We start from the raw sequence: 69,840 nt of genomic DNA, 5'->3' as shown, positions 1-69,840 counted from the left end.
AATATCTGCAACAACAAAAATGAAATTTGGAAATGTCACCTCTACTTTCATCTAAAGGGTTAAGAAACTTTGTAAATGCTGTTTTGAATACTTTGAGGGTGAAGTTTTTAAAATGGGGTGACTTTTTGGAGGTTTCTAATATATAAGGCCCTCAAAGCCAATTCACAACTGAACTGGCCCCTGCAAAAATAGCCTTTTGAAATTTTCTTGAAAATGTGAGAAATTGCTGCTAAAGTTCTAAGGGTATGTGCACACACACTAATTACGTCCGTAATTGACGGACGTATTTCGGCCACAAGTAACGGACCGAACACAGTGCAGGGAGCCGGGCACCTAGCATCATACTTATGTACGATGCTAGGAGTCCCTGCCTCGCTGCAGGACAACTGTCCCGCACTGAAAACATGATTACAGTACGGGACAGTTGTCCTGCAGCGAGGCAGGGACTCCTAGCATCGTACATAAGTATGATGCTAGGAGCCCGGCTCCCTGCACTGTGTTCGGTCCGGTACTTGCGGCCGAAATACGTCCGTCAATTTACGGACGTAATTAGTGTGTGTGCACATACCCTAAGCCTAGAAAAAATAAAAGGATGTTCAAAAAGCGATGTCAATCTTATGTAGACATTTGGAGGATGTTAATTAGCGACTATTTTGTGTGGTATAACTGCCTGTCTTACCAGCAGGCAGATACATTTAAATTTAGAAAAATGCAAATTTTTTCGCACAATTTTGGTGTTTTTCACAATTAAATACTGAATGTATCGAGCAAATTTTGCCAGTAACATAAAGTCCAATGTGACATGAGAAAACAGTCTCAGAATCACTTGGATAGCTGAAAGCATCCCCAAGTTATTACCACATAAAGTGAAACAAGTCCGATTTGAAAAATGTCAGGAAGGTCAAAAGTGGCCAATGAGGGAAAGGCTCAATGACCAAGCCATGCTTTGAAAATCTGGTATATGTGAACATTTTTTAAAATAACTAGTGGATTTGTATATCCAAGTGATTCTGACATTGTTTTTTTGTCACATATTGTACTATATTTATGTGCTAAAGTAGGCCAATATGATTAGATTTTTTGTTATATAAAAACACAAAATAAAGAAAAGTTTAAAATGTTTTCTCTTTTTAACTCTAGTTTGTCATATGTTCTAATGTGGTATGAGATTTATATTTCCGTATTTGTCTACTACGACCGCAATGTATTTAAAACGTTTTACATTTTTAAATGTAATACAAAGCCTGCCATTTTAACAAAAATCTTTGAAAATTTGGAAGTATATTTTGTTCGCATTAACCAAGAAAAGGTTTCAGAGGCGCAGAGGTGACAGAACATAAATTACCCTATTAAAATAAAACTTCACCCCTAAACGTATTCAACAGGTGTTACATAGTACTGTTAAAAAAAGACATGTTCAACCATGCATGGGAAAAAAGGAAGGGGATATTGTTAAACTATAGAACTTTGTTTTACCCCTATTGATCTGGAGGAAGGTTAAAGAAAGAAAAAAAAAAATACTCATAAGACATGAACCAATCTGCCCTAAAAATAAAATATTTCCCTCCTGATCCCAAGTGGCAATCATACTGGATCATCATTCAAATACGAATTCTATACATTGACATGGGTCTAATATTTTTTCGTTCTAGGAAATTATCTAAGCCTTTATTAAAGCCATCTACTGTTCCTGCTGTGACCAGCTCCTGCGGTAGGCTATTCCATAGATTCACAGTTCCCACAGTTAGGCCTCATGCACACAGCCGTGCCCGTAATCACGGCCCACGATTGCGGGCACGGCCGACTGTATTTTCAGGCCGTGCTCCCATACAAAGTATGGGAGCACGGCCCATAAAGAACGAAAAGCAGGAAAACTGACCCGTTTTCTCTGCACTAATTGGCAGCCCCTTCTCTCTATCAGTGCTGGAAAGAAAGAAGGGGCAGCCCTTTCGGGCAGAGTTTCTGCAGCGATTGAATGTAAAAGAAGTTCATACGTACCGTTGTCTTGGTGACGCGTCCCTCTTTTGACATCCAGTCCGACCTCCCTGGATGACGCGGCAGTCCATGTGACCGCTGCATCCTGTGATTGGCTGCAGCGGTCACATGAGATGAAACGTCATCCCGGGAGGCCGGTCTGGAGGAAGAAGCAGGTAAGTTAACTTTTAATACTATTAACTCCAGCGGTAGTCACTGTCCCGGGTGCTGAAAGAGTTACTGGCGATCAGTTAACTCAGCACCCTGGACAGTGACTATCCCCTGACGTCGCCTAGCAATGCTCCCGTAATTACGGGTGCACACACGTAGCCACCCGTAATTACGGGAGCCCCATAGACTTCTATGGGCCTGCCCATGCCGTTATTACGGCCTGAAATAGGACATGTTCCATATTTTTCAACGGCACGGGCACCTTCCCGTAAGTATACGGGAAGGCACCCGTGGCCAATAGAAGTCTGTGGGCGCGTAATTACGGCTCGTAATTACGGGCGTTTTTACGTTCGAGTGCATGAGGCCTAAGGCATTTTTTCTACGAACTGTACTTCATATTCTAAATGAGTCCAAACGAATGCGTTGTAAATTGGTAATATTATGTCCCTGTTCCACGAGTCCATGCCTCTTTTAATACACGATGGTATCTTGCTGGCCTTAAGGCCCTTTTACACCGGCTGCCACTCGACCGGTGCAGCGAGCGTGAATCGAGGAGACATCGTTGATCGGTACTTGCTTGCTCCTGTCACACGGAGCTATGGATGGGGACAAGCGGTCGCTAAGCCGATAGCTCGTCCCCATACATTATTATTATGTCGGCAACGCGTCTCCCTGTTTACACGGGGAGATGTGCTGCCGACAACGTTAATCTTTTACTTTTTTAAAACGATACGACCAGCAGATGATCGAGTGTTTGCTCGTTCATCTTCTGATCGTTCCCCTGTTTACACAGGGCAATTATCGGCAACGAGCGTTATATGAACGCTCGTCTGCCTGATAATTGTCCAGTGTAAAAAACACTTTAGAAGCAGCTAGTTGACATTTCATGCTGTTATTTAGTTTATGATCTGCAAGTACAACCAGATCCTGCTAAACAAGTTACTATACCAGGTTAACTAACCCTAGGACATATGATGCACGCAGATTATTCGTACCCGAATGTATAACTTTACACTTATCCACATTAAACCTCATATGCCAAGTAGATACCCAAACAGTCAGTGTGTCCAAGTCAGCTTGTAATTTACGAACATCTTCCATAGACTGAACATAGCCTGGTGTCATCTGCAAAAATAGAAATAGTGCTATTAATCCCATCCTCTATATCATTAATAAATAAGTAAAAAAATAGTGGTCCCAGCACTGAACCTTGGGGTACACCCCTTATAACTGAGAATTTAGAGTGGGAATCATTGACCACAACTCTCTGGATACAATCATTTAGCCAATTTTTTATCCAATTATAAACTACATGTGCCCCTGCTGTCATGGTTTGTGGGTATGTGGACCCACTAGGCCGCACCGCCGAAGCAGGGAGGCAGCTGGCCAAACAACAGGAACCTCAGAATTACAAAGTCCCGCACAAGGGTACCTGGATAGTCCAGACAGTGGCCGCAGCTCTGGCACGGATGGAGGTGGGTGCAGCAGGTAACGCCAGACGTGGCGGATAACAGCAGGTTCCGTCAGACGTGGCGAATTCCTCAGGACGTGGCAGATGACACAGGTCATGGCAAAGCAACAGCAGGTGCAGTAGACACGACTCCAACTAGTAGGCACCGGAACAAGAACACAGCACGGGATACAGGAACAGGTAACGGCACGGGTAACAACTGGAACGGGAAACACTAAGGGACCTTTTGCAAGACAGACTTGTGAATAACTAACAACGCTCAGGCAAGGATCATCAGGGCTGAGGCCTTCTTTTAGACCAGGAAATCATGTGGTTGATAATGATGTTTTATAGGTGCGCGCGCTGGCCCTTTAAGAGCGGGCACCCTACAGGACACAGCAGATCGGAGCTGAAGTGAGCGCCAGCGTCTCCTAGGACGGAGATGGGGATCAGTGCTCACGGATCCATGGCTGCGGGCGTCAGGAGGTGAGTAAACCCGACGGCCCGTGGCAATGGACGCTACACCTGCTATTACAGTAACAATATATATACCCTTTTTGTTCCTGAGTGGAGTCCGGGCGCAGCGCTGAGTCCTGACTCCCTTCAGCATCACAACGTTATGTGTGCCACACACAACGTTGTGACAATGAACGGTGTCCAGACCCAGCGCTTAGCCCGGAGGTGAAGAGGAGCGTAAGTATGGTTCCCGACCGCTGGCTGTGTTTTTACGGCCAGCGGTCAGGGTCCTTAATACCCGAGCCATAGACTTTTTACTACTCGGGTTTTAACATGCTGCCCGCGCGATCAGGCAGCTGAATGTCGGGTCTCCGGCTGTCAGTGACTGCCGGGGACCCTGAGGAGAGGATAGAAGGAGCTTTCACTGCTTGTGTCTTCTCCGATCTCTTTTACACAGCACTCAATGCGCGCTGTGTATAAGAATAGAGGCAGCGGCCGCACCGCTGTCTCTATTCCTCCCGGGGTTCATGTTACTGGTCACATGATCGCCGGGTGCCATTACTGACAGACTGCTGCTGGGTCTTACAAGACCCAGCACAGCCCTATTAGTGACAATCGTCACTATAAGAGGGCTGATTTCCCTTGTAACTGGGGCTGCTGTGCAGCTCCAGTTACAGAGGAAAAGATTGTGTAAAAGAAAGAAAAAAATATATAAAGTTCCCCAAAGGTCTTTTTTGACCTTTGAGGGGCAGACCATAGTAATAAAAAAAATAGTAAAGTAAAGTGCAAAAAAAATTAATAATAAATACACATAAAATACCCACGCCAAAAAAAACTCCCCCCCCCCCCCCGCCAATCATTGTTGTAACGCTAGTGCTGACCCAATTACCCTAATATAGACATGTAATATATTACAATTTACGGTAGACAATGACGATCACAAATAAAAGGTCTATTTTAGGGTACAACTATGTTATTATCCAAAAAAATAGCTGAAACTTAAAAAAGCTTATTTTTTTACTATTATTTTCAAACTTTATGAATAAAAATTCTAAAATAGCAAAAAGGATGTGTATTAAAACGATAAAAAAAAGAAACCTGCCATTTAACTAACACGTGCTAAAAAGGGCTAAATGGTGTCTGGTCCTGAAGGCTCAAAATAGCCCGGTCCTGAACTGGTTAATGCTGTCTGCTCGGGCCCTGTAACTAAGCCCATCATGTGTAATACTGTCTGCTGGTCACTGTATCTAAGCCTATCATGTGTGATATTGTCTGCTGATGTAAAAGATCTGCCAGGCACAACTTCTGTGTATACGCCCATGGGTAATCAGTCTGCACCTGGTTCTATGTCTCTGAGACTGACTCCATCTTCCACCACTCAGGATGGCAGGCTTAGGAGTGGGAGAGCCTATCGCAGCCTGGCCAGACGGAGCTAGCTCCCGCCCTCTGTCTATTTATACCTGCCTTTCCTGTTCCTCCTTTGCTTGTGATTCTTTTCGTGTGGTTTCCTGACCTTGCTGCAGCTCCTAGCTTTTTGACCTTGCTTCATACTGACCCCGGCTTGCTGACTACTCTCCTGCTCTGCGTTTGGTGCCTCGTGCATTCCTGGTTTGACTCGGCTCGTTCACCTCTCTTGTTGCTCGCGGTGTTGCCCTTTGCTTGTGTCCCCTTGTCTGTTTGTCTGTCGTGCACCTACTGAGCGTAGGGACCGTCGCCCAGTTGTGCCCCGTCGCCTGGGGTGGGTCGTTGCAAGTAGGCAGGGACTGAGTGGTGGGTAGATTAGGGCTAACTGTCTGTTTCCCTACCCCCCTGTCATTACAGCTGAGCTAATGTATCTAATCTTATCGTGTGTGATACTGTCTGCTTTTGCCCTGTATCTAAGACTATCATGTGTGATACTGTTTGCTGGGCTGTTTATCTAGTCCTATCATGTGCAATACTGTCTGCTGGGCCCTGTATCTATCTAATCCTATCATGTGTGATACTGTCTGCTAAGCTAATGTATCTAATCCTATCATGTGTGATACTGTCTGCTGAGCCGCTGTATCTAATCCTATCCAGTGGCGTAGCTATAGGGGTTGTAGTTTTTTATAGATATGCAGTCTCCAAAAGATACATATTTCTTTTGGTGGGTGGCAAAACATATGTCTAGGGTTTTGTGCCCCATATCTTTTAAGACCTTAGTAATGCCTCTTAATCCTAGTGCTGCATTGATGGGTCACTTAGGGGACCCACAGATGCAGCGGAAAGCTGTGAGCCGCAGCTCTTGGCCATAAAGAGAAGTTGGGGAGGCTAAGAAGAACTTTTGCTATGGGGCCCATGAGAATTTAGCTACGCGTTTGCATGAAGGACAGCGTCAAATGCCTTTGCAAAGTACAAAAACAATATATCCACAGCGGCCCCTCTATCCAGGCTTCTGCTCACTTCTTCATAAAAATAAATCAGGTTACCTGGCCGTCTCGGTGTGTCTCACATGAATGGAGCTGTACTGCGCATGCTCGGCCACCGCTACATTCATTTCTATGGTACTGCCGGAGATGGGGCTCGGCAGCCCCATAGAAATGAATGGATCGGTGGCCGAGCATTCGCAGTACCACTGTACATACAGTGCATTCGGAAGATCTTCAGACCCTTTCACTTTTTTCACAATTTGTTATGTTGAGGCCATGTGCTGAAATAAAAATAAATTAACGTTTTCCTTATCATTCTGCACTCAATACTTCATAATGACAAAGTGAGAACAGAAATTTAGACATTTTTGCAAGTTTATAAAAAATGTAAAACTAATTTTGCATGGACACAAGTATTCAGACCCTTTGCCTTGACACTTGAAATTCAGCTCTGGAGGCCTCCGATTTCTTTAGATCATATTTGAAATGTTTCTACACCTTGATTGGAGTCCACCTGTGGTAAATTCATTTGATTGGACGTGATTTTGAAAGACACACCACTGTCTATATAAGGTCTCATAGCTGACAATGCATATCAGAGCAAAAACCAAGCCATGAAGAGGAAAGAACAGCCTGTACAGCACAGAGTCAGAATTGTGTGGAGGCACAGATCTAGAGAAGGGTATAAAAAAAATTCTGTTGCACTGAAAGTTCCCAAGACCACACTGGCCTCCATAATTCTTAAATGGAAGAAGTTTGGAAGAACCACGACTCTTCCCACAGCTGGCCGCCCCACCAAACTAAGTACTCGGGGGAGAAGGGCCCAATGGTCACTCTGGCTAAGCTCCAAAGATCCTGTTTGCAAATGGGAGAAACTTCCAGAAGATCAACCATCACTGTAGGGGTATGTTCACACGCAGTAGCAAAATACGTCTGAAATTACGGAGCTGTTTTCAGGCAAAAACAGCTCCTGATTTTCAGACCTTTTTTTAACAACTCGCGTTTTTCGCGGGGTTTTTTACGGCCATTTTTGGAGCTGTTTTTCAATGGAGTCAATGAAAAACGCCTCCAAATATGTCCCAAGAAGTATCCTGCACTTCTTTTGATGAGCCGTTATTTTACGCGCCGTATTTTGACAGCGACGCATAAAATAAAGGCTCGTGGGAACAGAACATCGGAATTCCCATTGAAAGCAATGGGCAGATGTTTGTAGGCGTATTAGGGGCGTTTTTTCAGGCGTAATTCGAGGAGTAAAACACCTGAATTACGTCTGAAAATACTGCTTGTGAACATACCCTAGCACTCCACCAACATCGCAGAATAGTCAGAAAGCAGCCTCTCCTCGATGATTTCAATGGGAAATACTGCGTTCTCTTCCGACGGGGCGTGTTTTTTACGCTTCGTTTTCCAAAAACGGCACGTAAAAAGCCAGAGAAAAAGAAGTGCATGTCACTTCTTGGGACGTTTTTGGAGCCGTTTTTCATTCACTCTATAGAAAAACAGCTCCAAAAACGGCCATAAAAAATTCAGCGAAAATCGCGAGTGGCTTCAAAAACGTATGAAAATCAGGAGCTGTTTTGCCTTGAAAACAGCTCTGTATTTTCAGACGTTTTGGATTTTGTGTGTACACATACCCTAAGCGTCATGTCAGAAGGAACCAGACACTGCTCAATACACCTGCCCAATGCCATCTCTACAGTGAAAATGGTGGTGGCAGCATCATGCTGTGGGGCTGCTTTTCAGCGGCTGCGACAGGGAGACTGGTTAGGATTGAGGGAGAGATGAATGGAGCAAAGTACAGAGGTATTCCTAATAAAAACTGATCCAGTGTGCTCTGGACATCAGACTGCGCCGAAGGTTCACCTTCCAACAAGACAATGACGCTAAGCACACCGCTAAGATGATACAGGAGTGGCTTAGGGACATCTCCGTGAATGTCCTTGAGTGGCCCAGCCAGACCCCTGACTTGAACCCAATCGAACATCTCTGGAGAGACCTAAAAGTGACTGTCCACCGACGGTCCTCATCCAATCTGACAGAGCTTGAGAGGATCTGTAGAGAAGAATGGCAGAAAATTTTCAAATCCATGTGTGTAAACTTGTGGTATCATACCCAAGAAGAAAAGAGGCTATTATCACTGTCAAGGGTGCTTCAACTAAGGCCTCATTCACACGACAGGGTCCGAGTGTCGGCCGGGAAAATCGGCCGATTTTCCCGGCCGGTTTGCATCCGTTCCGTTCCGGGCCGAGTTGCCGTTTTTACCCGCCGATTTGGACCCGATTTGCATCCGTTTTTTTCCCTGTCCGTTTTAATATCGGATGAATTTCATTTAAATTTGTTGCCACACACAGCCCTTTGTAGATAATGCCACAGCCCCCCTGGTAGGTAATGCCACCCAGCCCCCTGTAGGTAATGCCACCCAGCCCCCTGTTGGTGATGCCACACAGCCCCCTGTAGGTGATGCCACACAGCCCCCTGTAGGTGATGCCACACAGCCCCCTGTAGGTGATGCCACACAGCCCCCTGCAGGCGATGCCACCCTGCCCCCTGTAGGTGATGCCACCCAGCCCCCTGTAGAAATACCACCCTGTCCCCTGTAGGTAATGCCACCCAGCTCCCTGTAGGTAATGCCACCCAGCCCCCTGTAGGTAATGCCACCCAGCCCCCTGTAGGTAATGCCACCAAGTCCCCTGTAGGTAATGCCACCAAGTCCCCTGTAGGTAATGCCACCAAGTCCCCTGTAGGTGATGCCACCAAGTCCCCTGTAGGTGATGCCACCAAGTCCCCTGTAGGTGATGCCACCAAGCCCCCTGTAGGTGATGCCACCAAGCCCCCTGTAGGTGATGCCACACAGCCACCTGTAGGTGATGCCACACTGCCCCCTGTAGGCGATGCCACCCTGCCCCCTGTAGGTGATGCCACCGTGCCCCCTGTAGGCGATGCCACACAGCCCCCTGTAGGCGATGCCACACAGCCCCCTGCAGGCGATGCCACCCTGCCCCCTGTAGTTGATGCCACCCAGCCCCCTGTAGGCGATGCCACCCAGCCCCCTGCAGGCGATGCCACCCTGCCCCCTGTAGGCGATGCCACCCTGCCCCCTGTAGGTGATGCCACCCATCCCCCTGTAGGTGATGCCACCAAGTCCCCTGTAGGTGATGCCACACAGCCCCCTGTAGGTTGCACCCATCCCCCCCCCCCCTTCCAGGAGAAGTCACTGACTTCAATGTCCATATATGGACAGTGTAGTCACTGACTTCTCCTGGAGAGGAATTCCCTGCCACAGATCGGGAATTCCGCTTCAGAAGTGAGTGACGTCACTGTGTCCATATATGGACAGTGTAGTCACTCACTTCTCCTGTAGCGGAATCCCCTGCCATAGAGTCGGGGATTCTGCTGCAGAAGTGAGTGACTTTGCTGTGTCCGTATATGGACAGTGTAGTCACGCACTTCTCCTGTAGTGGAATCCCCGGCCATAGAGTCGGGGATTCCGCTGCAGAAGTGAGTGACTTCGCTGTGTCCATACATGGACAGTGTAGTCACGTACTTCTCCTGTAGCGGAATCCCCGGCCATAGAGTCGGGGATTCCGCTGCAGAAGTGAGTGACTTCGCTGTGTCCATATATGGACAATGTAGTCACGCACTTCTCCTGTAGCGGAATCCCCGGCCATAGAGTTTTTTAAAATGATACGATTAGCAGATGAACAAGCGTTTGCTCGTTCATCTGCTGATCGCTGCCCTGTTTACACAGGACAATTATTGGCAACGAGCATTCTATGAACGATCGTTTGCCCAATAATTGGCCCATGTAAAAGGGCCTTAAGCTTCACTCAGAGTGAGAAAAAAAAATGGCAATTATGGTACAGGTTTACTTTTACTGTCTAAGTTTTAGACGGCGTAAACTTAATATTGGTCAGTCAGAAAATGCGCCAAAATTATCAAAGATTTTGCATAAAGTATGATAAATTTGGCGCATCTAGCTGGACATGCTGGACACTTTTCCTTATACCACCTATTAGTTGGCTTAGTTTACACCTGTTTTTTTTGCGGAAAAACGTTGGCGCATTTTTGGCGAACGGTTTAAAATTTCAAGCCTCACCCTGTGCTGCAGACCACACCTATTTCCAGATGAACCACTCCCCCTTGTCAGCCGTGTCCGTGTTAAAAAAGTATCTGAAATAGTTAATAAATGTGGCTTGCCAAAAATCTGGCTCAATTTGAGTTAGAGCTCTGGCGCATTCTGAACAGTAAATTTGCTCTAATGTGTGATAGTTCCAACTAAAATAATACATGGGATATTTATACAGTTTTCATCTTCGTTTTAACCTTGCCATTAGTGCTGTCCTAATAGACATTCATGTATACTGTAATTATGTGATGATTGGATTTTTCTTTAATAGGACTTGTTCGATTTTGAGAAACCATTTTTTAAACCACTGATGAGCAGGTGCTTGATGTCACTGATCTTCCATAGCAAACAGCCCAAAAAAACACTGTGTGAGTTGGGCCTTAAACAGTTCCTTTATATGTGGGTTTACCGTGGACAAAAAAACCTCTCTTAACTGGCTGATAACGCTTGACGTCATTAGCGGCTGGAAGTTGCAGCTTCATGATGAGCATACATGTCATGCTGATCGCGCAGGCACATCGAGTGTGCATTTGTAATCAGGTGCGGGGCAGCATCTGTAATAGACAGCTGGAGCAGGCCCGCTGATTTGGAGTGGGCAACTTTATTTGCTGCGCATACCGTGCAGGAGGAGACAAAGTCTGTGATGTTTTTGGGCAGCATGTGTAAAGGATCTGCCAGACACAGCTTCTGTGTCGACGCCCGTGGTTAATCTGTCTGCATCTGCTCCTAGGTCTGATAGAGTGACTCTATCTGCTACCACTCAGGCTGGTAGGCTAAGGAGTGGGAGAACCTATAACAGCCTGGCCAGATGGAGCTAGTTCCCACCCTCGGTCTATTTATACCTTCATTTCCTGCTCTTCCTTTGCCTGTGATTCTGCATTGTTTCCTGTCTCTGCTGTTCCTGCTAGTACTATTGACCTCCGCTTCAAATTGACCCTGGCTTTACTGACTACGCTCCTGCTCTGTGTACCTCGTACACTTCTGGTTTGACTCAGCTCGTTGACTACTCTTGTTGCTCACGGTGTTGCCGGGGGCAACTGCCCCATTTCCCTTAGCTTCTGTGTACCCTTGTCTGTTTGTCTGTCGTGCACTTATTGAGCGTAGGGACCGTCGCCCAGTTGTACGCCGTCGCCTAGGACGGGCCATGCAAGTAGGCAGGGACTGAGTGGCGGGTAGATTAGGGCTCACCTGTCTGTCTCCCCACCCTGACATTACATAATCACAGGCCCTATACCTTTTCTACCCTGGTTCCTACACAACTATGGACCCCCTTGAGACCCTGGCTCAGCAAATGCAGGGTCTCTCCCTACAGGTCCAAGCCCTGTCTCAGAGGTTCAACCAGCGTGATGCTAACCAGGAAGTGCCCTCCACCTCACCTCTTGGACCCCACCTCAAGTTGCCTGACCGGTTCTCAGGGGACCGGAAGACTTTTTTCTCCTTTCGGGAGAGTTGTAGGCTCTATTTCCGATTAAGACCCCACTCATCAGGTTCTTAGAGCCAGCGAGTGGGTATATGTCCCGGCTCCAGGACGGCCCCCAAGAATGGGCCTTCTCCTTGGCTCATGACGCCCCTGAACTTTCCTCTGTTGCCCTTTTTTTTTTCTGCTCTCGGGCTCATCTATGACGAGACTGACAAGACTGCCTTTGCCGAGAGTCAGCTGGTGACCTTACGTCAGGGTAAGAGACCCGTTGAGGAGTACTGTTCTGACTTTAGAAAGTGGTGCGTAGCTTCTCGGTGGAATGACCCTGCCTTGAGGTGCCAGTTTAGATTGGGTCTGTCGAACGGAGCTATCCCTCTTCTGACTCTCTAGATCAGATTATGGCTTTAGCGGTACAACTTGAACATTTTTGTGCCTTCTCCACTGGCTCCCCCATGATGGCTCCCGAGGTTCCGTTGCTTCGTTCTTCCACGGGAATCTCGGATGAACCAATACAACTCGGGGCCTCCATGTCTCCTTAACAATGTAGAGAGCTCCGCCGAAGTGTTACCTCCTCATAGAGAATACGATTGCGCAATCGATTTGGTACCAGGAGCTAAGCTCCCTAAGGGTAGGATTTTTAATCTCTCTTGTCTCGAATGTGAGGCCATGACAGAATATATCCAGGAAAGCCTGGCCAAGGGTTACATTCGCCCCTCTACTTCTCCGGTAGGTGCTGGCTTCTTCTTCGTAGGGAAGAAGGATGGTGGTCTTAGGCCTTGAATAAGGTCACTGTAAGGAACCAGTATCCCCTTCCTTTGATTCCTGATCTCTGTGGCTTGAAAAAACAAGTGGTTTTTATATCAAGTGGAGTTCCAAAAACCAGATTGACTTACTGTGTTGTGTGTGACAAAGTGGGGGGCCATTGTATGTGATATATGAATTGATTGCTTGCTTGCTACAAAGTTTGCAAAAGTGACATAATTTAAAACCATTTTTCCTTTGCAGCTTACTTCCTGCTGAGCAGCTGACTAGGGGGAGGGGTTAGCTGGTCCCAGGTGGTATAAATCAGGCCTCAGTACTCTGTAGAGCCTGCTCTAGTAGGGCTTGTAAAACAAGTGGTTTGTATATCAAGTAGAGTTACAAAAAGAGGAGTTAAAGCCCCAGTAAGTACTCTTCTATTCTTTTTGCATTAACAACTGTTCGCTGTTTTTTTGTAACTGGGATAATGGACAGCAAGATTGGAGGTTTTCTTCAGTGCACAGTTTGTCATATGTATGCACGACTGGAGCCAGAGTTCCAGGGTGAATACCTCTGTGGCAGATGTGAGCATGTTGGTCACCTGGAAGCTCGCATTAGAGATCTGGAGGAGCAAAATGCAACACTGAGGGCGATAGACAATCTTGAGCGAAGCATGCTGCTCACGGAGCATGCAGTTAGTGGGTTAGAACTGGAGGGTGAAGACATGGGTGAGCAGGATCAGGCAAGTAGCTGGGTTAATGTAGTTAGGGGCAGTAGAAAGGGGTCAAAGAAAAGGAAGGCTGATCCGGTTTCTGACATTCCAACCAAAATTGCCAAGTTGGGTGATGATGCGAGGGTGTCAGTCTCAGAAATGGCAGCCCTAGTGGATACTGATCTCCCTAACAGCCGGGAGAACAGCCCATCTAGTAGTCGGCGGGATGGTAATGCAGGTAAGCCAAGACAATTGATAGTCGTAGGGGATTCTATAATCAGGAAGACGGATAGAATAATTTGTCGCCAAGACCACCTCAACCGAATGGTTTGCTGTCTCCCTGGTGCCAGGGTTCGGCATGTGGTGGAACGGGTGGACAAATTGCTGGGAGGGGCTGGTGATGATCCAGCTGTCGTGGTCCATGTCGGTACCAACGACAGAATAAATAGTAGGTGGAGGAGCCTTAAGAATAATTTTAAAGAACTAGGCTACAAGCTGAAGGGAAGGACCTCCAAAGTAGTATTCTCAGGAATACTGCCTGTGCCATGCGCATCACAGGAAAGACAGCGGGAGCTCAGGGAGTTAAATGCATGGCTGAAGTCTTGGTGTAGAGGAGAAGGATTTGGGTTCCTAGAGCACTGGGCTGACTTTTCATTGGGGTACAAACTGTTTTCTGCAGATGTTTTGCACCTAAATGGAAGGGGGTCCGCTGTGCTGGGGGAGAGAATTCTAGCTGGGGTGGTGGAGTATTTAAACTAGGGCTGAGGAGGGAGGTCAATGTAGAAAAAAAGGTGTAGCCAGATTAGAGAGGGGTCAGACTATATTGGTGGGGGGAGAAACAGAATGTGGGGAGAGGACTAGACAACAAGATAAGGAGATCCTTTCGTTACAAAACATCAGTGTAAATAAAAAGGCCCAAATAATGCCAAATCACATTTCTAATAATAAAAGTGAATAACTGACAGGCAAGTTAAAGTGTATGTTCACAAATGCCAGAAGTCTAGCAAGCAAAATGGGGGAGCTGGAGGCCTTGATACTGGAAGAAAATATAGATATAGTTGGTGTTGCTGAAACATGGCTGGACTCGTCACATGACTGGGCTGTAAATCTACAGGGTTTTACACTTTTTCGGAAAGACAGGAGAAATAGGAAAGGTGGTGGTGTATGTCTGTATGTGAGAAGCGATATGAAGGCGAGTGTGAAAGAGACAATAGTGGGTGAATACTGTGAGGAGGTTGAAACATTGTGGGTGGAACTAGAAAGGGAGGTAAACACTGAAAAAATTACTTTTGGTGTAATCTATAGACCCCCCAATATAACTGAGGAGATGGAAGTTCAGCTATATAAACAGATGGAGCGGGCTGCACAGGCAGGTACTGTAGTGATAATGGGAGATTTTAATTTCCGGGATATTAATTGGTGTCGTGGTTCAGCTTCAACTGCAAAGGGGAGACATTTCCTCAACCTGTTGCAGGAAAATTTTATGGGCCAGTTTGTGGAAGACCCGACTAGAGGTGAAGCTCTGTTGGATCTGGTCATTTCTAATAATGCAGATCTTGTTGGGAATGTCAATGTTCGTGAAAACCTCAGTAACAGTGATCATAATATAGTTACATTTTACCTATACTGTAAAAAACAAACGCAGGCTGGAAGGGCAAAAACATTTCATTTTAAGAAAGCCAATTTCCCCAGGATGAGGGCTGCAATTCAGGATATTGACTGGGAAGAACTAATGTCAAATAATGGGACAAATGATAAATGGGAGATTTTCAAATCAACTTTGAGTTATTATAGTGCAAAATTTATTCCTATAGGTAACAAGCATAAACGACTCAAATTAAACCCCACATGGCTTACACCTTCTGTGAAAGGGGCAATACATGACAAAAAAAAGGGCATTTAAAAAATACAAATCTGAGGGTACATCTGCAGCCTTTGTAAAATATAAAGATCTTAATAAAATCTGTAAAAAGGTAATAAAATTAGCAAAAATACAAAATGAAAGGCAGGTGGCCAAGGATAGTAAAACAAATCCCAAAAAATTCTTCAAGTATATAAATGCTAAAAAGCCAAGGTCTGAACATGTAGGACCCCTAGATAATGGTAATGGGGAGTTGATCACAGGGGATCAAGAGAAGGCAGATTTACTAAATGGGTTCTTTAGCTCTGTATATACAACTGAAGAAAGAGCAGCTGATGTAGCCGGTGCCAGTGCTGTTAATATATCAGTTGATCTACTGAATTGGATGAATGTAGATATGGTCCAAGCTAAATTAAATAAAATAAATGTGCACAAGGCCCCAGGACCAGATGGATTACACCCTAGAATTCTTAAAGAGCTTAGTTCAGTTATTTCTGTCCCCCTTTTCATAATATTCAGAGAATCTCTAGTGACTGGTATAGTGCCAAGGGACTGGCGCAGGGCAAATGTGGTGCCTATTTTCAAAAAGGGCTCTAGGTCTTCCCCGGGTAATTATAGACCAGTGAGCTTAACATCCATCGTGGGGAAAATGTTTGAGGGGCTATTGAGGGACTATATACAGGATTATGTGACAAAAAATAGTATTATAAGTGACAGCCAGCACGGTTTTACTAAGGACAGAAGTTGTCAAACTAACCTAATCTGTTTTTATGAAGAGGTGAGCAGAAGCCTAGACAGAGGGGCCGCTGTGGATTTAGTGTTTTTGGACTTTGCAAAGGCATTTGACACTGTCCCCCATAGACGCCTAATGGGTAAATTAAGGACTATAGGTTTAGAAAATATAGTTTGTAATTGGATTGAGAATTGGCTCAAGGACCGTATCCAGAGAGTTGTGGTCAATGATTCCTACTCTGAATGGTCCCCGGTAATAAGTGGTGTACCCCAGGGCTCAGTGCTGGGACCACTATTATTCAACTTATTTATTAATGATATAGAAGATGGGATTAATAGCACTATTTCTATTTTTGCAGATGACACCAAGCTATGTAATATAGTTCAGTCTATGGAAGATGTTCATGAATTGCAGGCAGATTTAAACAAACGAAGTGTTTGGGCGTCCACTTGGCAGATGAAGTTTAATGTAGATAAATGTAAAGTTATGCATCTGGGTACCAACAACCTGCATGCATCATATGTCCTAGGGGGAGCTACACTGGCGGATTCACTTGTTGAGAAGGATCTGGGTGTACTTGTAAATCATAAACTCAATAACAGCATGCAGTGTCAATCAGCTGCTTCAAAGGCCAGCAGGATATTGTCGTGTATTAAAAGAGGCATGGACTCACGGGACAGGGATGTAATATTGCCACTTTACAAAGCATTAGTGAGGCCTCATCTAGAATATGCAGTTCAGTTCTGGGCTCCAGTTCATAGAAAGGATGCTCTGGAGCTGGAAAAAATACAAAGAAGAGCAACGAAGCTAATTAGGGGCATGGAGAATTTAAGTTATGAGGAAAGATTAAAAGAATTAAACCTATTTAGCCTTGAAAAAAGACGACTAAGGGGGGACATGATTAACTTATATAAATATATTAATAGCACATACAAAAAATATGTTGAAATCCTGTTCCTTGTAAAACCCCCTCAAAAAACAAGGGGGCACTCCCTCCGTCTGGAGAAAAAAAGGTTCAACCTGCAGAGGCGACAAGCCTTCTTTACCGTGAGAACTGTGAATCTATGGAATAGCCTACCGCAGGAGCTGGTCACAGCAGGGACCGTAGATGGCTTTAAAAAAGGGTTAGATAATTTCTTAGAACAAAAAAGTATTAACTCCTATGTGTAGAAATTTTTCCTTCCCTTTTGCCATCCCTTGGTTGAACTTGATGGACATGTGTCTTTTTTCAGCCGTACTAACTATGTAACTATGTAAATAGGTCCAGGGGGACCAATGGTTCTCTAAGTTTGATCTTCGGGGGGGCTTATAACCTTATCCGAATCAGAGAAGGGCATGAGTGGAAGACTGAGTTTAACACGCCCGAAGGTCATTTCGAATACCTCGTCATGCCCTTTGGGTTGTGTAATACTCCCGCGGTCTTCCAGAATTTCATAAATGAGATTTTAAAAGACTACCTGGGGGTATTTCTTGTAGTGTACCTTGATGACATACTTGTGTTTTCCAAGAACTGGTCCTCCCACATTGAGCATGTCAGGAAGGTGCTCAAGACCCTTCGGGAAAACAAACTCTTTGCTAAAACTGAAAAATTTGTGTTTGGGGTGCAAGAGATACCATTTTTGGGTCAAATCCTCACTCCTAATGAATTCCGCATGGACCCTGCCAAGGTTCAGGCTGTGGCTGAATGGGTCCAACCTGCCTCCCTGAAGGCGTTACAGTGCTTCCTGGGGTTTGCTAATTATTACAGGAGATTTATTGCTAACTTCTCGGTCATCGCTAAGCCTCTTACGGATCTTACTCGCAAAGGTGCTGATCTCCTCCGCTGGCTTCCGGAGGCGGTCCAGGCTTTTGAGATCCTTAAGAAGTGCTTTATCTCTGCCCCAGTGCTGATTCAGCCTAACCAAATGGAGCCATTCATCGTGGAGGTTGACGCCTACGAGGTGGGAGTGGGTGCTGTCTTGTCCCAGGGTACCAGGTCCCTCACCCATCTCCGTCCCTGTGCCTACTTCTCCAGGAAGTTCTCGCCCACTGAGAGTAACTATCACGTGGGCAACCGCAAAACGCTTAGCCATTAAATGGGCATTTGAAGAGTGGCGCCACTTCTTGGAGGGGGCTAGGCACCAGGTAACAGTCCTTACCGATCACAAGAATCTGGTTTTCCTAGAATCTGCCCGGAGGCTAAACCCGAGACAAGCTCGATGGGCGTTGTTTTTTACTAGATTCAACTTTGTGGTCACCTATAGGGCTGGGTCTAAAAATATTAAAGCTGATTCACTGTCACGTAGCTTCATGGCCAGCCCTCCTTCGGAGGAAGATCCTGCTTGTGTTTTGCCCCCAGGTATAATCATATCCTCTGTTGATTCTGACTTAGCCTCCGAAATTGCTGCTGATCAAGGTTCAGCTCCCGGGAACCTTCCTGAGAACAAGCTGTTTGTTCCCCTGCAATTCCGGCTAAGGGTACTCAGGGAAAATCATGACTCTGCACTATCTGGCCATCCAGGCATCCTGGGTACCAAGCACCTCATTGCTAGAAACTATTGGTGGCCTGGGTTGCCTAAAGACGTTAAGGCCTACGTCGCCGCTTGTGAAATTTGTGCTAGGTCCAAGACTCCCAGGGCCCGACCAGGGGGCTTACTATGTTCTTTGCCCATTCCCCAGAGACCTTGGACCCATATTTCCATGGATTTTATCACCGATCTGCCTCCATCTCAAGGCAAGTCGGTGGTGTGGGTTGTAGTAGACCGCTTCAGTAAGATGTGCCACTTTGTGCCCCTCAAGAAACTACCCAATGCCAAGACGTTAGCTACCTTGTTTGTCAAACACATCCTGCGTCTCCATGGGGTTCCTGTCAATATTGTTTCTGACAGAGGGGTACAATTTGTTTCATTGTTTTGGAGAGCTTTCTGTAAAAAGTTGGAGATTGATCTGTCCGTCTCCTCGGCCTTCCATCCTGAAACTAATGGCCAAACTGAGAGGACTAATCAGTCCCTAGAACAATATTTAAGGTGTTTTATCTCTGACTCAAGATGATTGGGTCTCCTTCATTCCCCTCGCCGAATTTTCCCTTAATAACCGGGTCAGTAACTCGTCAGGGGTCTCCCCCTTTTTCTGTAATTTTGGGTTTAATCCACAGTTCTCCTCCATTTCACCTGGTGGTTCCAACAATCCCGAGGTAGATGTAGTTCATCGGGAACTGTACACAGTCTGGGCCTAGGTTCAGAAGAACCTAGAGGCGTCCCAGAGCATACAAAAGATCCAGGCAGATAGAAGACGTTCTGCTAATCCCTTGTTTGTGGTCGGGGATCTGGTGTGGCTGTCTTCAAAAAATTTGCGTCTTAAAGTTCCGTCCAAAAAATTTGCTCCCCGGTATATAGGGCCGTACAAGGTCATTGAAGTCCTTAACCCTGTCTCCTTCCAGCTGGAGTTACCCCCGTCTTTTCAAATACACATTGTATTTCATGCCTCCCTCCTGAAACGCTGCTCCCCGTCCTTGGCTACCTCGAGGAAACCTCCGTTCCCTGTTCTCACCCCTGAAGTGGTAGAATTCGAGGTGACCAAGATTGTGGACAGCAGGATGGTCCAAGGCTCCCTCCAGTACCTGGTCCATTGGAGAGGATACGGGCCTGAGGAGAGGACTTGGGTACCCGCCCGGGATGTTCACGCTGGGGTATTGCTCAGGAGGTTCCATCTTCGTTTCCCCAATAAGCCAGGTCCACCTAGGAAGAGCCCAGTGGCCCCTCATAAAAGGGGGGGTACTGTAAAGGATCTGCCAGACACAGCTTCTGTGTTGACGCCCGTGGTTAATCAGTCTGCATCTGCTCCTAGGTCTGATAGAGTAACTCGATCTGCTACCACTCAGGCTTGTAGGCTGAGGAGTGGGAGAACCTATCACAGCCTGGCCAGACGGTGCTAGCTCCCGCCCTCGGTCTATTTATACCTTCATTTCCTGCTCTTCCTTTGCCTGTGATTCTGTCTTGTTTCCTGGCTCTGCTGTTCCTGATAGTACTTTTGACCTCTGCTTCAAATTGACCCAGGCTTTACTGACTACGCTCCTGCTGTGTGTTTGGTACCTCGTACACTCCTGGTTTGACTTGGCTCGTTGACTACTCTTGTTGCTCACGGTGTTGCCGTGGGCAACTGCCCCATTTCCCTTAGCTTCTGTGTACCCTTGTATGTTTGTCTGTCGTGTACTTATTGAGCGTAGGGACCGTCGCCCAGTTGTACGCCATCGCCTAGGACGGGCCGTACAAGTAGGCAGGGACTGAGTGGCAGGTAGATTAGGGCTCACCTGTCTGTCTCCCCACCCCGACATTACAGCATGGGTCACCAGAACTGACGAGCGATCAAGTCTCAGATCTTACGGACACCCGCGTGACCTGGCAGTTTGGAACTGTGTCCCCAGCGGAAGATTCTTCTTCTGTCTGCCAGATGCACAAAAGTCCTCCCTGGGGGAATGTCTCTAACTTGCAGAGGGTTGACAGGGATGATGCAGAACGGAGTAATAATATTCTGTGGAGACTCCATAGTGTCCTCTGTCTCGAACGACCTGGACAAGGCATCGGCCCTCACATTCTTGTTGGTCGGACGGTATTGGAGCTCAAACTGAAACCGGGCAATGAACCGTGACCACCTGGCCTGTGTTGGGCCGTCTGGAGATAAGTGAGGTTCTTGTGGTCCGTGAATATCAAGATGGGATGAACTGCGCCCTCTAAAAGATGTCTCCACTCCTCCAGAGCCAATTTGATGGCCAGTAACTCCCGATCCCCAATCGAGTAGTTGCGTTCTGCGGAAGAGAAGAGCTTAGAGTAATAGCCACATACCATTGACTTGCCCTTAGAACTTCTCTGGAATAGGAGTGCACCAGCACTGACAGGGGAGGTGTCCACCTCCAACGAGAACTGTCGAGAAACATCTGGATGATGGAGGATAGAGGCTGACGTGATGGCACTCTTCAGGCTATTAAATGCGGCCTCCACTACTGGAGTCCACACCTTGGCGTTCATTCCTTTCTTGGTGAGGTTAGAAATAGGAGATGTCAGTGAGGAAAAGTTTGGAATGAACTGTTTGTAGAAATTGGCGAATCCCAGAAAACGCTGTATGGCCCTCAGGCCTTGAGGGCATGGCCATTCCAGGGTGGCCTTTAACGTCTTAGGATCCATCTTGAGACCCAGATTCGAGATGATGTAGCCCAGGAAGGGTAGAGCATCTTTCACAAACACGCACTTCTACAACTTGGCGTACAGGCGATTCTCCCTTAACCATAGCAAAACTTGACGGACATGTCTCTGAAGAGTCATTGGATCTGGAGAAAAAATCAAGATGTCTTCAAGATAGACCACAACACAAACATAGAGGAGGTCACGGAAGATGTCATTAACTAACTCTTGGAAGACCGCGGGAGTGTTACACAGGCCAAAAGGTATTACTAGATATTCATAGTGTCCATCACGGGTGTTAAATGACGTCTTCCATTCGTCAGCAAGGTGAATCCGGATTAGATTATAAACCCCTCGCAGGTCTAGCTTAGAAAATTTTTTGGCTCCTCTTATGCGATCAAACAGTTCAGAGATCAATGGCAACGGATATCTGTTTTTTTTACCGTGATCTGGTTGAAACCCCGGTAGTCGATGCAGGGCCGCAGAGAACCATCCTTTTTCTTGACGAAGAAGAACCCAGCTCCTGCTGGGGAGAAGGACTTCCGTATTAATCCGCTCTCCTTAATATAAGCGGATATGGACTGAGTCTCTGGCAAGGAGAGAGGATATACCCTACCACAGGGAAGGGATGCACCAGGAATCAGCTCGATAGTACAGTCATATGCCCGGTGTGGGGGCAGCGTCTCCGCCTCTTTCTTGCTGAAGACATCCGAGAACGTGGAATAATGACAAGGCAATCCTGCCATGGACCGAGGCAGAGGAGACTGAGCCGGATGAACCTGTACCAGGCAGCGGTTGAGACACTCGGAACCCCACTGGAGAACCTCTCCAGAATTCCAGTCCAGGACTGGGGCATGTAGTCGGAGCCAGGGCAGGCCCAACAGCACAGGGTCGGCGGCTTTAGCCAGGACAAAGGACGAGAGGAGCTTGGAATGGAGGGCTCCCACTTGGAGCCTCAGCGGTTTGGTCACAGCTACAACCGGGTCTGGCAGAAAAAGCCCATTCACAGATGCAACCATCAAAGGCCTCTCCAGATGACTTGTGGCCAATTGGAGAAGATCCACCTGGTCTCTTCTAATGAAATTAGCAGCGGATCCAGAGTCCAGATAAGCAGAGACCCGGTGTAATGACGGGGGGTAGGGAAACGGACAAGTGAGCCCTAGTCTACCCGCCACTCTGTCCCTGCCTACTTGCAACGACCCGCCCTAGGCGACGGGGTACAACTGGGCGGCGGTCCCTGCACTCAGTAAGTGCACGACGAACACGACAAACATACAAGGGAATACAAGCAAGGGAAAGGGGCAGTTGCCCACGGCAACACCGTGAGCAACCAGAGTGGTGAACGAGCCGAGTCAAGCCAGGAGTGTGCGAGGTACCAAACGAAGAGCAGAAGAGTAGTCAGTAAGCCAGGGTCTGTATGGAGCAGGATCAAAATAGAAGGAGCTGTAGCTGGGCCAGGAAACCACACGAAAAGAATCACAAGCACCGAGGGACAGGAAGGGCAGGCTTAAATAGACCGAGGGCGGGAGCTAGCTGAGTCTGGCCAGGTTGCGATAGGCTCTCCCACTCCTAAGCCTGCCAGCCTGAGTGGTGGAAGCTGGAGTCAGTCTCAGGGATGTAGATTCAGGTGCTGACTGATTAATTATGGGAGTTAACCCCGAAACTGTGCCTGGCAGATCCTTTACAGTACCCCCCCTTTTATGAGGGGCCACCGGACCCTTTCTAAGTGGACCTGGCTTACTGGGGAAACGCAGGTGGAACCTCCTGACCAATACCCCAGCGTGAACATCCCGGGCGGGTACCCACGTCCTCTCCTCGGGCCCGTATCCTCTCCAATGAACCAGGTACTGGAGGGAGCCTTGGACCATCTTGCTGTCCACAATCTTGACCACCTCGAATTCCACCCCCTCAGGGGTGAGGACGGGAACAGGAGGTCTCCTCGAGGGAGCCAAGGACGGGGAGCAGCGTTTAAGGAGGGAGGCATGAAACACGTCGTGTATACGAAAAGACGGGGGTAACTCCAGCCGGAAGGAGACAGGATTGAGGACCTCAATGACCTTATATGGCCCAATAAACCGGGGAGCAAACTTCTTGGACGGAACCTTGAGACGCAAGTTCCTAGACGACAACCATACCAGATCCCCGACCATAAACAGGGGGTTAGCAGAACGTTTTCTATCAGCCTGAGTTTTTTGTACGCTCTGGGACGCCTCTAGGTTCTTCTGAACCTGGGCCCAGACTGTGCACAGTTCCCGATGAACGACCTCTACCTCGGGATTGTTGGAACTACCAGGTGAAACGGAGGAGAACCGTGGATTAAACCCAAAATTACAGAAAAAGGGGGAGACCCCTGACGAGTTACTGACCCGGTTATTAAGGGAAAATTCGGCGAGGGGAATGAATGAGACCCAATCATATTGACAGTCAGAGACAAAACACCTTAAATATTGTTCTAGAGACTGATTAGTCCTCTCAGTTTGGCCATTGGTTTCAGGATGGAAGGCAGAGGAGAAGGACAGATCAATCTCCAACTTCATACAGAAGGCTCTCCAAAACAATGAAACAAATTGTACCCCTCTGTCCGAAACAATATTGAGGTACCCCATGGAGACGCAGGATGTGTTTGACAAACAAGGTAGCCAACGTCTTGGCGTTGGGTAGTTTCTTGAGGGGCACAAAGTGGCACATCTTACTGAAGCGGTCTACTACCACCCACACCACCGACTTGCCTTGGGATGGAGGCAAATCGGTGATAAAATCCATGGAGATATGTGTTCAAGGTCTCTGGGGAATGGGCAACGAACGCAGTAAGCCCGCTGGTCGGGACCTGGGAGTCTTGGACCTAGCACAAACCTCACAAGCGGCGACGTAGGCCTTAACGTCTTTAGGCAACCCAGGCCACCAATAGTTTCTAGTAATGAGGTGTTTGGTACCCAGGATGCCTGGATGACCAGATAGTGCGGAGTCATGATTTTCCCTAAGTACCCTTAGCCGGAATTGCAGGGGAACAAACAGCTTGTTCTCAGGAAGGTTCCCGGGAGCTGAACCTTGATCAGCAGCAATTTCAGAGACTAAATCAGAATCGATCGAGGAAATGATTATACCTGGAGGCAAAATACAAGCAGGATCTTCCTCCGAAGGAGGGCTGGCCATGAAGCTACGCGACAGTGCATCAGCCTTAATATTTTTAGACCCAGCCCTATAGGTAACCAAAAAATTTAATCTGATAAAAAATAACGCCCATCGAGCTTGTCTCGGGTTTAGCCTCCGGGCAGATTCTAGGAAAAACAGATTCTTGTGGTCGGTAAGGACCGTTACCTGGTGCCTAGCCCCCTCCAGGAAGTGGCGCCACTCTTCAAATGCCCATTTAATGGCTAAGAGTTCGCAGTTGCCAATATCATAGTTACTCTCAGTTGGCGAAAACTTCCTGGAGAAGTAGGCACAGGGGCGGAGATGGGTGAGGGACCTGGGACAAGACAGCCCCCATTCCCACCTCAGAAGCGTCAACTTCCACGATAAATGGCTCCATTTGGTTGGGCTGAACCAGCACCGGGGCCGAGATAAAGCACTTCTGAAGGACCTCAAAAGCCTGGACAGCCTCAGGAGGCCAGTGGAGGAGATCAGCTCCTTTGGGAGTGAGGTCCGTAAGAGGCTTAGCGATGACCGAGAAGTTAGCAATAAATCTCCTGTAATAATTAGCGAACCCCAAAAAACACTGTAACGCCTTCAGGGAGGCAGGTTGGACCCATTCCGCCACAGCCTGAACCTTGGCGGGGTCCATGCGGAATTCATGAGGAGTGAGGATTTGACCCAAAAATTGTATTTCCTGTACCCCAAACACACATTTTTTGGTTTTGGCAAACAGTTTGTTTTCCCGAAGGACCTGGAGCACCTTCCTGACATGCTCAATGTGGGAGGACCAGTCCTTGGAAAACACCAGTATGTCATCAAGGTACACTACAAGAAATATCCCCAGGTAATTTCTCAAAATCTCATTTATGAAATTCTGGAAGACCGCAGGGGCATTGCACAACCCAAAGGGCATGACGAGGTATTCGAAATGGCCTTCGGGCGTGTTAAACGCAGTCTTCCACTCATCCCCCTCTTTGATGCGGATAAGGTTATACGCCCCCCGTAGATCCAACTTAGAGAACCATTGGGCCCCCTGAACCTGATTGAAGAGATCAGGAATCAAAGGAAGGGGATACTGGTTCCTTACCGTGACCTTATTCAGGCTACGGTAGTCAATGCATGGCCTAAGACCACCATCCTTCTTCCCTACGAAGAAGAAGCCAGCACCTACCGGAGAAGTAGAGGGACGAATGTAACCCTTGGCCAGGCATTCCTGGATATACTCTCTCATGGCTTCACGTTCGGGACAAGAAAGATGAAATATCCTACCCTTAGGAAGCTTAGCTCCTGGTACCAATTCGATAGCGCAATCGTATACTCTATGAGGAGGTAACACTTCGGAGGCCTCCTTAGAGAAAACATCAGCGAAGTCCTGAACAAACTCGGGTAGCGTGTTCGCCTCCTCAGGGGGAGAAATAGAATTAACAGAAAAACATGACGTAAAACATTCATTACCCCATTTGGTTAGCTCCCAGTATTCCAGTCAAACGTGGGATTATGCAACTTCAACCAGGGAAGGCCTAGAACCAAATCGTACGATAATCCCTGCATCAACAGTACAGAGCACTGCTCCAAATGCATGGAGCCAACAAGGAGTTCAAAAACAGGGGTATGCTGTGTAAAATAACCATTAGCAAGAGGAGTGGAGTCGATACCCACTACCGGGACAGGTTTAGGCAAATCAATCAGAGGCATAGCAAGAGACATAGCAAATTCCACAGACATGATATTAGTAGAGGACCCTGAATCCACGAAGGCACTGCCGGTAGCAGACCTACCACCAAAAGAGACCTGAAAGGGAAGCAAGATCTTAGTACGTTTCCTATTTACGGGAAATACCTGTGCGCCCAAGTGACCTCCCCGATGATCACTTAGGCGCGGAAGTTCTCTGGCTGCATTCTTACGCTTAGGACAGTTGTTCACTTGATGCTTGTCATCCCCACAGTAGAAGCAGAGACCATTCTTCCTGCGGAATTCTCTACATTGTTGGGGGGACACGGAGGCCCCGAGTTGCATAGGTATCTCTGTGTCTTTTGGGGAGGAACGAAGCAACGGAACTTCGGGAGGCATCATGGGGGAGTCGGAGGAGAAAACACATAAACGTTCACGTTGTCGTTCCCTGAGACGTCGGTCAAGTCGTACCGCTAAAGCCATAACCTGGTCTAGGGAGTCAGAAGAGGGATAGCTAACTAGCAGGTCTTTCAGGGCATTCGACAGACCCAACCTAAACTGGCACCTTAAGGCAGGGTCATTCCACCGAGAAGCTACGCACCACTTCCTAAAGTCAGAGCAATACTCCTCAACAGGTCTCTTACCCTGACGTAAGGTCACCAGCTGACTCTCGGCAAAGGCAGTCCTGTCAGTCTCGTCATAAATAAGTCCGAGAGCAGAAAAGAAACAATCAACGGAGGAAAGTTCAGGGGCGTCAGGAGCCAAGGAGAAGGCCCACTCTTGGGGCCCTTCCTGGAGCCGGGACATAATTATACCCACCCGCTGGCTCTCAGAACCTGAGGAATGAGGCTTTAAACGAAAGTAAAGCCTACAACTCTCCCGAAAGGAGAGAAAAGCCCTCCGGTCCCCTGAGAACCGTTCGGGCAACTTGAGGTGGGGTTCAAGAGGTGAGGTGAGGGGAACTACCAAGGTAGCATCAGGCTGGTTGACCCTCTGAGCCAGGGCCTGGACCTGTAGGGAGAGACCCTGCATTTGCTGAGCCAGGGTCTCACGGGCGTCCATAGTGGTGTCAGGGACCAGGGTAGACTAGGTATGGGCTTGTGATTATGTAATGACGGGGGGTAGGGAAACGGACAAGTGAGCCCTAGTCTACCCGCCACTCTGTCCCTGCCTACTTGCAACGACCCGCCCTAGGCGACGGGGTACAACTGGGCGGCGGTCCCTGCGCTCAGTAAGTGCACGACGAACATGACAAACATACAAGGGAATACAAGCAAGGGAAAGGGGCAGTTGCCCACGGCAACACCGTGAGCAACCAGAGTGGTGAACGAGCCGAGTCAAGCCAGGAGTGTGCGAGGTACCAAACGAAGAGCAGAAGAGTAGTCAGTAAGCCAGGGTCTTTATGGAGCAGGATCAAAATAGAAGGAGCTGTAGCTGGGCCAGGAAACCACACGAAAAGAATCACAAGCACCGAGGGACAGGAAGGGCAGGCTTAAATAGACCGAGGGCGGGAGCTAGCTGAGTCTGGCCAGGTTGCGATAGGCTCTCCCACTCCTAAGCCTGCCAGCCTGAGTGGTGGAAGCTGGAGTCAGTCTCAGGGATGTAGATTCAGGTGCTGACTGATTAATTATGGGAGTTAACACCAAAGCTGTGCCTGGCAGATCCTTTACACCCGGTGCGTTTTTTTGCCGGGCACAATGGTCACGGGAAACGACAATTTAGACAAAAGTCCTTTTTTGCCCAGGGTTGTCTCTCCCACAACCCTAGGTTCTGGGGCTTTTGAGGGGAACAGACGCACAAGATGGCCTCCGAGGCGGCAATATAGAGAGAGTCCCGAGGTGCGTCTGCGTTGTCTTTCCTGGGTAGACAGCTTAAACTGGTCCGTCCTCACAGACTCCTTTGGAAGATCAGCATGTGAGGACAGCAGGGGTTGCTGCAAAGTAGGAACCGGGCTAGGGAGTCGTCCCTCCCGACGAGTTTCTTGGAACCGTTCTCGGATCCTTATATCAATCCGGGCGGCTAGAAGGATAAGATCATCCAGGGTAGACGGTAGACTCCGGGCGGCAAGCTCGTCCTTAATCTCAGGAGACAGTCCCTGCCAGAATGTAGCCACCAGGGCCTCATTGTTCCACAACAATTCTCCTGCCAAGGTGCGGAAGTGAATGGCGTACTCGCCCACGGAGGTTTCCCCCTGGCGTAGGTTAAGCAAGGAGGCAGCTGCAGACGAGACTCGACCAGGGTCCTCATACACCGTGCGAAATGTCCGTAGGAACTCCTGGAAGTCACGTGTCTCCGGTCCTTGTCTCTCCCAGATAGGGTTCGCCCATGCAAGAGCCCTGCCAGTGAGGAGAGAGACGATGAAAGCGTCTCTCTCTCAAAATTTAGGGTATACAAGTGAGAAGGGTCTGCAGGAACCTGAATAACTAAGTACACCGTGTTCCAAATTATTATGCACATTGGATTTAAGTGTCATAAACATTTAACTATTAGTTTTTCAATTAGGCTGGATTCACACAAGGTCATTACGTCCGTAATTGACGGACGTATTCCGGCCGCAAGTCCCGGACCGAACACAGTGCAGGGAGCCGGGCTCCTAGCATCATAGTTATGTACGACGCTAGGAGTCCCTGCCTCGCTGCCGGACAACTGTCCCGTACTGTAATCATGTTTTCAGTACGAGACAGTTGTCCGGCAGCAAGGCAGGGACTCCTAGCGTCGTACATAAGTATGATGCTAGGAGCCCGGCTCCCTGCACTGTGTTCGGTCCGGTACTTGCGGCCGAAATACGTCCGTCAATTACGGACGTAATGACCTCGTGTGAATCCAGCCTTAAACTCATGGATGGTATTGTGTCTTAGGGCTCTTTGGATCATTGTAATCAATCTCAGACACCTGTGATAACTAGTTTGCCAGGTGTGCCCAATCAAAGGAAAACGACTTAAGAAGGACGTTCCACATTATTAAGCAGGCCACAGGTTTCAAGCAATATGGGAAAGAAAAAGGATCTCTCTGCTGCCGAAAAGCGTGAAATAGTGAAATACCTTGGACAAGGTATGAAAACATTGGATATTTCAACAAAACTTAGGCGTGATCATCGTACTGTGAAAAGATTTGTGGCTGATTCAGAGCACAGACGGGTTCGTTCAGATAAAGGCATAATGAGGAAGGTTTCTGCCAGACAAATTAATAGGATTAGGAGAGCAGCTGCTAAAATGCCATTGCAAAGCAGCAAACAGGTATTTGAAGCTGCTGGTGCCTCTGGAGTCCCACGAACCTCAAGGTGTAGGATCCTCCAGAGGTTTGCAAGTGTGCATAAAGCTATTATTCGGCCACCCCTAAACAATGCTCACAAGCAGAAACGGTTGCAGTGGGCTCAGAAATACATGAAGACTAATTTTCAAACCGTGTTGTTTACTGATGAGTGCCGTGCAACCCTGGATGGTCCAGATGGATGAAGTAGTGGATGGTTGGTGAATTGCCACCATGTCCCAACATGGCTGCGACATCAGCAAGGAGGTGGCGGAGTCATGTTTTGGGCTGGAATCATGGGGAGAGAGCTGGTAGGCCCCTTTAGGGTCCCTGATGGTGTGAAAATGACCTCTGCAAAGTACGTAGAGTTTATGACTGACCACTTTCTTACGTGGTACAAAAAGAAGAACCGTGTCTTCCATAGTAAAATTATCTTCATGCATGACAATGCACCATCTCATGCTGCAAAGAATACCTCTGTGTCATTGGCTGCTATGGGTATAAAAGGAGTGAAACTCATGGTGTGGCCCCCATGTTCCCCTAACCTCAACCCTATTGAGAACCTTTGGAGCATCCTCAAGCAAAATATCTATGAGGGTGGGAGGCAGTTCACATCAAAACAGAAGCTCTGGGAGGCTATTCTGACATCCTGCAAAGATATTCAAGCAGAAACTGTCCAAATACTCACAAATTCAATGGATGCAAGAATTGTGAAGGTGATATCAAAGAAGGGGTCCTATGTTAACATGTAACTTGGCCTGTGAAGTTTTTTTTGATTGAAAGAGCTTTTGATTTCTGTAAATATGACCTCCTGATGCTGCAAATTCAACAAATTACCATTTTAGTTCTCTTTACAACCTTTTAAATGTTTTGATCTCTGTTGTGCATAATAATTTGAAACAGTGCATTTTGAGTTTTTTACTTCTAAAAAAAAATCTGTTATTATTACGAGATTTGTTCAATAAAATTCGCATTATACTCCAACGGTTGATGGCTTGAAGATTATACTGACTGTCATTTGCATCGACTATTTAGGAAAATCAGTGAAAAATAACATTTGCATAATAATTTGGAACGCGGTGTATTTATTTGATGGAATCTTTTTTCCAATTAAAAGGGAAAACCGCACTAAAATAATTCACTTCTTGCTCAAGGAGGCTGATATTGGGCATCTCAGATTTATTAACATTTACCTTGAGGTTAGAGATCACGGACAATCGTTTACATTTATCCAGAATAGCAGGTAAACTGATTCTGGGAAATGTAACATATGTAATGTCCGTGGCTGTGGGCCGTCAGCTCCAACCTCCACCTGACAGCCGCAGCCACGAGTCCCCAAGCGCTGGCCCCAGCCTCCTCCTCAGGAAACGCTAGCGCTCGCGTCCACTCAGCTCAGCCAGATCCCGTAGGGTGCGCAAGCGCGCGCACGCTCGTGCGCGCTCCTAAAGGGGCAGCGCACGCACCGTACTTCTGATGACTTGAACCTGTGAGTACCCTGCACTATAAGAGGGGTCCAGCCCCCTGCTTCTATGCCTGAGTGTTGATGTTTCCTAAGTTTGTCTATGTGATGGCCTCCTAGTGTGTTTCCTGCATTCCATACCATCCTGGTCGAGCACTGTGCTGTGCCAAAGTCGTGTCGTGCTGTATCCCACGTCTGACCTGTTTCACCTCGCCTGTCATCTACCTGCTGCCTTGTCCCATCCGAGTCTGCCTCATTGCTGTCCGAGCTGCCACAGGTACCTATACGAGCTATAGACATTGTCCTTTGCCCTGTTGGCCAGCTGCCATACCGCCAAGGCGGTACGGCCCAGTGGGTCCACAGACCCTTCGTGACAGTACGCTCAGGCCACGGACCTCGCTGGTCGATTCAAGACTATGACGACGTCTCAAGAAATGCAAGCGGATATGCTAGACCTCCGGTCTCGACAGGACCAACTCCTCCAGGCGTGGAACATTCTTGCAGGTCGGCAGGATCCACAAGCTGACGTTCCTCCTATTACACCACCTGGCAGTATTGATCCTCAGACTACACCTCTTGGCAGTGTTGACCCGCATGTTTCTTTGCCACTTCCTGACCGCTGTGATGCAGAAACAAGTACCTGTCGTGGATTTCTGAATCAGTGCCAGATCCACTTCAGCCTGTACAATAGGACATTTTCATCTGATGGCGCAAGGGTCGCTTTCATCATCTCTCTCCTCACTGGCAAGGCTCTTGCATGGGCGAACCCTATCTGGGAGAGGCAAGGACCAGAGACCCGTGACTTCCAAGCCTTCCTCCAGACTTTTCACATGGTGTTTGAGGAGCCTGGTCGGGTCTCTACTGCAGCGGCTTCTTTGATTAACCTACGCCAAGGAGACACTTCCGTGAGTGAGTACGCCATCCACTTCCGCACCCTGGCGGGAGAGCTGTTATGAAACAATGAGGCCCTGGTGGCTGCATTGTGGCATGGACTGGCTCCTAAAATTTAAGGACGAACTTGCCACTCGGGATCTGCCGTCTACCCTGGATGACCTCATCCTTTTGTCCGCCCAGATTGATATACAGATCCGAGAACGTCTCCAAGAGGTTCGACGGGAGGGAGTCCTTCCCAGTTTGGCTCCTATTTTGCAGCAACCCCTGCTGTCCTCAGATGTCTATCCTCCTAAGGAGTCTGTGATAATGGACCAGTGTAAGTTATCCACCCAGGAGAGACAACGCAGAAGTACTTCTGGACTCTGTCTTTATTGCGGCCTCGGTGGCCATCTTGTGCGCCTGTGTCCCCAAAGATCCCAAAGCCTAGGGTTGCTAAATTGTCCATACCTGTGACCATAGTGTCCGGTGTGAGAACGCATCAGGTCTCTGCGTATCTGGACTCTGGTCCCGCTGTTAATTTCATCCGTAGGCACCTGGTGGATTTACACCCTGCAATTACCCAAAACCCCTCTTGAGAGCCCGTTGACAGTTGCCTCAGTAAATGGACTACCTCTGCCAGACCCAGTTATAGCTGTAACCAAGCCGCTGAGGCTCCAAGTAGGGGCCCTTCACTCCGAACTTCTGGCGTTCTATGTTCTACCCAAAGCCGTTAACCCAGTTTTGCTGGGCCTGCCTTGGCTCTGACTGCATGCCCCAGTCCTGGACTGGAATTCTGGAGAGGTTCTCCAGTGGGGCCCTGAGTGTCAAAGCCGTTACCTGGTGCAGATTCGTTCGGTTCAGCCTTCTCTGCCTCGGTCATTGGCAGGATTCCCAAGTCATTATGCTGCATTTTCGGACCTCTTCAGCAAGACATTGCCTCCACATCGGGGGTATGACTGCCCTATCGAACTGATTCCTGGTGTATCCCTTCCCCGTGGTAGGGTATATCCTCTCTCCTTGCCAGAGACTCTGTCCATGTCCGCCTATGTGAAAGAGAACTTGCAGAGGGGCTTCATACGAAAGTCTTCCTCCCCGGCAGGAGCTGGGTTATTCTTTGTCAAAAAGAAAGGTGGCTCTCTTCGTCCTTGCATCGACTACCGAGTTCTCAACCAGATCACGGTGAAGAATAAATATCAGTTGTCACTGATCTCTGAACTGTTTGATCGTATACGTGGAGCCACATTTTTTTCTAAACTAGACCTGCGTGGTCTTACAATCTAGTCTGGATTCGCCAGGGTGATGAATGAAAGACTGCATTTAACACCCGTGATGGTCACTATGAGTATCTAGTAATGCCCTTCGGCCTGTGTAATGCTCCCGCGGTCTTCCAGGAGTTTGTTAATGACATTTTCCATGACCTGCCCTATGTTTGTGTTGTAGTCTACCTTGATGACATCTTGATTTTTTTCTCCAGATCCTATGACGCATCAGAGACATGTCCGTCAAGTTCTGCTACGGTTAAGGGAGAATCGTCTGTACACCAAGTTGGAGAAGTGCGTGTTTGACAGAGATGCTCTACCCTTCCTGGGCTACATCATCTCGAATCGAGGTCTCGAGATGGATCCTGAGAAGGTAAAGTCTGTCCTGGAATGGCCACGCCCTCAAGGCTTGAGGGCCATACAGCGCTTTTTGGGATTCGCCAATTTTTACAGGCAATTTATTCCAAACTTCTCCTCACTGACTTCTCCCATCTCTAACCTCACTAAGAAGGGTATGAACGCCAAGGTGTGGACTCCCGAGGCAGAGTCCGCATTTAATAGCCTGAAGAGTGCCTTCACGTCAGCCTCTATCCTCCATCATCCGGATGTCTCTCTGCAGTTCTCATTGGAGGTGGACGCATCCTCTGTCGGTGCTGTTGCACTCCTGTTCCAGAGAGGTCCCAAAGGCAAGTCAACGGTATGTGGATATTTTTCTAAGCTCTTCTCTTCCGCAGAACGCAACTGCTCGATTGGGGATTGGGAGTTACTGGCCATCAAATTGGCTCTGGAAGAGTGGAGACATCTACTAGAGGGCGCAGCTCATCCGATCCTAATTTTTACTGACCACAAGAATCTGACCTACCTCCAGACGGCCCAACGGCTGAACCCTCGTTCAACTTTTTAACAGTAGTGTACATGTCCAATTCGCCTGAAAACAGCTCCTGAATTTCAGACGTAATAGCATATGCAGGCGTTTTTCGCAGCGTCCATTACGGACGTAATTGGAGCTGTTTTTCTATGGAGTCAATGGAAAACGGCTCCAATTACGTCCCAAGAAGTGACATGCACTTCTTTGCATAGTACATCGTAAAACCCATTCAAATGAATGGGCAGATGTTTGCCGACGCTTTCAAGCCGTATTTTCGGGCGTAATTCCAGGCGTAAAACGCCTGAATTACGTTCGGAAGTAGTGCGTGTGAACATACCCTAATACCTAGCAACAACCAGTAGTAGATGGAAGCGACAGAGCACGGTTTGCTTGGCTTTTCTTACACTTAGGCCCTGTTCACACTGAGTTTTTTTACACGTTTTTTGACGTGGAAACCGCTTTGGAAAATGCGATAAAGAGCGGCCGAAAATGCCTCCCATTATTAAAAAAACGCTTGCGGTAAAAAGAAGCGACATGCCCTATCTTCGGGCGTTTACGCCTCTGACCTCCCATTGACATCAGTGGGAGCCAGAAAAAGCATATTTCGTTGCGTTTTTGCCTGTGGCCTGTCGAAAACTGGCCTGTTTGCCTGTCGAAAACCGCCGCGAAAAATTCGGCACACGGCGTGCAGGCAGATAAAAATCTGCCTCAAAATTCCAAACAGGGCCTTATCGTTCACAGGGCCTAAATCGGAAGCAGAACGCCTCCAAACATCTGCCCATTGATTTCAATGGGAAAAACGTCGTTCTGTTCCGACGGGCAGTTTTTTTATGCGGCCGTTTTTCAAAACGCCCGCGAAAAAGAAGTGTAGGTCACTTCTTGGGGCGTTTTTGGAGCCGTTTTTCATTGACTATAAAAAAACAGCTCCAAAAACGGCCGTAAAAAACGCAACGAAAATCGCGAGTGGCTTAAAAAACGTCTGTAAATCAGGAGCTGTTTTCGCTTGAAAACAGCTCCATATTTTCAGATGTTTTGGAGTTTGCGTGTGAACATACCCTTATGGAGAGTTCACACAAGGTTTTTGGCGAGTTTTTTGACGTGGAAACTGCGCCGCAAAATGCACCAAAAAACGGCCGAAAATGCCTCCCATTGATTTCAATGGGAGGCGGAGGCGTTTTTTTCCCGCGAGCGCAAAAAAACGGCTTGCAGAAAAAAGAAGGGACATGCCCTATCTTCGGGCGTCTACGCCTCTGACCTCCCGTTGACATCAATGGGAGGCAGAGAAAGTGAATCTCGCTGCGTTTTATGCCCGCGGCGCTCAATGGCCGCGGGCGAAAAATGCTGAGAAAATCGGTGTACAGGCAGAGGAAAATTTGCCTCAAAATTCCAAACAGAATTTTGAGGCAGAATTTCCTCCTTCAAAAAACTCTGTGTGAACCCAGCCTTAGGCCTTATTCACACGAACGTGTATTACGTCCGTGATACGCGTGTGAAAATCACGCACGTCGCACGGACCTATGTTAGTCAATGGGGCCGTTCAGACAGTCCGTGATTTTCACGCAGCGTATGTGCGCTGCGTAATACTCACGACATGTCCTATACTTGGCAGTTTTTCGCGCATAAAAGCAGAGTGTCATCACGCAGGCACGCACCAAATACTCATGCCACACGGAACTTTTGCGCGCGCAAAACTGTCACGTCCGTGTGAATAAGGCCTTAGGGTATGTTCACACGGCCGTTTTTCGGGCCGTAAACGCCCGAAAAACGGCCCCAAAAATTGAAGCAGAACGCCTCCAAACATCCACCCATTGATTTCAATGGGAAAAAAGGCATTCTATTCCGATGGGCCGTTTTTTTACGCGGCCGTTCTGAAAAACGGCTGCGTAAATAAACGCCCGCGAAAAAGAAGTGCAGGTCACTTCTTGGGACATTTTTGGAGCCGTTTTTCATAGACTCTATAGAAAACAGCTCCAAAAACGGCCGTAAAAACGCCACGAACATCGTGAGTGGCTTAAAAAACGTCTGAAAATCAGGAGCGGTTTTCCCTTGAAAACCCTAAGGCTGGGTTCACACGACCTATTTTCAGGCGTAAACGAGGCTCCTGATTTTCAGACGTTTTTTAAGCCACTCGCGATTTTCGCAGCGTTTTTCACGGCCGTTTTTGGAGCTGTTTTCTATAGTCATTGAAAAACCGCTCCAAAAACGTCCCAAGAAGTGACCTGTACTTCTTTTTCGCGACAGTTTTTTAACGCGGCCGTTTTGAAAAACGGCCGCGTAAAAAAACGGCCCGTCGGAACAGAACGCCGTTTTTCCCATTGAAATCAGTGGGCAGATGTTTGGAGGCGTTCTGCTTCCGATATTTTTGCAGTTTTTCTGGCGTTTACGGCCCGAAAAACAGCCGAAAATAGGCCGTATGAACATACCCTTATGCCTTATTCACACGACAGGGTCCCACCCGAGCCCGAGTGTCGGCCAATGAAATCGGCCGTTTTTCCCGGCCGGTTTCCATTAGTTTTGCATCCGTTCCGGGCCGGGCATATCTGGACAGTGACATCAGGGGCAACTCCTGAAGGGGAATCCCCATGTGTTCGGGGATTCCTCTCCAGGAGTTTCCCCTGATGTCACTGCCCAGATATGGACAGAGACATCAAGCGCTCTGTCCAGGAGCGGAATCCCTGAACACACGGGGATTCCGCTACTTCAGGGAGCCAAAGTGGGGCTAGCACATAGCAGAGCAGGGAGATACCTCCCCGCTCTGCTATAGTGGCGTTGCTACAATAGTAGCAGCCGCAGCAGCTGCTAGCGGCGCCATCGGCCATGGAAGGTGTCGCCGGGCCAGGGCGCTTTTAAAACAAGCAGGGGAAGGGAGCCAGTGCAGTGCTCCCTTCCACCTACTGTACACCCCGGCCCTGCCACACAGTGTATCTCCAGCGTACAGCCATTCGTCCGAATGGCATCAACTCCTCCTCCTCCTCACATGCACTCTGCGCTGTGAGGAGGGAGCGAGCGACGGAATACATGGCCATCACTCGGGACACATTCCGGTGATGGCCGTGTATTACCCGGCCCCATAGACTTCTATGGGAGCCGGGCGGCCGGGTAAACAGCCGAAAATAGGACATGTCCCATTTTTTGACGGCCAGGTTTCCCGGGCCGTCAAAAACTCAGTCGTGTGAATAGCCCCATTAGGGGTCTATTGTTCCTACAGCAGCCAGGTGAAAATCACCCAACCGCACATCCTATCTGATGACACACGGAGCTCTTAAGTGCCTTTTGCGCACACAAAACACAGTGTTTTTTGCGTGCGCAAAACGCACACGCTCGTGTAAATCCAGCCTTAAGCCACTCGCGTTTTTTGCTGCATTTTTTACAGCCATTTTGGAGCGGTTTTTCTATAGAGTCAATGAAAAATGGATCCAAAAAGGGCTCAAGAAGTGACATGCACTTCTTTTTCGCAGGCGTCTTTTTACGTGCGCCATTTTTTGAAAATGAGGCGTAAAAAAACACCACGTCTGAACAGAATGCCGTATTTCCCATTCAGATCAATGGGCAGATGTTTGTAGGCGTTCTGCTTCCATTTTTTCAGGCGTTTTTCGAGGTGTAAATGCCCCGAAATACGCCTGAAAACACTACGTGTGCACATACCCTAATACCTAGGGTTTCCCTTACTGGCTATTGACTAAAAAGGCAGCTGTAAAACTGGACTAAGGGCAAAGCCACACGTGGCGGAATTGCTCTTGAATTCCGCTGCGGACACTCCGCAGCGTTAATCCGCAGCGGAGCCGTTTCTCCATTGACTTCCACTTCTATTTAGTAGGGTTCGTTTAGACGATGCGGAAAATTCCGCTGCAGAGCATAGGCTGCGGTGCGGAATTTGGTGTCCGCAGCATGCTCTGTCTGTTGCGGACCAGTGGCGGACTGGTTGCGGACTCATGGCGGAATTTCTCCATTGACTTCAATGGAGATTCTAAGTTCCGCAATGAAGTCCGCAGCTGTCATGCACATGTTATGTGTGCTGCGGATGCGTCTTGCTTTTTTGACATGACATTTCTTCATTCTGGCTGGACCTATGTATTTCTAGGTCTACAGCCAGACTGAGGAAGTCAATGGGGCTCCCGTAATTACGGGAGCGTTGCTAGGCGACGTCAGTAAATAGTCACTGTCCAGGGTGCTGAAAGAGTTAAGCGATCGGCAGTAACTGTTTCTGCACCCTGGACAGTGACTACCGATCCCAATATACAGCAACCTGTAAAAAAAATAGAAGTTCATACTTACCGAGAACTCCATGCTTCTGTCTCCAGTCCGGCTTCCCTGGATGACGTTTCAGTCTAAGTGACGGCTGCAGCCAATCACAGGCTGCAGCGGTCACATGGACTGCCGCGTCATCCAGGGAGGTCGGGCTGGATGCCGAAAGAGGGACGCGTCACCCAGACAACGGCCGGTAAGTATGAAATTCGTTTACTTTCACTAGGGAAAGTGCTGTCCCTTCTCTCTATCCTGCACTGATAGAGAGAAGGGAAGCACTTTTACCGCAGTCCGCAGCAGCTAGTCCGCAGCAATTTACTGCACATTTTGGGCAGATCCGCAGCAGAATCTGCAACGCAGATTCTGTGCGGCATTCATGCGGACAGTTGCGGAGGAAATCCACCACGTGTGGGCATGCCCTAAGGGTGTGTTCATTTACTTATCACAAAAAACAAGCGGGCTCGGCTGTTTCCGTAACCCCCTTACAAATTAATGGGGAGAGCTGCGCACAAAGCGTGGCCACGTCTCCATTGATTCTCCTCCTTTATTTTAATTTTGGAATCCCAAGATTTTTTTTTTTATTCTGGTGCCCTGGGTTTGCGGGAGAAGCCCCCATACAGTATAATACCCCCAGCTGCGCCCATACAGTATGCCCCCTTAGCTGCCCCCATACAGTATAATGCCCCCTTAGCTGCCCCATACAGTATAATGCCCATAGTGGCGCAATGCCCCTGTAGATAGTGCCACCTGTAGATAGTGCCCACATAAATGTGCCAGTGCCCATAGTGCCACAGTGCCCACTGTAGATCGTGCTACAGTGCCCACATGCCACAGTGCCCACATATAAAGTGCCAGTGCCCATAGTGCCACACACAGTGCCAAAGGAGATAGCACCTATATAGTGCCACAGTGCCCATGTAGATAGTGCCACGCGCTCCTTGAAGATAGCGCCACCGCCTCCTGTAGATAGCGCTAACCCTCCCTGTAGATAGCGCCATTGTGGCTGATGATTCTACCCCTGGATGAGTCCCTGATGTCACTATCTATAAATAGACAGTGACGTCACGGGCTTTCCCAAGACAGGAGTCCCAGGCCAGAGAGCTTGCATTGCTCTGGCCGGGGACTCCATAGTTGAATGCTGAAGCAGGGAGCTGATGGTTCCATGCTTCAGCATTGGATTCAACTGTATCTGCCTCCTGAGGACGCAGATACAGTTGATACCGGGACATACCACCAGCCGCCCGGGACACCACCCGGAATCCGGGACTGTCCCGTTGTCCGGGACAGGTGGGAGGTATGCAATTGGTGATGTATGCCACTGTATGGTATATGTCACAGTTATGTCATGGGCTTTTCATGACGTAGTCGTTAAACAGATACTATTATACTCTATTGGTGATGTATGCGCTGAACATACCCTAACAGTGGCATTTGTCACCCATAGACTATAATGATATCCGTTTATTGTATACATCATGAACAGGGTCATGAGAGTTCTTGACATATACGTTAAACATGCACCATTATTTTAAACTTTATAATGACAGGTGCCACTGTTACAGAAAGAACACAGCGAGGCAGCACTTCCAAAAATAAATAGCCGCTTTATTCACTAGCACGGGTGAATAAAGCTGCTATATATTTTTGGAAGTGCTGCCTCGCTGTCTTCTTTCTGTCTACTCTGAGGGACTGTGGATCAGGTCCCGGAGAGGCGTGCACCCGCATTTGGTCCAGTGCTGTGAAATCTTTTTGTTTTTGAGGTGCCACCGTTAGGCATCCATCACAACCTACGTTTAAGGCCTGATTTACACGAGCGTGTAAACACAACATTTTTCCAAATCCTTCTTCAGCCAGTGGTCTCCTAAAAAATGGGCGCAACACACACACAAGAGGAGACACAATTGTAGATACATAGTTTACACTAGTGCCTACACAACGTTAACTTCCGCTCCATTGTATAACGTCACATCCGGTTTGTAGCCGGCTTCCGGTTCGGCGTTTTTGTGTCGGTTTTCTAGTGTCGGATCTTTAGATATAAGTATAGCAGTAAATAACGCAAATTTCCTCCCGCAATTTTTTTCTCTCCAAGGTGATTTCGTCGCGCAGCTTGCGGGCAGTCATGAAGTTAGTCAGGTAAGAACATAAGGGCAGTGGATGGCAGCAGATTGAATCGGGCGGGAACAAAGATTCGGAGATTGCTGTGCCTGCCGTATTTGTACAGCGGGCTGTGTCCTGTCCAGCTTCTTTGTGGAGTTGTTCGTACTTATGAGGCTTCTGTCCTTTCAGGTTTTTGATGAAGCTGAGCCATGAAACGGTTACTGTGGAGCTGAAGAACGGCACGCAGGTCCATGGCACCATCACAGGTAGGCGTTGCGGCATGTCTGCAGAATATTTGTATGACTGTGTGTCGCTTCCCTCGTGTTGCTGTCCGTTCACTATTGCTGTGGACTAAATAAATCGAGCAATAACGGAGTGGTTTCCTATAGCAACTAGTCTGTTCACTGGGATCTATCTGATAGTCGGGTAACCCTGCATAACCACGGTGGGGGAGATGGGTGAAAACTGCTGCAAACGTCCATGGTAACCAACCAGATTGCTGCTTTCATGAGTGCCCCCTTTTACGCCAGTTTTCGTGCATCTCCCCCAGTTCTATTGGTCACCTGTTTACAAGAGAGAGATTCATTCCTTAGAAAAGACCGCTGCGGGAATCCTGTTACCTGGCATGTCAGCCAGTATTGGTTATATGCCTGAAAAATCATGGGGGCAGGAATGGGGCCTAGGCTAATGGATTTGATCTCTGGCACCCTGCAATTCTGTTGTGGGCACTGCTGAGGTGACAAAGGGAGGCCCTTTCTTCTATTTACACCTTTAGGTGCTTTGGTCACTATTTACAGCAATCCTCTTTGATCCTGGCTGTGACAGACTTCAGCTGATGGATTGGGTGTGGGCACCGCTCCTGAGTGAATTAAAAAATGAATCTTCCCATCTAATGACTGCTAGCAGAGATCTTGAAAACCCATGAGGAATTGATACAGTATAGAAATCTGTCCTGGTCATGTGACCCCCTCCGGTGTACGCCTCTTTACAAGACAGAGCCCTAATGACTAACCTGTTCTGCACCTGTGTGATCAGGACCCGTCATGACCAGGACAGATGTGAATCCTTTGAAGGTAAGCCCATTCACATCCGGTCATTGCACTATTTAGTAGGCTAATGTAATTAACCCCATCATGTACCTCACACATTAACCCATAATGACTGAGAAACATGATGGGGTTAATTACTATTAATGTGAGACACACTTAAAATTCATCACACCTCGCGCCTCACATCAGAAAATGGATGAACTTTTTTTTTTTTTTTTTTTTAAATTACTGTTGTCAAGGTATCGTTTTGGTATCGAAATTGCAATACTACACAAAGTATCGGTATCGAAGTCCAAATTCTGGTATCGTGACATCCCTAGTTAGGACTCAAAAAAAAAAAAAAAAAAAAAAAAAAAAAAAAAAAAGGAATGGCGGCAAAATTGCTTTTTATTTTTTTTGCAATTCATCATCTTTTTATCCTTCCTGAAAATATATGAATAGTGACCACTGTTAGCATTGCCCTTGTCGATGTGGTGTGTCTGTACACGGTCTGATACTGCCTAATCCAGGGGAAGGCGACCTTGGTGAGGCAAAGATTTACTGTAATTAAACAGAAGTTTCTTGGGATCTACCGTGATAAAAATGAATTAGATTTTTCTTTCACATGGAGAAGATACGACCCAGTTTGGGGCATAGACTGTACCTATAAAGGATATCTTTGCATGATTTTAATCTTTCACAAACGTGTATGTTGCAATCACATTTTAAGTCTTAAGTGTTTTCTCAAAAAACAAAGGAGGCAAATCTTATTTTCACAGAAAAATGTATTACTTTGGGTAGAGGATGGAAGAATATGGTAAACAAAACCAGAAGTTTCCTGTGGACTATGGTAATAACCATTACCGCTGCTTTACTTCAACCAAGGCTATGATCACACCCGGGGTTGGTGTGTTCCGTTGTTTTGCTCAGTCAGAGGAGCAGAACAATGGAATAACCTAAGCAACGGTTCCATTGCATAACAGGCACCGCTGACAGAACTAATTGATTTTAATGGGTTCCGTCGAGGTGTCTGTGATTTTACTCGAGACACCAGTGCAGCAGGCTAGGCTGCGCTATTGTCTCCGGTAATCTGGGTCTTATCTGCAACCCTAATGGAGCCTCCAATGCAGATGTGAACAAGGCCTAAGGCTATGTTCACACAGAGTTTTTTGCAGGAGGAAAATTCCTCCTGCAAAAACTGCTCCAGACTGTTTTTTCACAGTGGTTTGACAAAAACTCGTCAAAACACTCGTCGAGGCGTTTTTTCCTCTTTCTGACTGATTGAAATGGGGTTTTGGAGGCGGAAACCGCCTCAAGATGGGTCATGACGCTGCTTTTTACCGCGACACGTTTTTTTTACTCGCGGTAAAAAACCTCTTCCAACTCCCATTGAAATCAATGGGAGGCATTTTCAGGCGGTTTTTGAGGAGTTTTTTGGCGCGGTTAGCCTAAGGCATAAGTGATCTACCATTACATCTGGATATGCTGGTTAGCTGCCTAAGGTCTAATTCGTGCTGACAAGCCCCATGATAAGGGCTGAAACGTTGCCTTTTTATTTTAACCCCTTCCCTCTAGCCACTTTTGACCTTCCTGACAGAACCTCATTTTTCAAATCTGACATGTTTCACTATGTGGTAATAATGGCGGAATGCTTTCACCTATCCAAGCGATTCTGAGATTTTCTCGACACTTTGGACTTTGTTACTGGGAACATTTGCTTGATAAATTTAGTATTTAATTGTGAAAACGCCAAAATCTAGCAAAAAATTGCAAAAATTTGCGTTTTTTCATTTTTAAATGTATCTGCTTGTAAGACAGGCAATTATAACACACACAATTGTTGCTAATTAACATCTCCCATATGTCTACTTTAGATTGGCATAGTTTTTTGAACGTCCTTTGAACTTCAGCAGCACATTTTCAAGAACATTTCAAAAGGCTATTTTTACAGGGGCCAGTTCAGTTGTGAAGTGGCTTTCAGGGCCTTATATATTAGAAACCCCCAAAAAGTCACCCCATTTTAAAAACTTCACCCCTCAAAGTATTCAAACAACATTTAGAAAATTTCTTAACCCTTTAGACGTTTCACAGGAATTGAAGCAAAGTAGAAATTTACAAATTTCATATTTTTGTGCAGAAATTAATTTTTAATCAAATTTTTTAATAACAAAGTTTTACCAGAGAAACGCAACTCCATATTAATTGCCCAGGTTCTGCAGTTTTAGGAAATATCCCAGATGTGGCCCTAGCGTGCTACTGGACTAAAGCACTGGCCTCCGAAGCAAAGGACTACCTAGAGGATTTTGAGGCCTTATTTTTATTAGAATATATTTTGACCGCAGAGATTTTTTACAGAAATTATTGGAAGTAGGCCGTGAAAGTGAAAATGAAAATAATTTTTTCCAAAGAAAATGTAGGTTTAGCGCTTTTTATTTTTTTTAATTTATTTTTTCATTTCCACAAGGACTAAAAGAGAAAAAGCAGCCGCAAAATTTGTAAAGCAATTTCTCCCGAGTAAAACAATACCCTACATGTGGTTATAAACGCCTGTTTGAACGCAGGGCATAGAAGAGATGGAGCGCCATTTGGCTTTTGGAGTTCAAATTTAGCAGGAATGGTTTGCGGAGGCCATGTCTCATTTGCAAAGCCCCTGAGGGGACAAAACAATGAAAATACCCAAAAAGGGACTCCATTTAGGAAACTACACCCCTTGAGCAATTCATCTAGGGGGGTAGTGAGCATTTTGACCCCACAGGTGTTTCATAGAATTGGGCAGTAAAAATAAAAATTCTTTTTCTTCAATAAGATGTAGCTTTAGCTCAATTTTTCATTTTCTCAACAAATAAAGGAAAAATAGGAGAAATTGCTTTACAAATGTTGTGTTCTAAGTACGGCAATACCCCATATGTGGTCATAAACTGCTGTTTGGGCACACGGCAGGGCTCCAAGGGGAAGGAGCGCCATTTGTAGTGCAGATTTTGCTGGATTGGTTTCTGGGTGCTTGTGGGACCAAAATAGTGGAAACCCCCCCCCAGAAGTGACCACATTTTGGAAACTACACCCCTCAAAGCACTCACCTAGGGGTGTAGTGAGCATTTTAACCCCGCAGGTGTTTTGTAGAAATTAGTGTGCACTCGATGTTGCAGAGTAAAAATGGGATTTTTTTTCCATAGATATGCCAATATGTGGTGCCCAGCTTGTGCCACCATAACTAGACAACTCTCTCATGCGGTGTTTCCTGGTTTTAGAAACATCCTACATGTGACCCTAATCTTCTGCCTGGACATTCGACGGGGCTCAGGAGGGAAAGAGTACCATGTAAAATTGAGGCCTAATTTGGCGATTTACAAAGTATTGGTTTACAACTGCAGAGGCTCAGATGTGAAATAATAAAAATGACCCCATTTTGGAAACTACATCCCTCAAGGCATTTAAGGGGTGTAGTGAACATTTTCACCCCACAGGTCTTTTCCATAAATGAATGGGCTGCGGATGGTGCAAATTAAAAGTTTGTTTTTCCCTAGATATGCCATTCTAGTGGCAAATGTTGTGCCGAGCTTATGCCACTGGAGACACACCCCCCAAAAATTGTTAAAAGGGTTCTCCCGGGTATGACAATGCCATATATGTGGAAGGAAACTGCTGTTTGGGCACACTGTAGGGTTAAGAGCGGAGGGAGCGCCATTTGGCTTTTGGAGAGCGGATTTTGCTTGGTAGTAGATTTGTTTGAGTATTGCTGGTGTTTCTGTTTAGAATGTGGGGGTACATGTAAGCGGGGTGGAGTATATAAGGGGCATAGTCAGGTGGTATAATAATGGGGTAAAAAAACAATACAATAATCCATAGATGTGTGTTACGCTGTGAAGCAATCCTTTCTGCACAGGCCGGTGTCGCACTGATATATGGCATCCTTTCTTATGCCCCTTTTGGTCCACACTCCGCACCTTTGCAGTTTGAGGAATATTGCTGGGAAGTGTTGTCCTGGTATAATACGGGCACCCTCGCTTCCAGCAGATATGTTTGGGCCCTCCCCTTCCTGGTTCCCTAATTTTAGGTCCTTGATAAATCGCCTCTTGAAACAGAAGAAATGTTCCCCTCGGGCTACACAACTGCATATTTTTTATTTCCTGACTTATTGGAGCCTTAACTAATTTGTATTTTTTCATTGACGTAGCGGTATGAGGGCTGTTGTTTTGCGGGACGAGCTGTAGTTGTTGGTACCATTTTGGGGTACATGCGACTTTTTGGTCACCTTTTATCCTATTTATTTGGGAGGCCATGTAAACAAAAAACCGCAATTCTGCCATCGTTTTTTTTTTTTTTTTTAGGATTTTTTTTTTTTTATACAGCGTTCACCATGCTTTATAAATTACATGGTACCTTTTATTCTGCGGGTCATACAACATTTTGCACAGTAAAATTACTTTTGTAAAAAGAATGTGTTTTTTCTGTCACCAAGTTGTAAGAACCATAACTTTTTAAAATGGTCGACGGAGCTGTATGAGGGCTTGTTTTTTGCGAGACGAGCTATAGTTTTTATAGGTACTATTTTTGGATATGTGCGACTTTTTGATCACTTTTTATTCCAATATTTGTAGGGCAAAGTGACCAAAAAACAAACTCTGGTATAGTTTTTTTCACATGGGTTTTTTTTTTTTTGTTTTTTTTTTTTACGCTGTTTACCACATGCAATAAATATAATATTTTTATACCTCAGGTCGTTACGGTCGCGGTGATACCAAATACGTATGGTTTATTTATTTTTCAATAATAAAGGACTTGATAAGGGAACAGGGGGGTTATGTTTTATTTTATTACTTGAAACTTTTATTATGTTCAAACTTTTTATTTTTTTCACTAGGGGACTTGAAGGTCTAACTGTCAGATTTGTTTTTTTCTAATACATTGCGCTACCTATGTAGTGCAATGTATTAGATCTGTCCAGTTATTCACTGACAGCAAGCCGATTAGGCTTCGCCTCCCGGCAGGGCCAAATCAGCTTCCGTAATGGCAGCGCAGGAGGCCATTGTGTCTCCTGTTGCCATAGCCGCAGTCGCCAGTCCTGATTGCTTGTCAGGGCTGGCGATCTGCTAGCAACCGCTAAGATGCAGCGATCGCATCGAAGGGGTTAATGGCAGGCATTGGAGCTAGCTCCGGTTCCTGCCGTTATAGGTGGATGTCAGCTGTAACATACAGCTGACTTCCACCACTGACGTCGGATCAGCTCCTGAGCCGGCGCCACCTTGTCAGCGGCTACGGAAGCCGATCATGCTCCGCCTGGCGGGTCCTGACCGGCTTCTGTGCTAGGCAGACCGGAGGCCAGGCGCGTTTGAGCACCTCTTTTAAGTGGTTAATGGTGGGGATCGAAGCTAATTTCGGTCCCTGCCATTACAGCCGGATATCAGCTGTAAGATAACGCTGACATCCGGCGATGGCACCGGCTCAGCTTCTGAGCTGGTGCCAAGCATTTGGCGTATGGATACGGCATAATGCAGGAAGCACTAGCTTTCCATGGTGTACCCATACGTCAAATGTCGGGAAGGGGTTAACCAAAACGTGTGTGTGTGTGTGTGTGTGTATATCGTTGGTTCGGACTTATGTGCGTATGTGTTTTATTTTCATTAGGCACCATTAACCCCTTAATGACCGGGCCTGAAAAGACCTTAATGACCAAGCCAGATTGGTTAAATCTGGTATGTCTGACTTTATCAGAGAGTAATTCTGACATTGTTTTTTCGTCACATGTTGTACTTTATTTTAGTGGTAAAAGTAGACTGATACGATTTGCGGAAATTAATTAAAAAATGGAATAAATTTTGTAAAAATTATCATTTTTCCCTATTTTTAACTGCAATATGTGACATATGTACACACATACTGTACAATTTTTTTTAAATATATATTTCCATCGCTTTACTCTATTTTGGCAGCACTTTTGAAAAAAAAATAATTATTTTTTGGAGCAATTTAGAAGACTTACAAGTTTAGTAATAATTTTATACATTTTGAAGTACATTTTGTTTTCCTGCACCAAGCCAGGTTTTCAGAGGCTCATAGGTGTCAGAATGGTGGAAACCCCCACAAGTGACACCATTTTGAAAACTACACCCCTTAAAGAGGCTCTGTCACCAGATTTTGCAACCCCTATCTGCTATTGCAGCAGATAGGCGCTGCAATGTAGATTACAGTAACGTTTTTATTTTTAAAAAACGAGCATTTTTGGCCAAGTTATGACCATTTTTGTAGTTATGCAAATGAGGCTTGCAAAAGTCCAAGTGGGTGTGTTTAAAAGTAAAAGTCCAAGTGGGCGTGTATTATGTGCGTACATCGGGGCGTTTTTAATACTTTTACTAGCTGGGCGTTCTGATGAGAAGTATCATCCACTTCTCTTCAGAACGCCCAGCTTCTGGCAGTGCAGACACAGCCGTGTTCTCGAGAGATCACGCTGTGTCGTCACTCACAGGTCCTGCATCGTGTCGGACGAGCGAGGACACATCGGCACCAGAGGCTACAGTTGATTCTGCAGCAGCATCAGCGTTTGCAGGTAAGTAGCTACATCGACTTACCTGCTAACGCCGATGCTGCTGCAGAACCAACTGAAGCCTCTGGTGCCGGTGTCCTCGCTCGTCTGACACGATGCAGGACCTGTGAGTGACGACACAGCGTGATCTCTCGAGAACACGGCTGTGTCTGCACTGCCAGAAGCTGGGCGTTCTGAAGAGAAGTGGATGATACTTCTCATCAGAACGCCCAGCTAGTAAAAGTAGTAAAAACGCCCCGATGTACGCACATAATACACGCCCACTTGGACTTTTACTTTTAAACACACCCACTTGGACTTTTGCAAGCCTCATTTGCATAACTACAAAAATGGTCATAACTTGGCCAAAAATGCTCGTTTTTTAAAAATAAAAATGTTACTGTAATCTACATTGCAGCGCCTATCTGCTGCAATAGCAGATAGGGGTTGCAAAATCTGGTGACAGAGCCTCTTTAAGGTATTTATTTAGGGGTGTTGTAAGTATTTTGACCCCACAGTTTTTTGCTAAATTTAATGCATAGCAGGTGAAATAAAAAAACACTTTTTATATAAAAGTATCACTTTGAAGACCGATTTCTTTGTAAAGCGACCATGAGAATGAAGAAACACACCCCAAAATCTATCACCCTGTTCTCAAAAATGCCCCCATTGTGGCCCTAATGCGTTGCCTGGACACACGGCAGGGCCCGAAAGGGAGGGAGCACCCGAAGACTTTCAGGACACACGTTTTGCGTGAAAATGTTTCTGGTCCCATTACACATTTATAGAGGCACTGAGCTGCTAAAAAGATAGAAACTCCCAATAAATGACCCCATTTTGAAAACTAAGGTATTCATCTAGGTGTGTACTAAGTATTTTGACCCCACAGTTTTTGCAGGAATTAATGCAAAGCAAATTTTATTTCACTTTTTTTCACAAATGTGCCATTTTAAGGTCAGATTTCTTGTACAGAGGACATGAGAATAAGGAAATGCACCAGAAAATGTATCACCCTGTTTCTCCTGTGTTCAAAAATATCCCCATTGTGGCCCTAATGTGTTTCCTGGACACACGGCAGGACCCAAAAGGAAGGGAGCACCCGGAGGCTTTCAGGACACACATTTTGCTTTGAAAATGGGAGGATTCTACTTTTCTAGATTGAGAAATAGATGTCCCTAACAGTTTCTACACCCTATGACTATGTCGTGCTAAGAAAGCAGCTGTCCTGAAATCATGTCCGTCCATAGACATTATGTATATCAACCCGCTCTGATATATAGTAAGTTAGAGTGGGAAAATTTATTAAACTGTTGGCGGAAAAAGGCAATATATCCCCCAAAAAAAGGAGGAAGAATGTATCCAGCTGTGTGGAAAACTCGAGCATGTTCACAGGATGAAAGAAAATTTGTAGGGCTGTAATGACTTTATTATTCAAAGTGACTGGTCATACAACGTCTCTTTAGCTCCATCAATCCCTATATAAGGGACGAATGTGCCAAGTGACGCGGTACACCATAACAAGCCCCTGCCCGGCAAGGTAGGAACCGCCATGTGCACATAACAACCAATTACCTGTAGAATATATAAAGGGGCAGTGTCCCACACCGTATGTATAGATACAGTAAAGGACCACTACTCCCCAAATTAATGTCGCTATTTCTAGAAGTATTGTCGGGTGTAAGAGGTCCACCAAAAACCCGAACAAAACTGTAATAAAGCCCATAGTGTATTGATAAGGAACAGCTCGCTTATTAGAAATCCTCAGTCAGTAACAGCTATTTATGGCAGGACATAGTCATACCACAAAAGGAAATAAAAAGCTTTCAGGGCACAATTTTATCTTGAATGAATTTTAGGGCCTTATTCCACTTTATATAACTGGGTTATATCCCAAAATGACTCAATCTAGAAAAGTATATTTCCCTCTCTCCCAAAAAAAGTGATAAAAAAAAGAAATCTCTAAAAGAACCCTAAATTTTGGCATCTAAATATAAAGCGAAGCTGCTTCCCTAAAAAAAAAAAAGGTGTATAGAAAAATAAAATCCTAAATAAATCCTGCATTTTAACTTTTATAGCTCACAAAGGAAAATTAGTAATGTGCGACGGTATGATAGATTTCAAAACAGGGACTTGTGCTTAAACCAGGGTTGGAAGGACAAGCGGAACAATAATATCGTGACTCACTTCGCTGTCCTCGTTTGCTGCAGAACCGACACCGTTTTTTGGGGTATTTTTGGTTAGGTGTTGAAGGGATGGGGTGTAAAAAATGTTTTTCAACAAGTCGGCGTACATCCTCTGACTCATGGACTACTCTCTGGTCTGCAGATTGAAATAGGAGATCTTCAATCACTTTCTCCTGAAATTCAAAGAATGTCGCCCTGCCCGCTGATTTTTTGTACAGGACAAATGCATTGTGCATCGCTACCTGGATTAGGTATATTGCCACTTTCTTATACCACGTTCTGGTTTTCCTTTTAACCAGATAAGGTTGTAACATCTGGTCGCACAAATCTACCCCACCCATGAATTTGTTATAGCCGATGACACACACACACAGGCTTTTGTCTATCTGCAGAGGCCCCACGTTCTCTAACAGGTGCTGTTGCACTTGTATGGATAGTGATAGGAAAATGGGGGTGGCATGTATAGGGCTTGATGCCCAATATGACCTAATAGAGGTTTTTTTTTATAATTCCCATGTTAAGGGTGAGGCCCAGATTTTTTTTTATTTCCGTTGCAGTTGTGGGATTCCACAACCTGGCATGAGGTGACGAAGGCTTATTTGCAATGTACTGCCTGGCATACAAATTTGTTTCCTGCACAAAATGTTCCAAAACTTGGTCCGTATTAAAATAATTTAGTGGTGAAAAATTACTGACATTGGGACTTATGCCAGGAGTAGCAATAAAGTCATTTATGGTGGGAGAAAATAAACTTGTGGGTTCCCACACTAAATCGGTTTGGTGGGTTGCGCAATTTCAGGGGCTGCACTTTGAACGGATGTTGTGGCAACTGCACTGTCTCCCATATCACTGGTACTGGGTCTCATATCAATAGAATCCCTTGAAGCGACACTTTCGCTTTCAAGAAAAAGCTCAACATCAGATGCAGAATCCGTATCGGAGCATAGTATCTGATAGGCTTCCTCAACGCTGTATCTTCTGGCAGCCATAATGATAATACAGTCTAAACCGCAAATAATAAATGGAACTAGCGGTTTCAATTTTTTTATCAACTAATCACACTAAAGGAATTAAACTTTTTTTTTTTTCAAACCTAAACCTAAACCCTACACCTAACACAAACTGTAAACCCAAGCCCAGAACAGCACCCTACGCCATCTAACAGCGTACACGCCGTCTAACAGCGTACCCTAAAAACAAAGTCGTATATAGTACGATTCTTAGTATATACAGTAAATATATTTATATATATATATATATATATATATATATATATACTATAAAATACTGAAAAAATGATTTATTATTTTTTTTGAAACTATGTGGAACAAGTGATTTTGTGAGGGGACACTTACACACTTGTATCTGTTTCTCTCCACAGCTAGAACAGAGTGAGGAGAAACAGATACATGTTTTTACTTTTATTTTACTGTAGTGATCACTATGATTGGATCTCGTAGTGAACACAAAAGATCAGGAACCAATACTATTGGCTCCTGATCACTGCTCTAAGAACAGAGCTCGTTCTTAGAGCAGGAGCTGTCATTTAGACACTCCCGGCGGCTCTGTACACAGTAACAGCATGTGACCGCTGTGATTGGCTGTCACAGTGGTCACATGCTGTTACGACGAAATCATCAGGTCCTGATGGCTGCACTAAGAACCGGACCTGTTACATACAGCCGGTTTTTAGTGCAGACTTGACCAGGCTGCCGTTAAACCACCTCTACTACAGCCACGCCAAAAGGCGTCGCTGTAGACTGAGTACCTGCACCGCCTGACGTCAAAAGACGGGCGGTCGTTAAGGGGTTAAGGCTGTATGGGGGCATTATACTGCATTTCACAGCTGTGGGGAATTTTACTGTGAGGGGCAGTGCCCGGGGGTTTATTATATACAGCAGGCTCAGGGGATTTATATTAATTCAATGGTGTGGCATGCAAAAAAAGGTGTTGCCTAAAATGTATTAACCTTAAGGGCTGATTTCAGACGACTGTGGCGTTTTTGCGCACGCAAAACACGCGGCGTTTTGCTTGCGCAAAAGCCACTTACCTGCTCCGTGAGGCAGCATCATATGATGCGCGGCTGCGAGATTTTCACGCAGCCGCCATCATTATGACACTCCATTTGGATGTTTGTAAACAGAAAAGCATGTGGTGCTTTTCTGTTTACATTCATCCTTTTGACAGCTGTTACGCGAAACAGGCAGGTCGCACGGAAGTGCTTCCGTGCGACCTGCGTGCTTTTCACGCACCCATTGACTTCAATGGGTGCGTGATGCGCGAAATACGCTGAGATATTGACCGTGTCGCGCTTTTTACGCAGCGGACAAACGCTGCGCAAAAAGCACGGACTGTCTGTACTGGCCCATAGACTTCTATTGGTCCATGCGTGCCGCGTGAAAACCACGCGGCCTGCACGGACGCAGTTCACGTTCGTGTGAATCCGGCCTAATCGAGGTTACATGTTCAATTATTTGTTATTTTAATTTAGGTAATAATAGATTATCTGCTGCCCATTATTGAATGGGTGGGAACAGTTCACAATGTTAAAATGTAATTGTTTCTATTTGTTCTAGGTGTTGATGTGAGTATGAATACACATCTGAAAGCTGTCAAAATGACTGTGAAGAACAGAGAACCCGTCCAGTTGGAGACATTAAGTATTCGGGGAAATAACATCCGTTACTTCATTCTACCAGACAGCTTGCCGCTTGACACCTTACTTGTAGATGTTGAACCAAAAGTTAAATCTAAAAAAAGAGAAGCCGGTAAGTTTTGTTTTGGCTACAGAGAGCGCTCTTCACCACCCATGAGACCCCTTTTTTTTTTTTTTGCTTTTGTTTTTTTGTATTTTTCCATCGACATAGCTGTATGAGGACTTTTTATTTATTTTTTTGCTGGATTATTTGCATTTTTTTAATGACGTCATTTTTGGGTACTTATAATTTTTTTTGATTAACCTTTAGAGACAATCTTTTTTGGGGGGAGAATAGAAAAAAAACCAGCAATTTAGCAGTTCTGAGTTTTAAATTTATTCCGTTCAGCGTGCGGTGTAAGTAACATGCTGCCTCCATTCCTTGGTGACGGTACAATTGCAGTGATACCACTTATGTATAGGTTTTTGTTTTACTACTTTTGCACAATAAAATACTTTTGAACTAATTTTGCTTTTGCATTGTCGCATTCCAAAAGCTTTAACTTTTATTTTTCCGCCAATGTAGATATATGTGGGATTTATTTTTGATAATAACAAAAGGTAGTTTTCATTGGCACCGTTTTTAGTGTGCATGGGACGTATTTAACTTTATTTTTTGGGGGTGGCAATAGAATAAATGGCAATTCCGCCTTTGTTTTTGGGCATTTACCTTGCAGTTTGAATAACATGTTAACTTGGTTTTGTGTCGTTACAATCGTGGTAAAACCATGTCTATTTTTTTTACACTTTTGTTTAACCCCTTCCTGACATCCACCGTGTATATATGGTGCTGTTGGGAAGGGGTTCTCGCAAACTGCAGTACCATTACGTCGCGGTGATAGTGCGGGGTCAGAAGCAGAGCCCACACCATCACTGCCTTTTGTCAGCTGTTTATTACAGTTGACACCCTGCTGTGATGTGATCGCTGGTGTGCCAATGGTTGGTATGGCAACCGGAGGCGTAACCATGGCCTGCGAGTCTGCCTTGTACAGAAGATTGAGGACCCACCTCCGGCGGGTCCTCATAGGTTTGATTGACAGCTCTAATACACTGCACTAAGTACGTAGTGCAGTGTATTAGAATAGCGATCAGAGGTGCAGGCCCCTTTAAGTCCCCTAGTGGGACCAAAAGAGTTAATAAAAATGTTGTCAAAAAAAAAATAGGTTAAACACAAAATTGCCCTTTTTCCCATAAGTTTATTAGTATTATGGAAAAAAACTAAAATAACTATGCATAATTAGTATCAACGCATTCGTAACGACCCAAACTATAAAACTATTATGTAATTTAACCTACATGGTGAACGCTGTAAAAAAAATGACAAACGCCAGAATCACTGTTTTTAGGTCACGTTTCCGCTCAAAACATGGAATAAAAAAATGATCAAAAGTCACGTTTATCATACAATAGTACAAATAAAAACGTCAACCCGTCCTGAAAAGGAAAAAATATCCCTGTCACCGCTTTGTCCATGCAAAATTAAAAGTTATTGGTCTTCGAATATGGTGACACCGATAATAAATGATTTTAAAAAAGTGATTTTATTGTGCAAAAGCTGTAGTGCATGAAAAAGAAAACAACTTATTTTTCGGACTGTAAGGCTGGGTTCACACGACCTATTTTCAGACGTAAACGAGGCGTATTATGCCTCGTTTTACGTCTGAAAATATGGCTGCAATACATCGGCAAACATCTGCCCATTCATTTGAATGGGTGTGCAGACAACATGTAATTTACGTGTCGTCGTTTGACAGCTGTCAAACGACGACGCGTAAATGGACTGCCTCGGCAAAGAAGTGCAGGACACTTCTTTGCCACGTAATTTGAGCCGTTCTTCATTGAACTCAATGAAGCACAGCTCAAGATTTACGAGCGTCTCAGACGCCTCATAAATTACGAGGAGGAGCATTTACGTGTGAAACGAGGCAGCTGCAAACAGTCTGTCTTTTCACACGTAAATGCCTCTCATCGTGTGAACATACCCTAAGACGCAGTGTTTAGCCAGAATAAATCTTGCTAAAAACTCCCTGCGTCATATAGTCGGCAGTCAAGGGACCCGGCTGCGCCAGACCCCCTGATCGCTTCCTTAATTAGAGGCTCTGTCTCCAGATTATAAATGCCCTATCTCCTACATAATCTGATCGGCTCTGTAATGTAGATAACTTGCTCAAAAATGATTGTTTTTCAAAATAAAAAACACTGCTGCTATGAGCAATTTTAGAATTATGCTAATTACTTTCTTAATGACCAACTGGGCTTGTTTTTTCTTTTTACCAAGTGGGCATTGTATAGAGGAGTGTATGACAGTGGCCAATCAGCGTCATACACTTCTCATTGTTCCAGCCCAGCTTTTTTCACTGCATATCGTGCTTGTGAACAGTGTGATTGTGCAGTGAAAGAAGCTTGGCTGGAACAATGAGAAGTATATGACTCTGATTGGCCACTGATTGGTCAGCGTCATACACTTCTCTCTACAACGTCCAGTTGGTAAAAAGTAAAAACACTCCCAGTTGTCTATTTAGAAAGTCATTAGCATAAATCTAAAATTTCTTTGACCCCACAAGTTTTTTGCTGAATTTAGTGAAATTAGACCATGAAATTGAAAATCTAAATTATGTTTTTTTTTTCTCTCAAAACATAATTTTTACAAGGCATAAATGAGAAAAAGCAACATTTGTAAAGCAAACTCTTATGAGCACAGCAGAACCTCATATGTGGTAATAAAATGCTGTTTGGATCCACAGCAGGGCCTAGAAGGGAAGGAGCGCTTTTTGGCTTTTGGAGCTCAAATTTAGCTGGAATGGTATTCGGGTGTCATGTTGCGTTTGCAAAACAGTGGAAATACTCAGTGACCCCATTTTGGAAACTACACCCCTTAAAGAGAACCTTTCACCTGCCCATACATGTGCAGCATGTAATGGGCAGGGCTTCACAAACACTATCTCACTTGAAATTATTTTCCTTTTTTCCTCCGTTATTTACATATCGGTGCCGTTATATTTGGAGCGTGATATGTAAATAAGCTCCTGAACTGTCAATGGGCGTTTCTATAAGGGTATGTGCACACACACTTACGTCCGTAATTGACGGACGTATTTTGGCCGCAAGTCCTGGACCGAACACAGTGCAGGGAGCCGGGCTCCTAGCATCATACTTATGTACGATGCTAGGAGTCTCTGCCTCGCTGCCGGACAACTGTCCCGTACTGTAATCATGTTTTCAGTACGTGACAGTGGTCCTGCAGCGAGGCAGGGACTCCTAGCGTCGTACATAACTATGATGCTAGGAGCCCGGCTCCCTGCACTGTGTTCGGTCCGGGACTTGCGGCCGAAATACGTCCGTCAATTACGGACGTAATTAGTGTGTGTGCCCATACCCTAACTGTCAGTGTGACGCTGACAGGAAGCCTGTCGGAACCAGCCGGAGGCATAGGCTTCCGTACAGGGACAGCTGACCTCCCGGTTCCTGGGCACTGTCTGTTAGGGCAGTGAGCATCAGGAACCACGCAGTAACTGTACGTACTGGTGCAGGAAGTAACTTCCTGCCAGGACGTACAGTTGCGTCCTGATGTGGCTATTGGTTAACTGTCCAACAGAAGGGTGTGGGGGTTTGTAGATTCAGTGTAATTGATGCCAGTTTTCTGGCGTAAATTATTTGTCGGGCAGTGGCAGCCATGCACCTTTCTCACAAAAGTGCCAAGGGCAGCACAAAGTGGCCAATAGTCGCAAGCTGCAACTTTGAGCCCTTTTGCAACGTTTTTCTACCCAAGACAACTGGTGAAGAAAGGTTGATAAATTACGCCCAATATTCTATGTGTGGTGTTACTAGAGATTTATGAAGTGATAGAACTATGTTCTTCCCACTGACATCTATGGCCATTTTGATGCACATAGATCTTATTTGCCTTGGCAGCAGCTGCCTGACACTGCTTGCTACAGTTACGTTTGCTGTCCTTTTCAATGTCCGTATTGCCCAGTGTTTTTCCATGTAGTGTTTAATGGGATGTTCTCCCTTCCCAAGTGCATTACCATTCATTTATCAGTGTGAAACCTCATTTGCCACTTTTCTGACTACTCCAGATACAATTGTAATAGAAAACTGTCCTTTACACAATTTAGTATCATCTGCAATAATTGAAATTTTACTGTGCAATTCTTCCTCAGAGATCGTTAATATAGTAAGCCGCATAGGGCTCAATAGTGACCAGTGTGATTCCCCACTAGTAAGTGACCCAATCTGCGTATGTACCCGCACCCATCTCTAGAATGGGGCTCTCTAAACCCCATTCTACTGCTGTGTTGTAGCTGAAAAGTGTTTTTTTTTTTCCACCATGAATTACAAAAACCGCGTCGCTCGCTAAGCTACGCAGTTTGCGTAACTCCCATAGTGGTGAATGGCAGTTACGGAAGCAGCATAGCAAGTGAGCTACGATGTTTCTGTAATTCATGATCGGGGATCACACTATTCAGGTACAATACAGAGGAGGCCCTGTTCTGGAGATATGGGTGTGGGACCCACATCTATCTGAGGTTTGACGTATCCTGTAGATATGTCCTAAATATCTCTGATGGGAAAACCCCTTTTTAAGGTTAAAAAAATAAATAAAAGTAGCCGGAAAACCCCTTTAATAGGAGCAAAATGTTCGCAAACCTAAGGGCCATCATTGGACAACAATTTGCAATCCGTGATGGCATCAAAAGAGAACCAATGGAATGTCGAAGGGGGCTCCTCTCTTTTTAATGTTCTAAGGAGTTAACTTTGATCCCGGCTGTTTATCTCCAATCCCTGACGTTAGTGAAGCGTTGGCTGTAACCTACAGCAGACTCCTACAGTGTATGGAGCAGACTCGGCCTATGAGCCTGCTCCATAGTCGCCCTTTCTGGCCATGACGTATAGTTACGTCAGATGTCTGGTAGCGGTTAATATACTCGTACTTATATAATCGTTCTACTTCAAACAAATTAATTTACAAAAAGTCACTAGTATAAAAATTAAATTTTCACGACTACTTAAATATTTCCAGTTTAAGTGCAATGTGTTAAAATTTTCATGAATTTCTCCTGAAAATAGTTGCTGGCCGTGGCAGAGGGAGAGGTCGTGGTAGAGGACGGGGCCGTGGCAGAGGAAGAGGAGGACCAAGACGATAGTTTAAGAAAAATAAAATGCTCATCCGGACAAAGATATAATTTTGTACTGATTTTTTTTTTTTTTTTTTTTTTTTTTTTTTTTTTTTTTTTCCCTTTTTATTTTTATGATGTAATGGCTGTAGAACTTGTGCACATTCACACTGGGGTTTAAGAAACATTCATTTTTGAATAAAATTGTTAAAATCTATAACATGCCTTTCCCATTTATTTCTGCTTTTATATTTGTTTTCTAATATAAAAATGTAATAAAAAAGACTAAATATGGCTCCGTGGTCTCTAGTATTCATACTGGCATATCTGATATCACAAAGGGATTTTCCCAGACAATCGCTACCTGACAGAGCTAGAACCAGTCATGTATCTTGCATGGATCCAGAGATTGACCATTCATTTTTCTACTAGATTTTCTTCAGGCTGGCAGCTCAGGGGACGTATCCCACCTATGAAAGCTTTAAAATTGCCCCCAATTAGATGTTTTCTTGAATTATAGAGGGCTGGGCTCTCCCCTATATAAAAAAAAAAAGTCAGCAGCTTACACTCAGTTAGAGCACGAGCAGGAAAATGAGCGCTCCATTCTGCATGTAAGCAGTGCTTCTATGCAGGCTCTCCATCTAAGCAAACTGCTGACTCTCCTGTGTGTTTTTAGGCTACATTCAGAAAAACTGCCGTTTTTCACGTCCGAGGTGCACCCATGCGGGACACGTTGTCACGGATCCCCCATAGACTAGAGTCTATGGAGGCTGCATGACCAGCAGGAAAATAGGACATGTTCTATTTTTTCACTGACCCTTCACACGCTCCGTTGAAAGAACGGTCGTGTGAACGGCCCCATTAAAATACATGAGTCCGTGTGATGGCCGTCACTCGGACAAGATACACTCTCGTTTGAATGAGCCCTAACTGTGTCTGTCCGTGTCCATCCACACGTCAAGCTGTTTCTGAATAAAAGGTTATTTACTACTTTACTGACCAGAAGAGAAGGCGTTTTCTATTTGCTGGTGGCAGTTGAGCATGTGCGACCTCACTCATTCAGCTCGGCAGCAGGATAGGCACATTACTACACCGATTGAACACTAGGGGGTGCCATTATAATGAAGTAAAGAATTTCTCTGGAAAAAAAATGGTTCAAAATTCTGGAAAAAATTAATCACGGTGTATATCCCATTGCTTTTTAAAAAAAAACTTTTCTAAAGGAACTTTTTTTCATGCACCTATCCACTAAGGGTATGTGCACACTATAGCAGGCATTTACATCTGAAAAGACAGACTGTTTTCAGGAGAAAACAGCTGCCTCGTTTCAGACGTAAATGCTCCTCATTTTGCGAGGCTTCTCTGACAGCCGTAAATTTTGAGCTGTGCTTCATTGAGTTCAATGAACAGCTCAAATTACGTCTGAAAGAAGTGTCCTGCACTTTGTCGAGGCAGTCATTTTACGCGTCGTCGTTTGACAGCTGTCAAACGACGACGCGTAAATGACAGGTTGTCTGCACAGTACGTCACCACACCCATTCAAATGAATGGGCAGATGTTTGCCGACGTATTGTAGCCCTATTTTCAGACGTAAATCGAGGCATAATATGCCTCGTTTACGTCTGAAAATAGGTCGTGTGAACCCAGCCTTAGGAAGAGCACAGGAGGTGCCGGAATGATGGAAAACCTAAAAATGGCCATTTTAAAAACTACATTCAGTGAAAACGGTTCCTGCATGTCTCTGACACTCAGGATCGACCTGTTATCCATCACATCGAACAGGTGGATCATGCGTGTCTGTACGCAGGACCTGCTGACACTAAACTTGTCAGGTCTGCGGGACTGAAAGATTCAGGTCTTTGTGAAAGCTGCTCTGTAAATCGGATACAAACCAGCTGTATCTCAACGCAAATTTTTTTTTTAAATAAAAACTAATTATAAAGTTGCACCAAAAAATATCGCCCAATAGATATTTTCACTCTACGGTTCTTAGTCAGATTTACCACTGGTGGGGTAGGCAAAGTGATCTTAAATGGGTAGAAATTGAGAGGGCCACACTGGGGGCTCATCTAATTTCTCTTTTGTCATTAGATCGCTCTAATCGCCCATATAGGAATATAAACATGCTTTCTATTGTTGCTTCTATAGCCGCTTGGCAATATTTGATTTCACATACCCCTAAGGCTGACTGTCACCCCCTCCGGCTATTACCCCTCCGGTACCTCTCCTCCTTCACGCTGGATCTAAATGTACTGAAATGGGAAGCAGCTGGGGTAGTTACGATCGGTTCCCTTTACGAATCAATGGGAATGCTGCCCTTTAACAAATTGGTTGAAATATATGGTATACCTACTCACGATCTGTACAAGTACTTTTAGATCCGTCATATTCTAAGCAGTAGGAATCTGGATGGGCGACTATTCCCAAGAAGTGCATTTGTGGCTTTCAATGCCGCTGCACCTAAAATGAAGTGCATTTCATGGTTTTATTCTACCTTTTCTAATTCTCAGAGATTAACTAAACCAGGGTATCACCTTAGCAGAATGGCATCAGGCGATGAATTGCGCCTCTAAAATCTCTAAATGAGAGAGTCAGAGAAATAGCACATAAAATACTGCTTAGATGGTATAGAACTCCAACACTGACTAAATTATTTTATTTTTTTTAAATTTGTTTTTATTATTTTTCCGTATGAAACCACAAAATAACAACCTAAAATAATCTCAAGCGACTTGGTGCATTTGAAAAGCATATACTGACTTGCAAGTCAAGCAGGTAGGTACATTCAAATAATACATTCTCTTTGCCTATATACAGAACGAGAGTTTATACATGTCATTACCACTGTCTCCGTAGTGTTATATCTCGTCTCAGCAAGGGAATAATCGTGCACTCTAGCCCGCGCCTTGGCCACACAACCGTGGGCCTTATTGCTCGGACACATAACCAAACATAAAAACCAAAATACTATCAGAAAATAAAACCTTCATTGCTTGCCGCCTCTCTTGTAAATCACGTGTCATTCCCCCAGTCCTCTTTTCAGAAGTCTGTAACGGCCACTCCCTGTCCCCAGCTGTCTACACTCCCCCCTTCTACACCCTATCTCAGGCATGAATGGAAGTCCTACAGCAGAGTATCCCCAGCCAGCCTCCGCCTCTGATACCATGTTGTGGGTTGGAAGCATGTATGTATTTTATCTTTTACATGTTGGGGTAGTAGAGAAATGAAGCCCTCCCAGATCTGAAAGAAAGTCTTAACCCTTTTCTCATTCTGGTGTGAAGCCTCCACCCAATCCATCTTCATCATAAAGGATAATTTTTCCAGGAAAACCTGAAGGTGCGGGGCCTGGGTGTGGTTCCAGACCTGCAGTATCGCCTTCCTTCCTGCCTGCTGCTGCCGCCAATAAATGTAGGATGCGGATTCCATGTCGGGTATAGTCCTGTGTGCCTGTCTCCACGTACCCCAGTATTGCCCATTGGGAAGTCAAAGCAAACTGACCCGTCATGTTAGTCTTTGCGAAGTCTCCAACCCTCTCCCAGAACTCCCGAATGTGAGGCCACGCCCATAAGCAATGGTATAAGTTTGCCTCCGTCTCACCACATTTAAAACAGTCCGAGGTCTCATACAGTCCCATCCTGTGGCCCCTTTGAGGTGTAATATATGCTCGATGAGCCAGATTTCCACATATCTTGCTGAAGGCAAGAGTTTGTACGCAAAAATTGTGGCCTGGGGTATGACTGAAGGGGTTAAAGTCGCATCGTCTACCTCCCATTTCGCGAGGCCTAAGCCAGGAGTACTATAGTCTATGGAGGGGTGAAGAAACTTGTATAATCTAGATATTCGCGCGAGATGTGTTCCTGGCTCTAGTATCAATGATTTAAAAGGGGAAGTCCATTCATCGGGCGAAATGTGACTCCGCACCACCTGCGTATAACTCTGGGCCTGTAAATAGTTAAAGAAGGGGAGGGAGATATGTGGATATTTAATTTGTAAGTCCTGCAGAGAGAGCATTGTGTGGAGCGTGGGATGCAAAAGGGCCCCCAAGGAGTTAATACCATTATCATGCCAGGAGGTGAAAACACGGTGTGAGGTACCCTGCTGGAACCACAGGTTCCTGACCAGGGTCAGTGCTGGAGAAAATTGGGTATCTAGGTGCAGCATATGGCGGATCTTATGCCAGGTCCTCCAAATTGTAATTATGAGCGGGTTGACCCTAGAGTCAGGAGGCAACATGTCATATGGGAGATGTAGGAAGTTTATAAGGGAAATCCCCGGGGTGAAAGACTGATCCACCTGGGGGGTGGTATAGTATGAGGTGCCTTGTGCCCAGTCCGAGATAACCCTGGCTAATGCCGCTAAGTTATAAGTCCTAATATTGGGGAAGTTCAGACCGCCGTTAAACCTATGCTGTTGCAAAATATGAAATGGGATTCTCGGCCGACCCCCCGCCCAGATAAATCCCCTGTAGGGTTTATTTATGAGGTTTTCATCCTTCGGTCTCAAATACACAGGCAGGGATTGGAATAGGGAATTCCACCATTTTCAGTAGGTTTGCCCTGCCCATGAATGAGAGAGAGAAGTGTTGCCACGATTTTAATGTGGATTCCAAGGCTACAAGATATTTGGAAATATTGCAGTTATAAAGGGCAGAAGGCATTCTAGTAATGTCAATTCCCAGATATTTTATGGAGGAAAGGCACCACTTCAGGGGGAACTGCGATGACCATAGGGGCGTGCGAGGGCTGTTTAGAATTAGGGCTTCACTTTTATCCACGTTCAGGGTGTAGCCAGAAAGTTTCCCCAGCGTTTGTAACTCATCCAGGGCCAGGGACAAAGTGTGCCTGGGATCCTTGAGCACAAGAAGAAGATCATCCGCATATGCCGTCATCTTCAATTCGTGACTCCCCAGCTGTATTCCCCTGAACGTGGGTGACGAGGAGATGTGGTATAATAGGGGGTCTAATGACATGTTGAATAGGATGGGGGAGAGGGGGCAGCCCTGTTTCGTGCCTCTAAATAAATCTATAGTCAGGGAGAGGTGTCCGTTAATAAATAGATTAGTAGTGGCCTGCGTCTGTAAGGAGTGCAGATACGTCACAAAGATCTGCCCAAAATTCCGACCATGCAGCGTCTCGTTTAAAAAGGGCCAAGAGACCTTATCAAAAGCTTTTTCAGCATCTAGACTAAGCAGCATGGTCGGAAGTTGGCCATCCTCCTGAGCCGCACCGTCGCAGCAATCACCGCCCGAATGCTTTTAGAGGAGTATCTGCCAGAGACGAACCCCATCTGAGAAGGGTGGGCGATTGCGGGAAGGAATGTCTGGATGCGATTCGCTAAGATTTTGGACAGGAGTTTGTAATCCTGATTGAGCAGGGAGATGGGTCTGTAGGACTGGGGTAAGACTGGGTCCTTATTCGGTTTAAAGAGGCTCTGTCACCAGATTTTGCAACCCCTATCTGCTATTGCAGCAGATAGGCGCTGCAATGTAGATTACAGTAACGTTTTTATTTTTAAAAAACGAGCATTTTTGGCCAAGTTATGACCATTTTTGTAGTTATGCAAATGAGGCTTGCAAAAGTCCAAGTGGGTGTGTTTAAAAGTAAAAGTCCAAGTGGGTGTGTATTATGTGCGTACATCGGGGCGCTTTTAATACTTTTACTAGCTGGGCGCTCTGAAGAGAAGTATCATCCACTTCTCTTCACAACGCCCAGCTTCTGGCAGTGCAGACACAGAGCGTGTTCTCGAGAGATCACGCTGTGACGTCACTCACAGGTCCTGCATCGTGTCAGACGAGCGAGGACACATCGGCACCAGAGGCTTCAGTTGATTCTGCAGCAGCATCGGCGTTAGCAGGTAAGTCGATGTAGCTACTTACCTGCAAACGCTGATGCTGCTGCAGAATCAACTGTAGCCTCTGGTGCCGGTGTCCTCGCTCGTCTGACACGATGCAGGACCTGTGAGTGACGTCACAGCGTGATCTCTCGAGAACACGCTCTGTGTCTGCACTGCCAGAAGCTGGGCGTTCTGAAGAGAAGTGGATGATACTTCTCATCAGAGCGCCCAGCTAGTAAAAGTATTAAAAACGCCCCGATGTACGCACCTAATACACGCCCACTTGGACTTTTACTTTTAAACACACCCACTTGGACTTTTGCAAGCCTCATTTGCATAACTACAAAAATGGTCATAACTTGGCCAAAAATGCTAGTTTTTTTAAAATAAAAACGTTACTGTAATCTACATTGCAGCGCCTATCTGCTGCAATAGCAGATAGGGGTTGCAAAATCTGGTGACAGAGCCTCTTTAAGGATAGTTATGGTTCGAGAGTCAAAAAACGAGTCTACTACCAGGTTGTTATGATAAACGTCGTTGAGTAAGATGTGGGACTATGTCTGGGGATAGCATCTTGTAGTACTCTTTTTATCGGAAAACCGTCAGGCCCTGGGGATTTGTGGTTATGTGAAGAGGAGATAGCTAGACGGACCTCCTCTTCCGAGATGTCCACCTCTAAAAGCGTGTTTTGTTCCTCCGAGACACTAGGCATGGAAAGAGTTTCCAAAAAGGCCTTCACTTTTGACATATCAGTGGGAGCTGCCCTATAGAGGTCTTCATAGTATTCCGCAAATATTGCTTCAATTTTCTCCGTTTCCGAGTGTAATACCCCTGAACGCGTGTCCCTTGCCAGAAGCACACGGCCCGTATTACTTGGGGGTCGCGTGAGATATGCCAGTAAGGATCCCACCCTGTTCCCCCATCTGTAAAATTTGTTTTGGGAGGACTTCACCTGCCACATTGCGTGCCCCTGTAAGAAGGTATTTAGCAGGCCCTGCGCATCTAAGAACTCTTTTTTTAGAGCCAGGGGTGGGGTTGCCCACGTGTATGGATTGTGCTCTAAGGAGGTTAGATTGTAAATCAAGGAGTTGGGCCTGTGTTTGCTTACGCTTTAGGTTTACGTAGCTTATTATATGCCCTCTCATCACTGCTTTAGAGGCCAGCCATATCAGGGCTACTTCATCTAGCTGCTGGGTATGGTCATGGATGTAATTATTCCAGTGTGTTTTTAGATAATTTCTGAAGTCCTCCGACTCATAAAGATACGAGGGGAATCTCCACAAGTTTGTCCGGGGCATAGGGGGCAGCCCCCCCAAGGTCAGGGACACAAGAGCGTGATCTGATATGGTGATTGGTCGGATATCAGTCCGTGTCACTCTCGAGAACAAATCTGTAGAGAGCATTATGTATTCAATTCTAGAAAAAGAGTCGTGTACTGCAGAGTAAAAAGTATAGTCTCTCACTTGCGGATTATGGAGTCTACAGGGGTCACATAAAGAGAGATGTTCCATGAAGAAGGCCATTTGCAAATTAGGAGGGGAGTCAGCATGGTCTACACCCGATCTGTCTAGGGGAGGGTAAGAAGCTAAATTATAGTCTCCAGCCACAATCAGATCCGAGCATTCCCTTTGCAAGAATTCCAGTAGCTTAGGATAAAAACCGTCAGTTGTCAGGTTGGGGGCGTAAATGTTAAGGAGAGAGTAAGATTTGTCAGCTACAGTAAGTCGGATGTACACAAAACGGCCATCAGGGTCAGAGTATCTATCCTGGATGGAGTATGGCAGGCCTTTTCTGAAATATACAGCGACACCACGTGTCTTGGTGGAGTACGTGGAGACCACTGGCGTATCTAACCAGGAGGCCCGGAGAGGAACATAGTGGTCCGTTCTCCAGTGTGTTTCCTGCAAAAAGATGATATGTGCGTGTTGACACTTTATATGTGCAAGCACTTTGCGTCGTTTTTCAGGGGTATTCAGACCTGCCACATTCCATGACACCATGTGTAGGGTAGGGGATGTATGGGACTCGTGTGATGTGTTTCGTAGGGTACTCATCCTGTGTCTAGACGTATGACTTCTGTCAGTATGATCCAAATGCTATCACGACGCCACTTCCCGTCCCAGCGAGCGCGAAGTGTAGTCAGCATACAAGAACGGGGGGACCATTTCCGGTCCCAAGAGGCTACAGGTAACCTAAGAGAGAGAGGCGGCAAGCATAAAAACCTAACCCAAAAACAAAATAACATCATCACACAAGTAAATGCATTACATTGAGTAAAATGGGTGCTATAAAGACTCCACCATCTACAGGCGGAAAAACACAGATAGCCTTCATAAAGCAAACCAAGGATCTCACGACCCATTCAACCAACAAGAAGCCAATAGGCTAGAAAATGAACAGTCTCCGCCACAGTATGATGAATGTATATCAGTCCGCCACCGTTGGAGGATATCTTCTGGCAGCTTCCTCCGTAGAGTCGTACAGTCGGGCCCGGCTATTCACCACACGCAATTTTGCCGGATATAGCAGCTGAAAGCGGATATTGTTGTCATGGAGATGTTTACAAATTGGTGTGAAAGCTTTCCGCTTCTGGGACACTTGAATGGAGAAGTCCTGAAACAGCAGGATTTTGTGGCCATGAACCCGAAGTTCCGGGGCCTGTCTGTACGCCCTGAGGATCCGTTCTTTAACAGTCCAGTTATGGTAGCGGGCTATGACAGCCCTCGGCCTGCCCCCTCCACCCTGGTCTCTCCTCTGCCCCAGGCGGTGGGCCCACTCAATGGATAGGGGATCTTCTGGCGTTTGAACACCAAGAGCCCTGGGCAGATCAGTAGACAAAGACTTAGCAAGTGTTTCCGCTGTAACATCCTCCGGGATACCGACGAATCGCAGATTATTGCGCCTCTCTCGATTTTCCAAATCATCGAATTTTTCTCACAGTGTGTGGATAAGGGCATCTTGATGGGTGGTTAGACCCTCTAGATGAGTTACCTCCGTTTCACAGGACATGGTTCTGGTCTCCAAGTCCCCCAGCTTCTGGGAATTTGTGGTCACCTGAGCCAACACCGTGTTAATAGAGGATTGTAAAAGGTCCAATCTTTTGTCAAAGATAGGGATGATAAGGCAGGATACCTCTTGTGCCACCTCAGCGGCCTGGGTGTGCATTAGCGATGCTTGGGAGGTCGGACTCGGAGGCCCTGAGAGATTTGGCGGTGTTATGTCTCCAGACGCTGACCCGCCGGAAGGCGCCTCATGGTGTGACTGCGCGGCCGCCACGGCCGGACCCTTTGATGAGCCTTTTACGTTTTTCCGCTCTGTAGACTGCATAGTGGAGGTTGTCGAGGCAGAAGGAAGCGCCGTCGAGGAGGATCGGGTGGCTCTCGCTTGCCCTGATTTCTGTAAGTACTTGTCCATCCAGCAGACGGTAGAGGCCAGGCAGGCCGAGAGCTTTTATATTTGGGATAAGTGCACTGTGGGGGAGGGCCGCTCAACTCACATATACAGCGGCATTGAGATCATCAAAAGCAGGAGAGGGTCGCTCAGAAGACCGAACCTAGGTCCCAGGAGGGATTTGCCATGGTTATTCCCACCTCCCTTCGCAGGTCTCACCGCAAGATGTCTAGGCAGTAAGTGAGGTAGTAGCGATGCAGGCAGAAAGATGTAAATTAGGTGTCCATGCAGAGTTGCAGGGTATGGTTTGCCACACAATATCTGTCCCCTTCTAGTGGGGAGTGAATGCAGAGATATAGGGCACAGTCTTATCGCTCTATGGGGGGTTGTGGGGTCCTCAGTGGCCTGCAGGGTGTGTTATATGTTTGGCAGGGTCTCCTAGCAAGGGGATAGGGAGATATGCGCCTTCCCCCCCCCCCCGTTTCACTTATCTGTGCCGGTCCGGATCGGCTTGGCCGCCGACTCCCCTCTCTCCTCTGTGCGTCCTCTCCGGTGCGGTTGCTGTCGGCAGCATCCTCCCAGCCAGCCAAGCTGTGGACCGGGAAGCAGCCGCTCGGGTCCGATGACCGCCCGTGCACCCCTCTCTGATCCCCCACCTGCAGGGGAAGCGCCACGTGGTCCGCTCTCCAAGATGGCGGGGTCCAGCCTCACCACCGCGCGCGGCGTCTCTGTGCCCGCTTTCCGGGCCGACTTCCAGTGCCCCTGTGTCGCTCCCGCGACTCGGCAGACCGGGCTCCTCTACTCCTGCCCGAAATCCGCCCTGTGCAGCTACGGTGTCCCGTGAGCCGGGCCAAGTTCGTGTCAGCCTGCGGGAGCTCTGCTAAAACACGGCCATCCTAGATGTCCCGCCCACCGGAAGTCCACACTTACTAAATTTAATCCTTCTTACTCCCCACTTTGTTGGAGAAATTGTGGAATGTTAGGCGACTATATGCATGTGTGGTGGAACTGCCCTTTTAGTCTTTAGCTTCTGGAAAGCTACCTTTGTATTTTTGTCCACCATTCTACGTCACACAATACGCCCCTCCCCTGCATTGGCGTTGTGTTTTATTGGTCTGGTTGACATCCCTAGAGATCTAAGGTGCATAACGGGGCATGTTATTCTTGCAGCTAGATTGTTGATAGCCAGGTCTTGGAAATCTTCAGACCCCATTACTATCACCGAGTTAACAAATCTTGTTCAATTTGATTATACTATGGAAAAAATGGTAGCGGTTCGCTCTAACTCATATGGGAAATTCTTAAGTAACTGGAAGTTATGTTCAGACTATAACACTTCAAGATCATCTCCTTCTTAGGTTATAAGTATTGGAAGCTTTTCTAATTGATTGGCGTAAGGACATTAGGACATAGCTAAGAATTTAACAATATTAATGAATCGGACCTATAGTAGATTACAAAGACAAAGTCCCGTATTGTTACTTATACAGTTTATAATTAAACCTTTCCTTACTTTTTCCTTTTCTTTAATGTTTTTATTGTAATTGTTGAATAGTGGAAAAGACAAATTGTATTCATTATAAGATATGGATATGCATGTTAAAACTAATCTGTTTTTTGTTTATGTTATGTTTGAAAAATAACAATAAAAAATTAAATAAAAAAAAAAAATGACTATGCAATGCAATACCCATCAGTGTATAGATTGTTGGCTCAAGTCCTCTAGGGGGACTAATAAAAAGTGTTAAAGAGTTAATTAGTAGTGAAAAAAATAAAACCTGTTTCCGGCTGCTTTAAAATCTGTTGACCCAACGGAGCTATTCACATGGCCGATTTTTCCTCACACACTCCCGTTTTTCAAAACTAGCCAGATGCAGCAGCAGGCTAGCATTACCAGGATGGGCTATGTTTTTTGGGCTTTCCTGGGCTAATAGCAGCCTGCGGCCGCACCAGTGCCTGCCAGTTGATACAGGTCGGATACAGGATTGTGCCTGGCTCTTCTCGGTGGGTACTGGGGTAATAATGGGGGGGGGTGGGGTAATGTGTTAGCCTTTTCACCAGCTCACACTAAACCCTGGCTTAGTAATGGACACTCTAAATCAGACCGCAGTCATTACTAAGGCGGTAGTAATAAAGTAAAAAAAACAGACCTAGAAAAAAATTTTTTTATTGAGTTTAAAAGAAAAACAACCCTCGTTAACCATCTTATTGAGAATAAAAAAAAACACAAAGTCTTCGAGTAGTCCTAGAATCCGAATTAGTTTAAAGAGGCTCTGTCACCACATTATAAGTGGCCTATCTTGTACATGATGTGATCGGCGCTGTAATGTAGATTACAGCAGTGGTTTTTTTATTTATAAAAATGGTCATTTTTGAAAGTTATGACCTATTTTCGCTTTATGGCCCTAATTTCACCTACACTCCCCCCTGGCCCCAACTTAACCTCTGCTTCCTTCTATACTCCTCCTCCCACAAAGCCTATGCCACCATCTGTGCCCCCCACCGCAAATAAAGTTCAAAATCCCCTGCAGTGTCCCTTGCACACCATAAGACCCCCCCCTGCCACGGTCTGTTCCCTCATAGTACCCCTACCACTTTATGCACCTCCTGGCACTTTTTGTATTCCCTGTCCGACACCCTCATAGAGCCCTGCGCACATTCTGACCCCACAAAGAGCCCCTTCCTCTGACTTCTGTCCCCCTAAAACAGTGGCCTGTCTATCCTGGTCCCTCACAGAGCCCTGTCACTTTCTGAACCCTCCTCAGTTCTTCGGTCAACATCTGCAGTTGCTGTCTGAATTGCAGAGAAATCAGCCAAAGCTGCAGTGCACGGTTCAAAGGTTATGAGGACATGCTAGCAAGTCAAACGTAGCAGAGAAAATGCCAAAAACCAATGCTAAATCGAGGGATCAGACCAAGCTCTCTATACTCTGAAATCAAGAGAAATTGGTGACTGGGTGATCATGTGACCTTCCTGTGGGTGTTTTTAGTGGGTTGGGACCAAAAAAAATGACAAATGAAATTTATTCGGTTTTA

The 69,840-nt window shown here is 46.1% G+C and overlaps 1 protein-coding gene across 1 annotated transcript; it reads left to right on the top strand.

The window, feature by feature from the left end:
- The first annotated feature begins 39,898 nt into the window (after positions 1 to 39,898).
- On the top strand, positions 39,899 to 57,697 carry SNRPD1 (small nuclear ribonucleoprotein D1 polypeptide). The gene is made up of 4 exons (XM_075828516.1): positions 39,899 to 40,076; positions 40,230 to 40,306; positions 52,348 to 52,539; positions 57,537 to 57,697. The coding sequence occupies exons 1-4, from the start codon at positions 40,063 to 40,065 to the stop codon at positions 57,611 to 57,613; spliced, it is 360 nt and encodes a 119-aa protein (XP_075684631.1). The 5' UTR covers positions 39,899 to 40,062; the 3' UTR covers positions 57,614 to 57,697.
- Positions 57,698 to 69,840: the final 12,143 nt, after the last annotated feature.

This window comes from Rhinoderma darwinii, chromosome 5 (assembly GCF_050947455.1).
Source record: "Rhinoderma darwinii isolate aRhiDar2 chromosome 5, aRhiDar2.hap1, whole genome shotgun sequence".
NCBI lineage: Eukaryota > Metazoa > Chordata > Amphibia > Anura > Rhinodermatidae > Rhinoderma > Rhinoderma darwinii.
Note: the sequence above shows the minus strand (reverse complement) of the source record. Positions and strands in the feature narration are given on the sequence as shown.

Bases quoted from the DNA above. Each gene is read 5' to 3' on its own strand.
- SNRPD1 (XM_075828516.1), top strand. The intron at 40,307-52,347 runs GTAGGCGTTGCG...TATTTGTTCTAG, and splicing joins GGTCCATGGCACCATCACAG to GTGTTGATGTGAGTATGAAT. The intron at 52,540-57,536 runs GTAAGTTTTGTT...TCCTGAAAATAG, and splicing joins ATCTAAAAAAAGAGAAGCCG to TTGCTGGCCGTGGCAGAGGG.